This window comes from Chenopodium quinoa, unplaced genomic scaffold, assembly GCF_001683475.1.
Source record: "Chenopodium quinoa cultivar QQ74 unplaced genomic scaffold, ASM168347v1, whole genome shotgun sequence".
NCBI classification, from domain to species: Eukaryota; Viridiplantae; Streptophyta; class Magnoliopsida; order Caryophyllales; family Amaranthaceae; genus Chenopodium; species Chenopodium quinoa.
This window is the reverse complement of record NW_018743021.1, coordinates 451,171-523,259: the sequence shown is the minus strand read 5'-3', so window position 1 is coordinate 523,259 and position 72,089 is coordinate 451,171. Positions and strand designations below refer to the sequence as shown.

General features: G+C 32.5%; 6 protein-coding genes, 1 non-coding gene and 1 pseudogene across 8 annotated transcripts; 5 read left to right on the top strand and 3 right to left on the bottom strand.

Moving 5' to 3' along the window:
* The first annotated feature begins 8,091 nt into the window (after window positions 1-8,091).
* LOC110730120 (probable transcription factor KAN2) lies at window positions 8,092-14,508 on the top strand. Its single transcript, XM_021909895.1, has 6 exons — window positions 8,092-9,295; window positions 9,408-9,484; window positions 10,370-10,415; window positions 10,536-10,710; window positions 11,938-12,010; window positions 13,997-14,508. Exons 1-6 carry the CDS (start codon window positions 8,572-8,574, stop codon window positions 14,126-14,128), a joined length of 1,227 nt encoding a protein of 408 aa, XP_021765587.1. The 5' UTR covers window positions 8,092-8,571; the 3' UTR covers window positions 14,129-14,508.
* A 19,128-nt stretch (window positions 14,509-33,636) lies between these two features.
* On the bottom strand, window positions 33,637-38,196 carry LOC110730119 (annotated as a pseudogene).
* A 1,982-nt stretch (window positions 38,197-40,178) lies between these two features.
* On the top strand, window positions 40,179-41,278 carry LOC110730015. Its single transcript, XM_021909796.1, has 2 exons — window positions 40,179-40,518; window positions 40,799-41,278. The coding sequence occupies exon 2, from the start codon at window positions 40,805-40,807 to the stop codon at window positions 41,276-41,278; it is 474 nt and encodes a 157-aa protein (XP_021765488.1). The 5' UTR covers window positions 40,179-40,518; window positions 40,799-40,804.
* Window positions 41,279-41,393: 115 nt separating this feature from the next.
* Window positions 41,394-45,768, bottom strand: LOC110730118. The gene is made up of 5 exons (XM_021909893.1): window positions 45,415-45,768; window positions 43,163-45,110; window positions 42,937-43,080; window positions 41,922-42,812; window positions 41,394-41,848 (listed from the first exon to the last, which is right to left on the bottom strand). Exons 2-5 carry the CDS (start codon window positions 45,107-45,109, stop codon window positions 41,588-41,590), a joined length of 3,243 nt encoding a protein of 1,080 aa, XP_021765585.1. The 5' UTR covers window position 45,110; window positions 45,415-45,768; the 3' UTR covers window positions 41,394-41,587.
* A 4,473-nt stretch (window positions 45,769-50,241) lies between these two features.
* Window positions 50,242-50,314, top strand: TRNAA-AGC. Its single transcript has one exon. It is a non-coding gene; the product is annotated as a tRNA-Ala (tRNA).
* A 2,336-nt stretch (window positions 50,315-52,650) lies between these two features.
* On the top strand, window positions 52,651-56,636 carry LOC110730116. 2 transcript variants are annotated; one of them, XM_021909891.1, is made up of 5 exons: window positions 52,651-52,980; window positions 53,076-53,185; window positions 54,532-55,136; window positions 55,742-55,850; window positions 56,189-56,636. In XM_021909891.1, the coding sequence occupies exons 1-5, from the start codon at window positions 52,906-52,908 to the stop codon at window positions 56,229-56,231; spliced, it is 942 nt and encodes a 313-aa protein (XP_021765583.1). In that variant the 5' UTR covers window positions 52,651-52,905; the 3' UTR covers window positions 56,232-56,636. The 2 variants fall into 2 exon arrangements, with proteins under 2 accessions (XP_021765583.1, XP_021765584.1); XM_021909892.1 differs by lacking the exon at window positions 52,651-52,980 and adding an exon at window positions 54,280-54,379.
* A 246-nt stretch (window positions 56,637-56,882) lies between these two features.
* LOC110730115 (uncharacterized protein At1g32220, chloroplastic-like) lies at window positions 56,883-61,302 on the bottom strand. Its single transcript, XM_021909890.1, has 7 exons — window positions 61,001-61,302; window positions 60,360-60,459; window positions 60,172-60,260; window positions 59,967-60,022; window positions 58,788-58,934; window positions 57,899-58,024; window positions 56,883-57,460 (listed from the first exon to the last, which is right to left on the bottom strand). The coding sequence occupies exons 1-7, from the start codon at window positions 61,120-61,122 to the stop codon at window positions 57,180-57,182; spliced, it is 921 nt and encodes a 306-aa protein (XP_021765582.1). The 5' UTR covers window positions 61,123-61,302; the 3' UTR covers window positions 56,883-57,179.
* Window positions 61,303-62,777: 1,475 nt separating this feature from the next.
* On the top strand, window positions 62,778-71,439 carry LOC110730114 (glycerol-3-phosphate acyltransferase, chloroplastic-like). The gene is made up of 13 exons (XM_021909889.1): window positions 62,778-63,535; window positions 65,879-65,976; window positions 66,990-67,076; window positions 67,241-67,338; window positions 67,874-67,931; window positions 68,447-68,548; window positions 68,652-68,713; window positions 68,804-68,914; window positions 69,557-69,635; window positions 70,000-70,119; window positions 70,200-70,313; window positions 70,412-70,576; window positions 71,034-71,439. Exons 1-12 carry the CDS (start codon window positions 63,205-63,207, stop codon window positions 70,547-70,549), a joined length of 1,398 nt encoding a protein of 465 aa, XP_021765581.1. The 5' UTR covers window positions 62,778-63,204; the 3' UTR covers window positions 70,550-70,576; window positions 71,034-71,439.
* The last annotated feature ends 650 nt before the right edge of the window (window positions 71,440-72,089 follow it).

The window sequence follows — 72,089 nt, the reverse complement described above, 5'->3', positions numbered from 1 at the left end:
TAATAACCCACGTATCACATGGTTATTCCAAAAAAAAAAGGATTAAATAAAAAAATAGAAATTTCAAAGAGCAATACTATTGCATAGAGGAAGCAAATTTATGAATCCCACCGGTGGGTTTAATATTCTAACCCACCGGCAGGGGGAGTATTTGTGTGAACGGTCCCAAGATTTAACCTGCTCTTGATACCATGACAAATTATTTATGAGAGAATAGCTTGAATTGTATTGATGATCTTGGCTATTATTTATAGCCTACAAAAGATAACCTACACAATATAAACTCTATCATATAAGCTTCCATAAATCTATCTTAGAATATCACTAAGATATATTATTATCCTAAATATAATATTATGAAATCTATATGGAAAATATACCAGAATAATATATTTTCCTATATTCCTAACAATAATGGTTGATTGTCGTTATAACTTTTCCACCTATTTCCGGAATCCAGATTACCTGATTAAAACTGATCAAGTTGTATTTGACCCAAATACCCGAATAGTAAACATGGGTTTTAGAAAAGAAAGGAAAAAAAGAAAATTATAAAAGTGGGTTAGTTGGGTATTTGACTGTCTGTTAATTGAAAGTAGGGAAATGAGGGCCCCTTGTAGATTTTATCCAAAAAGGTGCATCATTGTTTCAGGGATTGAAAACTTATGATGTAAATAAATAATTATAATAATTTAAAATATTTTTAACTTTTACACTATTTACATATTTTGACTAGTTTTTATACTACGTAATTAAGTACTCCATACAAAGTACGGAGTACTATACAATAGGATAAACTGTAATATATCATGCAGGATACTGTTTAAATCATGTTAAAGTAAATTTATTAATTAATATTCATTTTTTTTAATAATTATAATGTTGCTAATTAGATATAATAATCGTTAAATTATATTTACAAATGTTAGGAAAGAAAGATGTCAAATACAAGTAATAAAACAAAGGTTATAATTAAGAAAAAGAAAAGGAAAGGAAAATGATTAAACTTGGGTACCAAATTGAAAAGAAAAGTAAACGAAAAATGGACCAAAGGTTACGACAATCGATGCCTAGCTATCAACATGGTTAAAGGCATTAAAAGCTTCCTTATCATCTTTCAACTATATATTACCCTCCTATAGTATGTGCCTAAAGTTAATTACTTTTGATTTTTAATTTTCATCTTTTATAATAGTCCTTTTTATTCTTATTTCCTTTTTGTTTTTCCAAGATGGTTAAATTGTCAAGGGGAAAAAAATACATAGAATTGCACGAGCATTTAGGCCTTTTTTCTTCTCTTTTCTTTTGTTTTTAACCCACAATAAGCATAAATTTACCTTTATTTTAAGCTTTTTTACTAGTTAAAATTATGCCTTTCTTTAACTACAAATCTTTGTGGCTTTCATGTATCTTTTAAGAGTAGTATCAAACGTGCATGAGGCAGACCATTTTTCTTCTTTATCTGTGATTTTGGAAGTAATACCTTTTACTTTTGGCCTCTTAGCTTACGTTGTAAGGTGTTTAAAACCCTCCCTCTCCTTCAACAAGTATAATAAATTCTCTTGAAATTAAAGATAAGATAAATTTATATACTAGTAGTAAGAAGTGGAGCCTTGGAAAATTTGCCAAGGCTTTGAATTCAGGTTTTATGTTTCATTTAGGTCATCTTTATAAATTATACTCCGTATCTTTTGCTTCTATAATACTTTTCATCGGATTATCTTGCTAGAGAATAGGTTAATTAAATATAGTTAAAGTATTTTAATTTGACTATCAAAATTAAATATGACCTATATGTATATAATCAAAGGAGTACTTGTACTATCAAGCAATATGACAATATAACAATGCACCATATAATACATGTAAAGGCACTATCTCATCAACCATTAAAAATAGAGATATTTAAGTGTATTATATTCATACAAAAAATAATAATTAAAAATGTAATAAAAACAAAGTCGTTATTATAACATATAAACTTGAAGAATTTATGATTCTTCTATAGGATATTTTGGATACCTAAATAAGCTCGAAATTTAAGAATTATGGCTATTTTAATCCATATTAAACATATTGCCGCTAACTTCAAAGCCATGAACCACCCACTCCTTTTGCTAGACAAAAGTATTAATGTATTTGAAATAAACACAATAGGTCCTAATGTGACCCATACATTATTAAGAAGAGAATTTTATTTGGTATTACTTATTTACTTGTAAAGACTCATCAACAACCTAACACTGGTACTTCAATTAATGATCTAATAACAATTATTTTAAAACGCTTTTTTGTTATTTTTATATATAATTATGTCATACATAAAATAAAAATTAAGATAATAAGTCAATTCTAGTACATGTACATCTTTCAAAGACAAAGACTTAGACTCACTTACAACTTCAAAAGATACAACATAGGTTTAAATCCGCCTCTAAAATAAGCAAGACGTCCTAAAAAAGTCGGACTTTTGACATACCCTAACTTTTACTTTGTATATTTGTATGTTTTGGTTGAAGGAGGAATTTATAAACCTTAATGAATTTGTTACCGCCTTTTAATCTTAGTTCAAAATACATGTTCATAAAATTTAAACAAAAAAGCATTACATAGAAATATGTATACATTTCATTGTAGCTTACAAGTAAACATTGCGGACCATTGGATGACGCGACATTCATTTAATCATGTCTCATATATTATTCTACGTACATTTATACCATAAAATTGACAATTCATAGTAAATTCGATAAAATCTTCAAATAAAATTCTTTTATGTGTACATATTCTAACGTACGTGGTGCAATTATCAATAATGCCCTAGAATATTTTCGTATATAATATGATCAACTGAAGGACAATTGTCAAAGTCCAAAAGATTCAAAATTATAGGGAATATAAACAGAAATTTCTTAAACATATGTAGCATTTAATTAACTACCGTTATTCATTGAGGAATAATATTAATAAATTATTTTCTGTTTTGTTTGTTTCTTGAGATCTTCAAGTTTTCAACACTTGCCACTTACTCGTATTAGTGTATCTAGCTAGCTTTGCATACCCAACATTTTTTTTTTTAAAAATTTTATCTAAGATTGACCTAGGTATTTACATTACCTGGAATTTTCCATTTAATTAGCTGACGTTATTATTATATTATATGGTTTATTTATTTCAATGTAAATTTAAAATTACTAGTAGTATGAGTTGAAAATCATTTCTTAGCTGTTCCAATCTTCTTTGTCCCACAAAATAAGGGAAATGAAAATTATAAAGACAATTATTATTTTACATTCCACAGCATGTCGGTCCATGGATAACTCCTTAAAAGAGAAAAATTCTTGGAGTGCTTTAAAATTTTGCAATTTACCTAATACTAAAAGGAGAATTTTTGACTTATTAGTGATTTGTCTGCTTCCTAGTGCTGATTTTTACCATAGTAAATCTTTGAATCTAATTAAACATTAATGAATTTCAATTAAAAACTCATCCCGATATATATATATATATATATATATATATATATATATATATATATATATATATATATATATATATATATATATATATATATATATATATATATATATATATATATATATATATATATATATATAAAAGGGTCTCAACAATCCAAGAAGGAAAAAGATATATGCAGCCCTAAGGAATTAAAAGTGGAAAGAATAGACATAAAATTAACATTTATTACACTGATTTACTCGTGAATTGTTGATAAATTCCCAACCTAATACTAAAAAAAGGAAATATATTAAATGCTTAGAAAAAAGAGTAGATAAGTACTCCGTAATTTTATGTAGAATCATGGTAATTAATTGAAGTCGTTAAAAATTAAACAATATCATATCAATCTATGGTTTTCAGTGTTACTTAATTAGCGAGATGTAGTCGAACACTTAAGAATAGAGAATCAACCTATATTGATCCATGATAATCATGTGTCAATTTAGTTACTAAAATTACACTCCATAATAAATGAATCATGAAATACAATGGTAGGTTATCATTCATTTTGAATATGTGTGTAAGCTTATCTAGAGATGTTTGGTATGCGTACTTATGTGGATTTAATGTATGAAGATATAGACGAGTGAAACTCAGTTTGTATAAAAGTGTATTAATAAAGCTTAGTTAATAAAACGACGACGTAGAGAAACTAGTGTGTGTAGAATAAAAGAGGGGTCCAAATCATTTATGGATGAAAAGATTTGGCCCGACCAAGTTTCCCGTCTAATTCTATAGTAGCCGGTTGTTGTATACCCGCAAGAATATCTCATTTTCAACTATGATATGTGCCTTTCATGTATTTAACATACTTTAGTACTATCACACCTATGACATATTCGTTTGATGGTAAATATTTGAGTTATATTAGGTCTTACAAATTTATTATTTTATCGTTTTTTTTTTTTTTTAAATTTGCCTTTTCAATTGGCATGGTAATACGACTCTTTTTTAAATATGTCAAATGAAAGCCTTTTTTTAAATCGCATGAATGATGGTGTACGGAGTAAATGGCAAAAAAAAAAAAAAAAAAAAAAATTGAATATTTATACTTTTGAAACTTAATTAATGTCGAAACTTGATGAAAAAACGTTGTATTACTTTACAAAATCTCGAAACTTGGTTCAAGCTCAAATTAAACTGGCCGCTATGAACCATGCATGTATTTTATTTATTTATATTAGACCACTGATGATTCATGTGTCTATCTTTGAATTGAAGGCAATGCGGAAAGATTTCTCAATGTTTGGTTTAAATCATGTAAAATTATATGACGAAACAATGAATATGCTTTTAACAATAGTCAAGTTTGTTAACAAGATCCAATACATCAATTGGTGAAATGGTGATATCATTACTTTCATTGTTATTTTGGCATGTAGAATGACACAAATATTGTTGTATAAAAGTGATTCGATTCAATGCCTCTGATACCACACTATGCACCCACCAGAATTTATCAACTAAGGATGCACATTTTCTGTACCAAATTTTCCTTATATTAACCTTTTCAAACCTATCTAAGCCTATCTATAATTACATATTGTAATGTGCAACAATGTATCTGAAAAGAACTTGGATAATTCTTATTGGCACGCAGTGAACTTAAACGACACTTGTTAGAACCAATTTTCTTCAAATTAGTGATTTGAAGATAAGGTGATGAAAACTGATTAAGCGTAACCATTCATTGTTAATCACGACTATATTCCACATCTAGAAAGCCTATAAAATGACACTTTCAACATCAAATATCACATAGATCCCTAATTACAAAACGATTTGCTTTCTTCAATCATCACTAAGCTAATACATACACACATAACATCTCGACCGACTAATCATCCTATGGCCCAATTTTAGAAAAACCACTCTCTAAATACACATATATACCTCAACAATATGAGCTAGCTTAGACACTACCAAATAAAGGAGACACCTTACAACATGGCCCCACTTGTTGTGTAAATAAATGAGGCCATGGCACTGTCTAGTGGTGCAAAATAAAACTCCCCAAATTTTCTACAGCAATATTTATTTTCTTTCATAAAATTAAAAAAAGATAGATACAAATAATAATTAATAAAGTTAGGATATAAGTGTAGTAGTGTAGTACGTACACAAAATACCATATGTAAGACTATTGAATTGATAATAACATGGCACAGGAAAAAGACTACTTTTGCTCTTGCCATATTATCAACTTTATATAATTCTTTGTATGTCATTCATATAATAAAAATAAAATTTGCTTTTGATTTGAACCATCTTTTTTTATTTTATTAAAAAAAAAAATTAGCTTTTTTGTTCTTGTTTATTTTGACTAAAATAGAGTGTGAAGTATGTGTGTGTGATTTGTTAAGATGATCAAATAATTGTTAAGGCTTCAATCAGTTTGTTGACAAATCTGGGAGAAAGCAGCATAGGATAATGTAATTTGCCCCCCTATAATTATGGGTCCCATTTTTGTCAACAACAACAATGTTTTTTGCAGTTAATTATTGCACATAAATTAAATAAATAAATAAGCATAATTTATATATATTGTAAATAGGAGTTGTATGTGAGCCTTTGATTTGGGATATCTAATAGAATGGACTTGTCGTCGTCTATTAAGAATCTTATTTTTTTTCAACCTTATGTTATAATTCACACTTTTAATTGTCTGTTTATCTATAGAATGTGATTTTGTACATATTACATCTCATATTATTAAGAGTACTTATGTATAGTACGACTACCACTAAGCAAATCTAAGAGCTAGAGATTGTGTTAATTATACTTTAAAGTTGTTTTGAATGATTTCATTTAATAATGGATTTTGCTAATCATAATATAAGGGTACCGTACAGTTGTATATATAGCTTGATAATTATTAAAAGTAGATACAATTAACATTTGAATAATTTATGTAGATTTTAAGTAGAAGTAGAAATATAGCTAGGGTTGACAATCGGGTCGAATCGGTGTGCAGTATCAGCTAAAAAATTTGTTTAATTAGTTATACATCCTTGAGTCCTTGAAAGAAGAGTAAACTAAATTCTTCTATCTGTTACTTTAAATTACTATGGAAATCTTGAAAAATAAAACAAAAATCAACAATTTTAAACTTAAAATTTCTCAAACACGTCAAATTAGCATATACGGAGAATATATAATTTCTGGATAAGGAGATCGAGTGACATTCAAACACATTTGCTTTTTCCTTATTATGCTTTATATTTTCAAGAGCTACATCAACTCGCAAATCCGACCTAATAGATATGATGGCGGATGGCCAGCATATAATTTAAGTTGTTAGGAACAAGTTATTGTAATTTTGTTCGTATAAAGTAATGAAATGGACATTTGATTAGTAAAAATTACTCAATTAAGAATTAAGATGTACACAAACTAATGTTTCTTATTAAGAATGATACGACTACTATTAATCTATTATGTCGTATCACATCAAATTAAGTTCAAGTAGTATTGCTCCATATCTACTATTAGGGCATATTTCCATATTTGCTAGCTAGTAATAATTTAGTTGAAGTGTTGCTCTAACGAGGTAATAGGTACTTGTTCTTATTCTAGTTAATAACTACAAATTGATTATACTTCTGATACTAGCAATTGATTTCTTTAAAAGTTAAAACTCAATTGTTTTTTTATTTCCCCCCCAAGAATTAAAATGAAGCCCTATTTTTTTTTATATTTTTTTTTGCTGAAAATAGAAGCATTTTACTACACAAATGTTAGTCCAAACCAAGACATCCAACTATCTAAGCAAATCTAATGGAAACAGCACATTAGGGTTTTAAACAATTCATTATAAATATATCTTCATTGGGTCTTTTTATTTTTTAACACACGTATGTGGGTGGAGGAAAATATGGTTACTCACAAATCGAGAAAAGTTCCATCAATTCGAAAAATATTACGGGCCCTCCCTCTTTTCACACCTAATAACACATAAAACTTTCATTTACTCTGATACCATGGTAAATCTTTAATTCAAGAGCATTATAAAACCAATATAACTTGGCTTTCTCGGTCTAATCTTGACTTATTTTCTCTTGCACTCTCCCATAAGAATTGTTACCTTTTGTAAGTTCTAAAGGTCTGTTCTGATTTACTGAACTGAGTTAAACTGAACTGAACTAAATTGATTGGAGCTAACCTGAAATGAACTAAATAGAGCTGAAATGAATTATTTATGAGATAAGGAAATTAAGATCTGAACTAAACTGTACTAAAGATGAAGAGGGCAAGCCCTAAGGGTTGTCACCCTTTGTGTCAGCCCTCCCATAGTCAATCAAAAATTTTCCTTATTTTTCGAAAACAAACCAAAACTCTCTAGAAAAGGGTTAGTAAGACTAATATTATGTGTGTGTTATTGAGTGAGTTAGCAAAGGGTTAGTAAGACCAAGAATGTCAAGGAACAAAGGCACACGTCTTCTACAATCTACATACATACCCTCCCAACACAACCCACATCCAACATCATACAACAACAAAGAATAATAACTTAACCCAAAAAAAAAAAAAAAAAAAAAAAAAAAAAAAAAAAAAAACTAATAATAATAATAATAAAATTAGACAAAATAATAAAAAAAAAAAAAGCCAAAAAAAAAACTTTTCCTTTATTATCCTTGAACCCCTTTAATTTGCTCTCCTATCTTAGCTTCCTCCATCGAGTCTGGCTAAGTCCTTACCCCCACGTCCAAAAAAGCCACTTTCTCTCTCCTCTCTTTCTCCCTCTTTATCTCTGGTTTATTTTCTCTTCCTTCTTTCTTTCTCAACTGTCATTTTCTCACATATACTTCACACAAAAGAAACTACGAACTTCACTTTCTCTCTCCTCCCATTCTTTCTGCAACTACCCCCCCCCCCCCTGCTTCCTCTTTCTCTCTCTTCAATTCGATCATCTTCTTCATTCATTAACATCATCCAAACCCTTAAACAAACAAACAACCAATCAATTTTTAACTTCCAAACTCAACTTCATACTCCCTCTTTCAATTCGCTTGTGTGTTTAATTATTGTTATTATTATAACCTTAATTATATGGAGTTATTCCCAGCTCAACCAGATTTATCCCTCCAAATCAGTCCCCCAAACGTACCCAAACCCACTTCCGGAGTCTCCGCTACATCGGACATGGATTTAGCCTTCTGGAAGCGCGCTTCCGATAACTCTAGAAACTCCATCTCCGACAAAACAAACTCCACCTTCGACCTCTCTCTATCACACCCGGTAGCGGCCTCCTCAGCCGCCACCGGGTCTAATTTCCTCCATCATTACCATCACCACCACCAACAACAGCAACAGCAGCAGCTGTACCAGCAGCTGCTACAACAACACCATCAAACAAATTCCAATAATAGTACGATTAGTAGTCATAATAGTAATAGTATTAGTAATAACAGTAATAGCAATAATGGATTGGGCTCGGAGTTGGGCTTTTTAAGGCCCATTAGAGGGATCCCAGTTTATCAAAACCCTCCACCGTCTTTTCCGTTTGCTCCACCACAGCCAATGGATTCTACCAGTATCACCGCGGCCGGTCTAGCTAATCCTAACTTAGTTTCACCCGCATCCAATCATCACCTTCATCATATACCTTATCACTCGCCTTCTTCTCACCACCATCATCATCAAGGGCTAATGAGATCAAGGATTTTTTCGCGCTTTCCGGCTAAACGTAGCATGAGAGCACCTCGGATGCGCTGGACTTCAACTCTTCATGCTCGTTTCGTTCACGCCGTTGAACTCTTGGGTGGCCATGAAAGTAATCATCATATCCATGATCTTTTTTTTTTTTTTTTTTTACAAAATCAAAATTAAAAATGTGAGTATTGATTTTTTTTTTTTTTTTTTTTTTTTTTTTTGGAAACAAATAGGGGCAACACCAAAGTCAGTACTTGAGCTCATGGATGTCAAGGATCTTACCTTAGCTCATGTCAAGTCCCATTTACAGGTTATTTTTTTAATTATTTATGTTATTATTAGTCATAATAAACCTAATTTAAATCAATTATTAAATAAGTTGGAAAATAACAAAGATTATATCCAACCAACTCTCTTTATAATACGCACTAAGCAGTCAGTCTATAGATCATTTCCAATTTTAGTTTTGATCACAAATATCACCAATTTTTAAAATTAGGGATTGTATTTCTTCCAATCGAAAAAAACCCACTGTTTAGCCCTTAAACGACTATCTATTCAGATCTATTTTATCTGAATAGATAAGTCGCGACTACATAAAACAAAGTACAATGAAAGATGAAAATTATGTGGAGAAGTGAAATGAAGTCAAGGCAAAGGGAGAGTTTAAAAATAAAACAAGACAAATTAAATCTTCTTCTTAATTTTTAATTTTGATTTAAATTAAATTTAGGAAGGAAGGGATTGAATTCAATTATCTCGGGAAAATGCTAGTGTAGTGTGTAGTTAGTCTCTCTCCTCCTAGAGATGGGCGAAGAAAATTTATGGAATAATAGAGAGCAAGTACAGGAACACCATCATTTCTCAATGATATCATGTTTTCTTTCTTTACTCACTCATTCATTTTTATTTTCAATTTTTTTTTTTTAAATTTAACCATTACTTGGTTTTCCCCCTTTTTTATTTTATTTTTTTTAACCATAGTTAATTTTATCTCCTACACGCTTATCCATACATCTAATCCCTGCACCCTTCTTTTCTTCCTGTACTACTTACCTACGTATTCATTCTTTTCTATGTTTTTTTTTTTTTTTTTGTTTTTTAATTTCTTCGGAAATTATACTATTTACGATGTACAAACTTAAACAGTTCCAAAGTAACTCGTATTTATTTATTTTTTCTTTTTTGTCTTCAGATGTATAGAACGGTAAAGACAACTGATAGAGCAGCTGCTTCTTCAGGTATGAATTTTCGTACATATGTATTATCGTCGTTAAATAAAATGTTATCGAGGTAATATTATGTTTAATACGAAGTAAGTATGATTAAATTTGGAAATAATTTGATTTAATTTGTTGCAGGGCAAGGGGATGCATACGAAAATGGTTCGTCGGGCGATACATCAGACGACATGTTTGGGAATATGCAAAGCAGTAGAAGTTCCGAGCGACCGACTCTTCCGCATGGAAGATCGTCGCCAAATATGCACCAAGAAAAGGACTATAATTCTCATGGACTTTGGAGCAATTCTTCAAGGTTATTTGATTTTACTACTCGTATTCTTTAATCAATTATATCATTAGTTCTTCATGCATGTTTAATACACATAATAATACGCTTTAGAAATGGGTGGTTTTCTTAATTAAGCCCTTTAAAAATGGAGGTTTAATTAGACTTACCAATGAAGGTAAAAATTTAACTAATAAGATGATTGTAAAACACTAGATAGTTGATCAATACTCCGTATTTAATTTGTTAGCTAGTGATAAATGCATTTGTAAAGAAGCTTGCAATAAGATATAGTTTGTGGTAAGTGGAGTTCATATAGCTTATCAGTGATGAGGTTTATTATTCTCAATTAAGTCGGTGTATGGGTGGTTCAGATGTATGCAATCTTTACCTAGAATTTATAAAGGAAAAGCACTTCTTAATGAAAGATGAGTTTATTTTAGATAGTTGCAAATTCTTTTAAAAGGTGAAATAAAAAGATTTTGATTGATGATTTCATTCTTTCATTCATTTATGTATCTTTTAAACTTTTCTCCTCTAACCTTTATTTCCCTAGATTAATTTCTTAGTGTTCATGCAATTTTGCACGAGGTTAAATTCACATGAAAGAAGAGCTCTAAAAAAGAATGTAAAATTAAAGGGGGTTTAAAATTCAATATAAAGTATTTTAATAGCATCATCAAGAACGCACATTTATATAATAGACACTTAATTAGACTTTGAATTCACATTTTTTTTTCAATTAGCAAAGTTGAATATATAGTATTAGAAAACTAAACTTAGGTATATAATCATCACTAAGATTGATTACCATGCATTGCAATTAATATATAATTAAAGAATCTAACATGAAAAATATTCCTCAACCTTCTATACAACAAGAATATTGGAAGATATCTCTTTCTTTGTGATTTTGTGGGCTTTAAAAATAGGGCATTTTTTTCGTTAATTTTTTTTATTTACTCTACATGGAGCCCGCGTTGCAAAAATAAAATGTCCTAATGTATGCAGGAACAAAAAGAAACTGAAAATATTCCATTCATGGACCCATTTATATATATCATTCTGATCATCAATTACTTTGATCATAATAATTATGGACTATACCTTGAATAACTAAGTGTTTTGTACAAAAACTAAATTGTGAAAAAAAATTGTGTTTTTTTGGTTTTATTTGATCTCACAATTACCTCTACTGATGGAATATATTTCCTTTTTTTCTCTTTCTTGGTTTGGATTTTGGAACTTTTATAGCAGGGAAGCTTGGTTGCATAGCAAGCCTAAGGATTCCTCAGGAAACAACATGCAATGCCAATCTTCTCTCGAGGTACATATATACTTACATCACCCGTTTTATAATAATTTATACATACTCTGTATTCTATTAATTGTATTTACTGTCTTCATCTATAAAAATTCTTCACGTTTTAGAACTTTTTTTTCAAACAATCACCATTAAAACATAAAAGAATATGTGAGACGGATAGAATAAAAAAAATATACACCGACTGTGTTTTTTAGGTTATTGTTTTGTTTTTAACTTTAAATTAATGTACACAAAACAGTGAGTTTGAAAGTTAGTATGCACTATGAAACATAACATACTATATTAAACATATTATTCCTGTGGGGAATATTGAGGGAATGTGCATGAAAAGAAAAGGAAGTTAACCATAAAAAGAAAGCAAAAGTTAAAGAGAAAAAAAAGGAGGATTATTTATACTTATATATTTATTTTTTCTAATTTTCTCTCTCTATCTTTCTCTACTACGTACAAGTATATATCTTCCTTTTTTTTCTAATTTTTCTCATAAAAGTCGCTGCTACAAAGTTGAAAAATAAAAGAGAGAATTTTAGAAAAAGGACAAAAGCCTTTCAAAAGCTGTACAAGTGAGTGTCCTGTGTAAATTGCTCTTCATAGGGGACATTTTTGTCATTTTACTTCCCAAGGAAATATGGCTTCTCGTGACCAAGAAAAAGCTCTGTGCAAAAGCCCAAAATTAAAAGAGCATCAATGCTAAAGAAGATGAAAAAAAAAAAGGAAATTTCACATACAATTTTTTATTTATTTGGTCAAAGGGGTTATTTATATAACAACTTTATTCACTTTTTGTTACATATAAATTTTTCTTCTTCTTAAATGCAGGGATTGAGTATGGGTAAGTCAAATATTCATAAGATGTCGAAAAAGTGTCTAACCACATACATTATATGAATGTTAGTACGAGTATGAACATTTTTTTTTTATGTAGATTTATCCATAATATTACTCACCTTAGCTTGCATCTATGGTGGGGTGATGGCAAAACATTAAAGAATAATGCGGGAAAATTGTAAGGCATAATATAAAGTTGTCTACCTTATAACGAGGAAGATTTTGGTAGAAGAATATTATTATTTTTTGCAAATTTTACAACTTTGAAGTAAAGCTTTTTAGCTAAGGTGCACATGAGACACTAAAACTGTAACAGCCTTTTTACTTATTTATATTTGTAAAACCATAAACATTATCATCCCTCTTTTATTTATTTATTTTTTTTATTTTATTTATAACTTTTTTCAAAAATTTTAATTTTATTCTTTTATTCTCTGAGTCCAATGTCCTTGGATTCTCATCCCTAAGCTGCTAAGTCTCCAACCACATTTTATATGGTACTGAACTTGTGAGTGAACTCATCATCATCGACTTCCTAAATCTTCTTTCTGTAAATTCCTTCTTTTTCTTCTTTTTAGGTCAATTTTTCACTTTTTCCTTCTATTTTAGGTTTACAATATGGTCCAAACATTAATTTAATACATCTTAATCTACTTTCATAATTGTAGAATCATTAGGACAGCTTATTCAACAAGATATATATACATGTAATAAGATCTTGAGTCCAAAGAGTGAAAATAATATAGATTATTGTTTTTTGTACTTTGAGAATTTTGGTGCAATGGTTGTGAAAGCTAGGTTGATATATACAATGTCATATGCATTAGGGATGAGTAAAAATATCTTCTTTTGTCTTTAGAAAAATATGTGATAACGAGACTCCTAAATGCATGTACTTCTAAAAAACTTTTAAAGATATGTCATTTTTATACATACTTCGTGTATTACATTTTGTTGGTTTATAATCTTTCAATTACATAAAATTTCACTTTCACTTTACGCAAAATTATACTACCATTTTCTAGATTTAGATGTCACGTCGTTCAACTTGCTCATGAAACGATTTTTAATTTTTTTGCGTGTTTATTACAATTTACTGTACACGTGTCAGTTTCTTATTCGGAGTTCTTATGCTATTTAAACTGTTATCGTGTGCAGAAGGAGCCAGAACCGAAATGTTTAAGCTACGAGAGATTATCAGAAGTAAGCTCATCAAACATATCATCAGGAGATCATCAAACAAGTCCAACAAAGCCAAATCTGGAGTTCACCTTGGGGAGGCCACTTTAACTTAAATTAATTTTTTAGGTTTCTTCAAATATTTTTTTGGGGAGAAGAGAACAAATATAATGATGATAAAATGAGTATGAAGAAATATAATAGGGAATACAAAAACTACTCATTTTGAAATGATTATAGTCTTCTTAACTGAGCTGAGCCAGGTTGATTGAGAATCAGGTACTCTCTGGTTGAAATTTCAGAGCCAGAAAAAGAAAGGTGGAAAAAAGGAGAAAAAAAAAGGTGAAAATAAAAAAGGAGGAGACAAAAAAGACAGAAAGCAACAAAAGGAGAAGAGGATTGGAATTCAAGGAAAAGGGTGTAATAGTCATTTTCAATGTATAATTTGGTACTAGCTCAAAAAAAAAAAAAAAAAAAAAAAAAAAAAAAAAGGAATAGTATGGTAAGGTCCAAAATTAAAATTATATTGTATTCCCTACGTAAATATGATGATATTCTAATTGATTTTGTATGTTTTTGAAGTGAGATTTAATTAGAGAGAGAAAGTGAGATTAATTAGTGTAGTACTTCTACTTAATTATCTTTAAGGTATGAAGTGATCCTTGGTAATTGTAATGGGTCCCTTATACATTTTGAAGGAGGAAAAAAATGAAGAAAGAAATATTTATTTTGACAAAGCAAAGTTCTTGCTTGATATATTTAAATGTTAATTAATGTTCTAATAATTTTCTTAGATTTTTATATATTGTGAGGGCTTTATGTTCATTCCTTAGCTATGTCACATGCTCTACACTTTCCCAGCAAAGGGAAAGTATAAAAAGTGAACATGACAAAGGTACTAAACATAAAGAACATAATTTTTATTTTAGTACATCTAAAGAAAAAGTTTGGAAATTTTATTCTTCTTTTACTCAATCAACTTGGTGATGAATACTTTCTACAATGGTAAAAAAAAAAAAAAAAAAAAAAAAAAAAAAAAAAAAAAAGACTTTTATTTTTGTTTAATAATTATCATTAAAGTTGTGGGAATAGAAATCTACTCCACTATACCCTTGGCCAATTGGAAAATCATAACTTAATTAGGTGGTTCAAATTTAAATTTTAAACATTTTTTTTCTTACTTAAAGGATTTCCATATATTTTTAGAGTGAAATGGTGAATCACTTGAAATATGCTTAACTATACTAAGCGCGACATTTTTTTTTTCCGATCCAAAAGGATTAGTTTTTTTTTTTTTTTTTTTTTTTTTTTTGGTGTTTAAAGAGTCACAAGGACAGGGGTGAAAATCGATCCCATGATCTTTTGAAATTGGGAGGGAAGATCTAAACACTTGAGCTATCTCTTACTCTCAAAAGAATTAGAATGTATAAGGGCTTGTTCACATTTACTTAATTTCAGTTCAGTTCAGTTTCCAATTTTCCTCTCTCATAAAATATTCATTTCAGCTCAGTTCATTTCAGTTTAGCTCCAATCAATTCAGTTCAGTTCGGTTTAGTTCAGCTCAGTTTAGTAAATGTGAACAGACCGTAAGTGTTGAAACAAGATTACGATAAGAAATCAGTTTCAAATTTGAAGGAAAAAAAAATGACAATCAAGGAAATGAGTAGGTTAATATAACCATCTTAAAAATCATCTCTTATACCTATTACAAATTCTTGTACAATTCTTATAAGAAGACATTACATAAGAACACCCTATTCTATTCATTTTGTTTCTATTATATTTAGGATATACATAATTCTTACAAGCTTATATAAAGATTAAAGCTGATACATTTCAACTTTTCTGAACTTATTTTATCCAAACTTATTTAATTTTAATGAACTAATTTTATTATGTCTGAATTTATTAGAACACTTTTCCTCAAAAAAAAAAAAGGCTTATTAGAATCTTTTTTTTTTATTTTTATATGAATTTATTTGAACTTATGATTTTAAAATTTATTTTCTTTGAATTTTCTAAACTTAATTTGTTTGAAATTATGTTGTATGAACTTATTCTATTAGAATTTACTTTATCTGAACTTATTTGAGATGAAACAAACAACTAGACTATGTGATAAGAAAACACGAGGAAAACTAAGCTCCTATAAAGTTAATAAGGCTTATCCAAATTCAATCTATACAACTAAAATAGGTTATAATAACAAGTTCAAATACAGTCAATTAAACTTGATCTATCACATAAAATCAATTAAGTTTAAATAAGTAAATATCGGGTAAATTGAACATCTTAAGTAAGGCTATATATGTGGAGCACGGTGTGAGGCTATCAGCTATCTAATTAAGGGGACTGCAATGGTTTTGACTTTTTCGACCATAATTGGGTTCTGCAGCACTGTCTGTATGTTATGTATTGTATGTTTACTAACTTCAAGAACCTCCACTCCTTCAAATTTCATGAGTGTATAGGTAGCTTTTGACTTAATCAATTTTTCTTAATGACTTCTTACTAGGATAAAGTTTTTTTTTTTTTAATCTTCAAATTTTACATAGTATTGGGTATTCTCGAATTATTATTAAATGTAAGAGTACTTACATCTTACATACATTAACCTCCAAAATATTAAACCACTTTCACCAACTCAGTATATATTTACGGACTATATCAAACTTACAAAAATAAATGTATAAGCTGACTTTTCATCAATTCATTGTACTCCATAGTTATATTGCATTTGTCAACATGTGTATTACACTATTACTCCGTATTATATTTATTAGAACCATTTAAATATATATACAGAGTAGTGTATTATAAAATTCTTTATTTTATATTGTATACTATAGGTAACTAAGTAAAATATTACGGAGTATTAAAATAAAAAATAATCTAGAAAACCAATCAAGTTCATACTCCCTATTACAGTTTAAATAAAATCAGCTAATTAGTTCATAACTTATGATGAGTGAAAATTAGATGAATAAAACTCACTGTCGGCGGCCTCTTAACTCTTCAAACTATATTATGATTAACAAAGTATTTTGTAGTTAGAGCTCATTTTGTTCGTTTTATTTATATTTAGATGCATGTACTATATACAAAATACGAGTTATCATGATTATGTAAAATGGAAAGAAAAAGTGACAACACGTTGATAATTAAAACCGCATATTTTACTGTAGATAAAGTCCGAAAAAGTAGAATTAATTAGTTGACATGACAGATAATACGGAGTAGAAAGAGTTTGAAGCACAAAACAAAGACATAAGAAGTATTTATTAGACATAGCAAGGTTGTTAAAGCTTAAAGAGACAAAGTAATTACTGATAGTCAATCTGCCAAGAAATACATAAATTCCTTTCAAAAAGAATAACATAAATAAGGTAAACTTTATCAACGAACTAAAGGTTCTTTTCTGCAAGAACTACAAAGGTAATTAAAGAGTTACACCCCCACTCTCAACTAACACAAGAAAATAAAATAAATATACAAGTTAAAAAAAACTTAAAGTCATAACTTAGGATACTGAATTTGGTCCACAAAGAAGGGTATGTTTTTATTTGTAATTAAAGTTTTTTTTTTTTTTTTTTTTTTTTTTTTTTTTAAAAAAAGTACAAAAGATAAAAATTGCAGGTGTACAAACATGTATGCCTTTGTATAATACTATCTCAAAGTGTCAATTTAGAACGAGACAGAGAGCTACTTCTTTAGTTTGCTTTCCCCAAAATCAGCTCTAACAGACCATTGTTGCACCACATTAAGAAATTATGTTACTGTTTTTTTCATTAATTCACATCTGATTTTTTTAGCCTGTAAAATTAAAAGCCTTGTACCTCATTTTTTTTTTCTACATCTAGTTGATGAAAAGAATTTTAGGTTGAATTGGAATTTATGATAAAAACACTCGTCATTTGAAGTTATTAAACTTTAATATTCTAAATCTTTTCTTTGTAATCTTCTAATATATATGCAATCTTTAGGTTATTTTAAGGCTATATTATGTTCACCTTATTTCCACTTATTTCATGGTTAATAAGTTCAGATAAGTTCATATAAGGGTTAATAAGTTCAGATAAGTTCATATAAGGGTTAATAAGTTCAGATAAGTTCATATAAGGGTTAATAAGTTCAGATAAGTTCATATAAGGGTTAATAAGTTCAGATAAGTTCATATAAGGGTTAATAAGTTCAGATAAGTTCAATTCAGGAAAAATAAGTTCAGATAAGTTTTGATAAGGGTTAATCAGGGTTACCAAGTTTAATTTATAACTAAAATAAGTTCCAATAAAGGCTAATAAGTTCAGATAAGTAAAAATAAGGTGAATAGAACACACCACATGGGTAGCTGGTCAAGGCATGCAAAAGCCAAAGAACAAGAAGGAATAAAAACATCTTACCTATAGTGTTTAATGTAACACCAATATGTGGTCAACTGGCCATTGAGGATAGCGTATTGTCTCGCCTTAGGGAAGTTTTCAAAGAAGCGAGGCATGAACGCGAGCCAAGGCAAAGCAATACATGCATGATCAAGTCAAGACACTTAAGATGTGATAAGATGATACCCACATACTAAAATTAGACCAATTTTGAATATTTTGAGACCTAATGACAAAATCCTTAATAATGGTGGAAGTGCGTATGCAACCAAATGTCATAAAACATTGTTTGAAACCATATACATCCACTAGTTAGTCACATAAAAGCATGACGGGAAGCATATATAACCAACTACATTGATATATGAGTATGTTGTTAAAAGAGCCTCAAATTGATAACTTAAGTTAGTTATGGAAAACATTTGGTCATATAATTCACACCTTATAAGACATTTGGAAAACATAAATACAAAAGTTAAGCTACAATAATCATATATCTTTTTTTGGGCTACATACAAAAATTAGCTTAACTTAGTTTAATAAAAGTGTTATATATCCGACTTAGGAAAAAAAAACGAAGCGATAAGCTAGTTTTCCTCTGGATTACGTCTTGATATTTTGGATAAGAGAAATATGCAATCAGGAACACTTTATATGCTCTATGATAAAATTATAGCACTTTCAATAGTAAGCTAAAGCCATTTAATTTGCGATTGTAATTTGTACCCTAGGTAAAGTTTAACCTAAATTAATGGCGAATATTAGAATTTGGAATTATTAGAAGGATAGGAAACGAATATTTAACATATATTGTGACAAAAGTTGAGTAGCTAAGGTGAGATATATCTGCCCAAAATTCTCTAGTTTTCTGGTCAAACGTAACTTTCTGAAGAGTACAAAAATAGTGTAAATTGTCTTTGGGCCAAAAGGAGATCAATGACAGAAAAATAAATAAAAAGGGCCAAAGGTATGAAATAATATTATGCAGAATTTTCATGTACTGTTCCAAGGTAGCAACTGTATCTGTATATTGTGGTCCGACTTCATTTATTACGAGTACTCTTCTTCCATTTCATTTCTCTGTTTTCAATGTCACTATCTCTCTTCAATCATACATGTTTCAACCACACATTTATATCTTCCACTAATTATTCCTTTTATAAATTACGTTACGGAAATGCTCAATATTAAATACATCTACATTAGAGATTTTATGATATGCTTGTTTATTGATTGATTCTCTAATCTCTATATCTCTCAAGACATGATAAATAACATTTCTATCAGTTGATAACTCTCAGGATCAACAAAACATTTTTCCACGAAATATTACAGTACAAAATAACATTTAATTGTTATAAGCAAAGGAGTGTTGGATTTGTTTCAATGTACTCCCTACATCCCTTATTGATTTGTAGGGACCACATACAACGATTGTATGTGTAGCCTTTACTCTTATTAATAGTCTCTTATTGGAATGTTTTGTAATCTTTATAGCCCCATCAATAACAGTATCAATATATATTACTGAGTATATTATATGATTATAAAATCGATAAAATATTAGATGTTACTTTAGAATATTTGGTCATTGAAACTTAAAGTAAATTAATCAACATCTTCGTACGGACTAGTAGGTAAGAGGACCTTTTCTAATTTACACTTTGCACACAAAGAACCAAATTAAACCTGTTTTTAAGACAACTACTATATTGTAAATTGCATGCAAAATTCCTGATGAAACGACATCATATAGGCCCCAAAGAACTAAATTCGAAGACTAATTTGTTGATGATGAAAAGACATTAGCTAATCCCGAAAACAATGATGTGTCGCGGTCGTATTGGCCGCACAAGATTATTTATACCTATGGTTGTTATTTGCACAAGCTAAGTAGCTTAATAAGCTTGAAAAAATGTGAGAATTATATAGTATGACAAACTAAAGATGTAACGTATACATGACATTTCACAATTTGGTTTGATACTGTTGACGTCTTGCATCGATCATTCCATACTAGAAAATGAGAGGACCAAGGCATAATTTTGTACGACAATGACACGTTTTTTGTCTCTTAAATTTTGGATTTGTTTTTTGGAGCACCCGTGAAAATTGGCTCTTCCTCCCTTTACTACACGGCACCAACTGACGTTTCTCAGCACCATTTTTGGCTATGCTAACGCAACTCTTGTTACACCCAACAATGACAAGTCTACATTATCTCTATATCTATGGACTATGACAAAGTTTTTCGTTTACCTTTCTATCTACGTCGTCTGCTAACATCCTCTGACTAAAACAACTATTATCTAAAATTACAAGACCGTTATAAAATCATCTCAAATAATGATCTCAGATTCACATATTTTACTCCGTATGTACTGGAGAATGGGGAAAACATACTATGTTTACAAGCCAGCGAGAAATTTGACACTAATAGTTTAAGTGATAATTAATAAGATTCCATAAATTAAATAAGATAAATTTAGATAAAAAGAACACATTTTTACCAGCAGTGAATGTCGTCAGGGACATGTACACATAATAATTCGAAAGTAGAGATTATAAAAAATAAAATGTTTACGACATATGCATGCACAAATAAAGATCCATAATTTTCTTTTTTTATTATCAAATTATCTTGTGTAGTGGAAACATGGTATTCCACGTTACGTGCATCACTTATATAAAATTAAAGAAGCAATAGATGGTGGGAAGAAAGATAAAACAAAGTAGTAGCTACTAATCATGACTGCAATAATTGCAAAGAATTGTAAGAAAGCTACCATGCAGACGATAATCATCGTGACACGTGGCACTAAAGCACAAATCTATAGTATTTCACATTTACTTGTAAAAATTAAATTATAAAAAACAAAAAAAAAAATAAAAAATGAAAAGAAAAAACATGCTACTATAGTAATTCCTTCCTTCCCATTTCATTTCATTGTCCATTAATTCCATTCCATTCTCACCCTGTCTGTTTCATTTCATACTTTCCCACGCCCCACCTGTCCACTTCCTGTTCCTTACAAGCCGCACGCGCTTCTCTTTGTCAAGGTCATAAACCCCGTTACATTATTGGCTTTTCAGAAGTCACAAACGAGAATGATGTTAATTTAATCAGATTGATTTTAACCAAATAAGCTAGATCACTAGAGGTTATTTCTGAATATATTGAGGATTATCTTATCTTACTTTCTCAGTAAATTTTAATTAGTCAACCTGTAAGAAGTGTCGGTTTATTAGGATTGTTCAACACTTGAATAAGAAAGTGGTCTGGTTGTGTATGTATCAACACGCTTCTAGATGGGGCTTGAGCCACCAGCTAGCCAGCTAAGTGGGGAATGGGGGTTCAATTATCAGTTTGCACCCTACCTATATTGATTGCTATAAATTGACTGTGCAATTTAATTAGCAGAATGAATTTCTGCTTCTTTATTTGTTTCTTTATTATTTTGGCCTGACTGACAAAAACTTTAATTGGAGAAAAAATATTATAAGGGGGTAGGGTCACCAATTTAAGTTGATAATGACTTTGTAAAATTAAAGCTAGGGCTTATCTCACTACTACCACCATGTTTTAGAGTGCTTTTCATGAATCATATGATGTTAATAAAGCCCATAATTATGCTAAGTTTTCTTCAAAACTCTTTTTCTTTTGCATCTTTCTAGTTTAAGAAGTACGTGTGACCACACGTTGGTAGCTCAAATTGTACTAAACAGCTTTTATCTATATGGTCCTTAAGCAAAGGTAGAAATCAAGGGTTTGTTTTCTTTACAAACAAAAAAACATTCTCATGTGCAAACTTTGTGCTTGTAGAAGATTTTGGGTGAGCCGTTACATAATAATTTATTGTAAAATACTAAAAAGTCATTTATAAAAAAAGGACACGGGAATAATGTTGACAACACTTTCATTTATATATTTATTATTGATGAATACACTTATATATGCTGGCCACGGTAATTAGAAAACAACTCGATATCATAATTAGTTTGCCTGATATTTGTCGAGATTTTATTACTATTTATTGGCTTTTTAGTTACTCGTGTATTTTATGGTAAATTTTTAAAGATATAAACGTTGAGATAGCTAAGATTACATATACAAATTAATTGAGTAATTCTAAATTTATGTGCGCGTGTTCACATGCACATCACGGTAACATACATTTTACCTATAGGTACTCTTATTTATACAAAACTAAGTATCGGGCTCTTAACACATGGCTCATCGACTAAGTATACAAAACAATATATATAAGCAGACACTAAATACATGGATTAGCATGAAAATATGTCATTAGTCTAATATAAGTATTACATCTCTGTATCATTTATTAGATATTAAAATTTAAAATAACTAACTACTATCTACTCCATATCACTTACAGAAAGGAATGATAAACTTTATTGAGTGTTTAAAAGGCGAAGGAAAACAAGAACAAAAGCATTGTGCATTTTCTTCTAGCCCAGTCCCATAACCCCAATGTTTTGAAATTTATACTACTACTACGTATTTGTCATGAATTATTGAATAATCTAGCAAAAAAAAAAAAAAAAACTCAAATTCACAAACCAAAAATGAAAAACATAAAAGTGAACCCAAAAAAGATAAAGTGGAGTTCTAAAAAGCTGTGACTAAACAAAGGTCAAGCTACTTTAGTGTTTGATTGTACAAATTCACCTTTTATAATAGTCAAGCTAAGCCCTTTGACAAGTGCATATATGTGTCTTTGGATTGATCTTTGGGGTCCTTCCCATTACAACATCACTTGTTGATAATTAACTTTAAAAGAATAGTATGTACTCAAATTTTGTTGATAATTAACATGAAAAAAGGAAATAGGTATTGGTAATAATGTGTTTTTCAATTTTGATCTATTCGCGTTATGAATCTTTTACTGAATGCAACATGTTATTATATGTGTACCAATTTATGAAATTAAAGGATGTATATACGCAATCGATGACTAAAGCAACAGCAAGTACATGTTAGCATTTCTTTAAAAAAAAAAAAGAAAAAAGAAAAAGTACATATTAGCATTTTAATTAAAAAATAAATAAATTTGAAAAGTAAATTAAAAAATTTCAAAATTTAGCTTTAATAAGAAAAGAATTGTTTTAACTTAAAAAAGTTTAGTTTTACCCATTCGTAATAATCAGCTTCTTAACACAATTATTCATTGATAAGAACAAAGCCTAGGGCCTGTTCTCATTGACTGAAATGAACTGAACTAAACTGAACTAAACTGAAATGAAATGAATATTTTATAAGAGAAGGAAATTAGAAGCTGAAGTGAACTGAACTGAAATGAATATTTTATAAGAGAAGGAAATTAGGAGTTGAACTGAGCTGAACTGGGCTGAACTGATCGAACTGAATTGAACTGAATTTCAACGTAAGAGAACAGGCCCTTAGTTGAGTTTGTTATGCCAAGATAATTGTCAACTTTAATAATAGGCAAAGGCTAACGAACGCTCAGGGGGCGTTGGATAAGCTAGCTAAAAGTAGAATGATTAAATTAAAATTAACATTAATTACACCGATCGATGCGTGATTTTGTCATGTTTATCCAACGCCCCGGGGGCGTTCGTTCACAAGATCTTTAATAATGCTTCGTAATATTTAACAGAAATAATAAAAACAATTAAATAATCAAAACAATAACATTAATAATAAAAAAAATTAAATAATTACTTAACAGAAATAAATACTTAACAGAATATTATGTAAATTTACCAAAAATTAGAAACAAAAAGTAGAGAGGCAATGTTAATTAAATGCTAGGATTGCTAAATGAAGGAAAGGGTATTAAAAATGAAAAAGCAAATAAGATGAATTCATGAAAAAGACCTTAGCTTTAGATAAAGACTGTAGCTTCATTCTTAGGTATGTAGCTAGGGACAATTTAAAAGGATGAGAGCTACAAATCAGAGAATCACCACTCTGTTGCACCATTCATTCAATTACCATCCATTTTCACTAAATACTGTATATTTTTTTATTATTATTTATTTTTCAATAAATTTATTTTTTTTTTAAAAAAAAAAAAAAAACTATTGGAAGAAAGAGGTATGACTAAAGGCTATAGTATGATATCAGATGATCAGAATGTCAAATTATTTAATAATCATTACACTATCATTCATTCTTTGGTCCAACTATACTTTACACGTGTTCGAATCTTGTCGTATTGGTTTGGACGACCTACATCATCTTTCAGCCGTCAGATCGTCAATGCGCGGGGAAAATGACCTACATTGATTGTGACTTTTTTTTTTAATTTTTTATTTTTACTACGTAATGTCGTAGAATTGGGGTAAAATAAATAAATTACAGCCTTGTTTTCACACAAAGGTAGATAAAAATAGTCGAGAATTGAGTAGCTCGAGGACGTTGCATGAAAAAGTTGTAAAGCAGCTGGACCAAAACTGGAGTTGACCCCACCTTTTATAAAGTCGGACGTAACTTGACTCTTCTTTACAGTATTTTTTTCCCTATATATTGATATTATATCCGTATGTCACATGTATTCGACACACAATACATATGTATCTGTATGTATATATACTACCTTCGTTACACACGTACAAATTCATTGTAATTTTGGAATATTTTATATACCGTATCTCATAAGTAATACCTACCAATATGTAACGGACGTAGTACACATGTAACTACTTTGTATCATTCGTAGCTTTTATTTTATGTTAGATTTGCTTCATACAGGTTCAAGTTGGATAAAGTACTCCATCCATTTTAAAATACTCGATCTATTTCTCCATATGCGGAGTTTTAGGAGAAATTGGAGAAAAATAATAAAATATGGAGTCCTTTACAATTTATCATCCTACATGAAAGTAGATTTTTATCATGAACAACTCTTCGAAGCCAAACTCGGTAAATTATATCTGAACTTATATAGCTAGATTATATTCATGTTTATAATTAACCGTCCTTCACAATTTACACCATTACATCGTGAGAGAAATTTGCTATCAAAGTTCAACCTCAAAAAGCTACGGTGACACTAATTTAAAGACAAATAGACAATGGGAATAAAAATATAAATGTATACAACTTTTTTTTTTTAAGGAAATATAAATGTATACAACCTAGCTAGAGTGTTAATTAGATTTACTACTCCTTAATTAATATGTACTACATTCAAAAGGACCACAATATAATCCCTAGATTTGAAAATATGTAAAGCCAAGAGTTAGAAAAATAGATAAGAAATTAAATAAAAAAGAGTTGGTTTGACTGAGTTAGACGCATAATAAGGCGAGATTCTCGCGGGATAGCCAAAACGGTAATATTCTTGTTCACTTCTTCCTTAAGGTAAGGAAGATTGTAAGAGAATATTATTATTTCTTCTTCCTTCAAATCCAACCCCCCAACAAAAAGCATATTAATATTATCATAAACTTCAGTACTTTATTTTTTTTAAATATTCTTACAAATATAAACTTTTTTTTTTTATATAACATATGGTTTTAATAATATTATTCACACGTGTCAATGGACGTGACATATCATGGCGATTTGTACGTACTATTACTACAACGCTAGTAGTATGACAGTCAAAAATAAAACTTATAAAAATAAGAGTGGTCAGTTTTCATTAAATATTTTTCTTGATTTATTTATTTTAAAGGGGGGGGGGGGGGGGCAATGTGTCAGTATAAACCCAATACGAATTTAGAGGAGAGAGAAAATAGGAGTAGTAGGGCACAAGAATCGAGCAAATGATTTTGTAATCCATTGCTTTATGATTGACGATTCATCACTTTTTTTATTTTCTCTCTCCTCATACTATATCTTAGCTTCTTCTCGTTAGACTTCTCTATGTATGAAACTATGAATGGAGCGTTTACTAAACTGTTTATGGAGTCCTCTTTACTTCTCTAGTCCTCTAGTATATATGTTTACCTAGCTAGGTACATAGCACATACATACATACACTTGTGTTTCTTGTTCGATTGATTATATTTATGTACGTATCTAGAACATGTTAAAACATGCTCGTTTAATTTGGAAGAAAATGTAATTTTTCACCACAACATACTGTTGAAAGAACAATCTTCATTTCTCTTTTACTTAAAACCCTTTCATAAATTTCTATTTTAAAGAGTACACTAAAGAGTGAATTGGTAACTACTAACAATCATATTATAAAACACATTAATAATTTTAGTTATTGAATTAAATAGCGTTAAGACAGCTGTACGGACTTAATTAGGATTAATTCTTATGTTAGAGATATGAGATTATCTTATGTTCATTGTCACATTTATGGGGGTAGGAGGGGCAAAATCGTCAAGTAAGGTAGGGTTATCTTATTAAATTATTTCAAAAAAGGAAGAGTTAATAATACTCAAGAAGAGTGGTATATAGATGAATATATGCATGTAAGTGTAATTAATTAGGAAGGGCATTAAAAAAATGATGAATGTATGGGGATAAGGAGCCAAATTGATTACGACCATACTGTCCCTTATGAAGGGCAGTCCTGTCATTGTCAGCTCCCTTCCCGGCATTTAAGGTCACCTCCCGAGAATTTCTCTCTTCTTCTTCTTACTCATCTTTTGTTATAACTCTTCTACTTGTATTTTTATGAATATATCACTTCTTTTTTCTTTTTCTTTTTATTTTGTTATGAGTATTATATATATGATCGAATGAACATTTATATTTAGCTTAGCTTGCTTCAATTCTTGTACTAGAGTGCCAACAACTTTATTTGCCCAACTCTTTTGGGTTTATCTTTCCAACTTTATTTCCTTTACCTAATTTACCACAACTAATCCAACTGATTTCTAGCTAGGTTTGGATAATTAAAATAATAATCACTTTTAATTTTATAATTTTATTTTGAAAAACATTTTATCATACCTTAACTTATGTGATATGGCGTTGATTGTCACTCTCTTTCATTCCAAGTAATCAATCACAATGAGGTGTTGCATCCATAATTTAAGCACACACGATGTATAAGGGTTCTTATGCGAGGGGTGTATGTGTTAATAAGTGTATTATTAGTGTCTTAGTGATTCGCTGAGATAAATAACAAATTGAGATTAAAATGACTACCCCATATATAATATTAAACCGTGACATTAAAGAACTCTAGACTAGTTTTGTTTGGTAACATGAGTCAATTACCTGAATGCAAACTAATGTTTGTAGGATATATTGTGAACCCAAAGGATTATATTGCCAAAAAGTATACATTCATCAGTTAATTTACCTTCAACCCAATATAAAGTCCCTATTAATTTCTTTTGCATGTCTAAGATAGTGAAATTAACGAAACATCATTAAGGTCATGGATTAGAATAGTTATGTTTTTTTTTTTTTTTGGTGAAATTAGAATAGTTATGTTAATTATATGGTATAACTGTATAACTCACAGTGAACATAAACTGAACATATAAATAAGGACAATAATATACTTATTCGTACTGTATGTATTTAATCTCATATCTTTTTTTTCAAGAATCTAATGATATGCTTTAAGAAAAGATGATTTAGGGAAAGAACAAAAAAGAGTGTATTTTGTAGTACAAAACAATCATACTTAATTATTGCTTTTTTAATAATCTGATTTTGATTTACTAATGTTAAGACATAATCACATTTTTTTTTAATATTATTAATTAATTGTATCTTATTCTTTAACATACATACGGATAATAATATGCTTTTGTTTTTTCTTTATTGATGAAATTTCAGTATTATTATACATAAAAAGCATTTATTAGAAAGCTTAATCTGTCTATCTTACATTAGCTGTTAAGGAAGATTAGGTTACCTGTTTCGTGTAAAGAAATATGTAAAGCTGTTTCCACTTGCAAATGAATTCATGAACCTCGAAAATAAAAAAGATCCCCAATATAAATAAATAATTTGAATCTTAGATATACTTGTGAATTATGGATTAAATAAACCGAGCTCAAGCTGTATTAACAATTCTTGATCACTTGAAGAGAATATATAGAGGATAGATTGAGGGCTTAATTAGGCATAACCGGTATGTATAGAGCTAAGGTTATTAGTTTGAGATCAAAATGACATAACTGTTTCGGTCACTTGAAATAATGTAAATGACTTACTGACTAATCTACGTAGTACATAGTATTATGTTTGTTTGATCACACTAACATATGCGAATAGTATTCAAGTAGAAGTAATAATATCAGATTACAAGAGAGTGAAAAAAAAAAAGTACATCCAATCAAATATAGGCAATGAATAATGTACATTAACATTTGCACAATTATAAGTATGTTTCATTTTTAGACATTTAAAAATTACTCGAATATTATATTCCTTATCATACCATTTTATCCTCAATAAATTCAACAATTGCGTTAAGTAAAAAAAAAGAAAGAAAAGTATTACAATTAATTAGTCAATTAATATGCAATGAGCACGGGCTTCGCGCGCTAAATCATGACCTCTAAAATCCCCAATAATTTTGCATTAAGAAATCACCACTTCAAATGATTAGATGAGTGTCAATATGTCAAAACTTCATAATGCACTACATTTCTTCACTTTTGACTTTATTATCAACTTTGTAAAGTACTTCAGACGAGCTCCTTGACTATACTAATTTTTAGACTTTAAATCTATTTTTTGAAAATATGTATTTAATTTCTTAATCTATCAAATCATTAATTAATTTTCAAGTTGAATAAGATAAAGTAGAAGAAAAAACAAATCTCAAAGAATATGAATTATGTTAGAGCAAGTGAAATAGACTTGAGTATTGAATAATAGTTGACATCCTTGACCAATTGGAAAAATAAAAATCCTTTTTTTTTTCTTAAATGATATTTACTAAAAGAAGAAAAAAAAGAATAAGTCTTTTTCTAGTTTGTTAGAATAAGTCCTATTCTCAAAGGGTACTCTAACCATTGTGTATGTATACTTGGTGAAAGTTTTTTAGCCAAAAAGGTTGCTTTGATAATGATACTCCTTAGCTAGCAAGCTTAGACCATCCACCAAATCAATTCGCTTCATAAATATATGTAGACCAGACGAATAAATGAATCAATAATTAATTTATTTTTCATACAATATTATAATAATAAAAAAAAACATTGACGACTCAGTAATCAATTTATATTATATGGAGTACAATATAATTGTATAATAGCCTTGATCGGATTTAATAACAAGAAGCCATCAACTTCCTTTAGACAACCTTAATAAAGAAAGAAGATCAAACATCAAAGTGATAAAAGTCTCATTGCAAAATATTTCTGAAACATGCACAAGTGTAATTTTGCCAAAGATGTAACACTACAACTCAAGGTTAATTTCTCAAACCATTGGATTGTTCTTTAATTATAGGAAGGAAAAAAAATAGAGGTATAAATAATTTTATTGTAAAAAAAAAAAAAAAAAAAAAAAGAGAAGAAGAGTCCAACATGAATACAGAAAACTGCTGTAAACTTTTCTGACACAAATTTTTTTCAACCATATGTCTCTTTTTAAGCTCTTATTATTTTAATTTATCATTTAAAATATTAAAATTTGTTGGGTATAGTATAACTTTTATCAAAGAAAAGTTGAAGATGGTCTGAAATTTGAATCATTCATTCATTATTACCTGCTTTTAATAGCTTTGGTGGAAGGCAGTGATGTGACAAATCTGTATAGCATTTTCTCTGTAGTGGTATGTTAGGACTACAATGAAATTTTGCCCTACTCATTTTACCCTCCTCTTCTATGAAAGTTGAAAATCAAGTAACCTTTTTTTTAAAAAATAAAATATAATAACAAGTATTTATTAAAATAAATACTTGTATATGTATACAATTATACATATATATTTGCTCGAATGAGCTACAAGGGTACTCTATACAAATTACAAAAAACAAGAATTTAAATATGTGACCTATCCTAATACACATGTATGTTTTCCGATCTTAGCCATTAGGTCAAGACCTCATTGATGATATAGTATATATCGTGGTAGGACCTAACTTACTCCTACAAAGTGACTTGTTCTTGGCCATCCATCAGAGTATGTGAGCTTGCAAGATGGACCCTATAGTTTATGATTAATTGAAAAAGGGCCCCACATTTATACATATATGTACCATAAGTTATATGCAGTGTTTTCAGAGCTTCCAAGAATAGTGTTATTTACCCCTCTTATTAATACCAACTTATAATGAGCAGTTAGCTAAGAGTTTTTTTATATCATATGCAAGATAATAGTAAAGAGATAAGAGGAAACAAATCAAAATCCAATGTGATTGAGACTTGAGAGTTTACTGAATATGTAAATAGAGCCAAAGTTTTTAGAGATTGAAATTGATGTGTCTATATTCTTATTGAGTGACTTATATATAATTGATTAATTGGCGTATGTGAAAAGTCACTATAAAAGTTTCCCATTTTAGGCTAAAGAAATTTGATATGGCTAGTTGGTTGTAATGTTAATCAACGTTCTTAAACAAAAGTTTCTCGAAATGATAATACTAATTAAGGCTTGATTAATTAGTTGTTGATGATAAGATAAGCCCGACTAAAATTCAAAGAAAAAGAAGGAATATTAATTAGTTGATATATTATGGCTATGAAAGTGAGTGATAATTAGTTCTACCTTTGGAAAGATATAACAGAGTTTTGATGATTGAGGAAACCTCTGTGGAAGTATATATACAAGTTGTTTTCAATCATTAGTTGTTTTCTGACAATGAAATCATGAGTTGATGATGTTGAGTGAGTCTAATTTCATGAGTTTTCTTGTTAAATAAAAGAAGAATTTGACAGCAATTACTTTATTCTTCAATCTATTAATTTAACTTGATTAATAACACAAGTTTATTTTTAGTTTAGCATAGACCCTTTTGGGTTTTTTTTTAATGATAACTAGCAAAAATAACAATAATACTTGAATATTGGAAATAATGAGTAAGATGAAATACTAATTATTAATTTTTTTTAAGAAAATGATTATTAAATAATCCTTATAGTATGATTTGTTGATGGGACTATGTGAGGTAAGAATGAAAGGTTTAACGATTCGTTGTATATGTGCTAACACGTAAGACCTATTGACTAATAAGTACGCACCACCTAAAAAGTTGTCGTATGTATTGAAAATCCTGTATCTACATTAAAATTGATTACAATTAAAATTTTGCTTAAATGAAATGTGCTTGAAAGAGAATTTTCAATGTAAATGATTAATGATAAGACATCTGAATTTAAAGAATATTGCTTTTATTATCACAGATCTTATAGAATGAATGTCATTAACTCTGAGAAAAAAAACACAACTACCTCCTGCATGCAAGACTATACTGCAACTGATTGAATAAATCAATTATTTCTTCCAGGTAGCTTAATTATTTAATTAATTATGAAAATTGAATTGATTGATAATGGCCGTAAATTTGGACATTAATGATTTAATTACTTTTAAGCTTTTAATTGGCCAGCCAATACCTTTAGATTTTTTTGTTTATGTTTTTGACTCTTAAAGTTAAAGATCGTATGAAAGTAGTTGGGCTGGACTTGAGATCTGCAACGTGCTCCTATATGAATTCTTTAATTTTGACTAAACAGCAAAATTAATGTTTAAGAGTACTTTTATAGAATTTCATGATAGAGGATTTATCAATTATCAAATAATTTCATTTCAATTTCAATTTCAATTTACGAGATTGATCGCCATAGGTATGAATTATGTAGTATACTTTTATTATAAATGGGTAATACTATATGCAATCCTTAATATACTTTTTTTTTTTTTTAGTATACTTCATTTTTTAGTATTAAGTTGGGAATTTATCAACAATTCATGAGTAAATCGGTATAATAAATGTTTATTTATTGTCAATATACTTAAGGGTTGCATATATATTTTTCCATTATAAAAACTATGTTTAGTTGTGTAATTAAAGTGGTTTTGGGTATAGAGTACAGACATTTTTATTTCTGGGCTAGATCATGGGTTGGGCTATATGGGCTTTCTCATTCTTGCGTCGTAGTAATGATTCGAGTTGGGCCACATGTTTATTCTCTTTTTTGCAGGACATGATGTGTTGGGCTGCTTGAGCTCAATACGGTATTTTTTTTTCTAGTTATGTATGCCGGCCTTATCAACATATGTTTTGGGCCCATGTTGCATCTTGTGAATTAACGTGGCCCCATAATTTTGCTTCCTTTTACATCTAAGTTTGTCAACCAAGAAATTACTATGCACGTAACTAGATTATACCCATGCTAATGCACAAGTATGTTGGTTACAAGCGACTTACAACTTACATTCATCATAGTTTTCTTCTTTCATTTTACATTTCAAATAAGATCGGTGGAAGTCATTGTGTGATATATTTTGTGTGGTGCAAAGTGCAATAGCCAATAGTTATATTGGATTATGAAAAAGAGGATAAGAGACGTTTTTGAGGGATTGTATGCAAATGCACCGTTAAAGTTTGCAGAAATTTGGTAACAAAATATGATCATATGTTTTGTTTTATATAAGACTAGATTGAATACATGACAATTCACAACAGAATTGTGAAACTTATGTCGTTTTTCCTTTGGTGTAAAAATGAATAATACATGTTTTATATTGTTTTTTTAATTTTTTTGGACAAACCTTTTCTTTTATTTTCAGAATAGAATATTTAGAGTTGATAGGATGAGATTTTGTAGAGCTGATCAAATGTGGCTTGGCCCGATTTTGGGCAGAATTTTCCAGCACAAAATTGGGTCGGGCCGGTGTAGGGTAAATTTTTTATCAGGAAATCATTTTTATGCAAATGTAGTTTTTTATAGCCCGGGCCAAATTTGGCCCGATCATTTTAAGCAGGTTTGGGCATGAACTTTTTGGCCCCGGCCCAGCCCGAGAAACAGGCTAAATTTTTCGGCATTGACCCAACCCAACCCGTCCACAGATCACTTTTAAGATTTTGAAGAATTGCAGTGAAAAGTTGTATAGTATTTAACATTCCTTACACAAATTCTGTCAATAAAATCAAGTTTGGGCTCATTAGCTAGAAACAAGAGATTTTGAAGCATTAATACCTTATTTCTGTAGATGATTTAGTAGAGTTTTAAATAGTACTATTTAGTGTGAAGACTAACCCACAAATTCAAAATAAGTTTTTTTATATTTCCATCCATTTCAACATATCATCCTCAACAAAAATTAAAAGGAAGATAACAGGGAACATCTTAATTAAAATTATCGATAACATAAATTAAATTGAAGCTCAAGAGAATCTTCCAAGAGTCTAGAAACTCAAAATCAAACTAATTCAAATGCCAAACAACCACTTTTTAAAAATGGTACGTAAGAAGGTAGAAGAGATAATAATTAACCTAGGCGCAAAGGAAACATCCCACCCATTACCCATACCTAACAATTAATTGTTTTGTCACTCTTCCTAAAAAGGAAAATTTAAGAAAACTTAAGTTATTTGTTTGTTGTAGCATGTCTTTGACAAAATGCCTTCAATCTCTCAAGTCCATCTTCAAGAGCTGTTGGCTCCAACGCAAAAGTTACGCGCAACCAATTCTTTGATCCCATTGTCACACCTGTTCAACGTCGTAATAAATTAAATAACCGAAGATATTAATTACTTGGTCCAAAAATTAAATGTTAGGTACACGCCAAAATGTGTTACACACAGGTGATATGATGTTACTTCCGTTTAAAATAACTTTAATAGCGTTACAATTAATTTCGGATAAAAGTAGACATGTAAAATTTGAAATTTCTTACCTGGTAGGATGATCATCTTCTCCTCTTTGGCAAGCTTAATGCAAAAATCAATGTCGTCAATAATTCCATCTAATTGAGACAAATCGAGTTTGACCTGCAACATGCATGCCATATAGCAGCCATAAGTCATACTACAGTAGTACTTAAAAGCATATTCTAGATTTTGTATTTGACTAGTATCAAGTTATACTGTTAAAACATTAATTAGTTTAGATTTTATATTTGACCAGTATCAAGTTATACTGTTAAAACATTAATTAGTTTCGATTTTATATTTGACCAGTATCAAGTTAGACTCTTAAAAGTTGAAAACAACGTCATCAAATGATGGCCCTCTTTAGTCGAAATTAGTGTATTTTATACAACATTTCTATTATATATAATCATAAAAAAAAATATTGGTCGAAAGTTAAGGTGACCTAATGTATTTATTAGATGTAATCTCAATAATATATTTGAAGCGTGGGAACACGACGTTTTATGATTAAATTTGTTCCTTACCATCACAAACATGGATCCTTCTGGTTTATATGGGCAAATGAGGCATGGAATCTCCTGAAGTTTGTCATAGCAAATATCTGCATCATTCTTTAGAATGTTGATGACTCTTGAAAAGAATTCCTTGCTTGTTTTTTTCAAGAATTTGAGGAACTGCCCCCTGAAAATTGTGGGAATAGAGACAAAGTTTAAGAATTTCTAAACAATGTGTGAAAATAGGATCTAAATGAGATAAAATATAATGTAACAAGTATTTGTTTCGTTACAAATATCGTTCCAATAATGTAGAAAATGTGTGTCAAATAATGTATAAAATGCTCAAATGTGTAACCTGAATGAAGGAAGCAGGGTCAGCTGATATGCTTGCAATACGCTTAATGCTCTCCATGACCTAATACAACCAAAACCAAAGACAACCCTGAGTTTACACATCGTATACTAGTGCTTAGCTTAATTTGAATAGTACAATTTCATTTCGGACTTTCGGAGTACAATATAAAATTATCTACAAGTAATAATACATCTATGCAACATGGTACTGATATATTGGTATGCGTAACTAATACGGAGTAAGTAATAACTCATGGGACAAAACGTATATAAACTCTAAGGAGTTCACTTGAGGGGTCCAATTCAAGGCGACCTTAATGATGAGATTCAATCCCACAACCACTTTTATATCTACATTCTTACAAAGAAATGAGAGTACAGAGTATGTAACGAAAAGAAGTTAATTGGTACACGTACCCCATATTTTTGCAAGATGCCATGAGTATCATTTGTGACAAGCCAACCAAGGCGCCAACCAGGAACAATCCATCGCTTGGATAATGACCCAACAGTGATGACTGGAACAATGTTTCCAAACACACCCATTGGTACAAATGGGTTGCTTCCAAAGGTAAGGTGACCATAAACTTCATCACTAATCACCAAAATCCCAAGTTTTTTCGCAACCTCTGCCACCTGTCAACGCAATGGATTAAACATTTGTTCACTTATATATTAGAGATTATTTTTGACAAAAAAGTCGATTTAATATAAATGTCTAGCACATTATTTCCGTATTATACCTTTTGTAAATGGTTATACGTGAAAACGTTACCACAAGGGTTACCGGGGTTTACAATAACCATAGCCACGGTATTGGCATCAGCCAAAGCTTCAATAGAATCAAGATCAACTTCCCAACCATTTTTCGGGACAAGATCAAAGTGACGTGTTTCAAGTCCGATATGAGCTGAAAAAACTTCGTAGTACGGGTAGCCCGGTCTAGGTAGCAATACATTAGCACCAGGAGAAGCAAGTGAAGTAAGTGCAATATCAATTGCTTGAGTACAACCTAGTGTAAGGACTACATCATTTGCGGAAAGATCATAGGGAAGATCATGAGAAAGGTACTCTGCCACAGCCCTGTTCAAGAACAACCAACAAATTTTGAGTAACACATCAAGGTAATATCAGAGAAATTAAATGCAACCTTTAAATGTGCAATTTGTACGTGTGGTTGGATTAGTTAAGAGTAGGCAGCAAAATATTAGGAGGGACCAAAATTAAAGTATGAAAATATGGTCCCTAATTTAAGCATAAGAATTACTGACGACATTCTTTCACATATTTAATCGTGTAAACTACTCCATCTACTCCCCCTTACAAAACATGTGACATTAGGTACATTTTCGTCCACAAATACTAGTCGTGTATGCTATCAAGCTGAAAAATATTTCGTAATATGAGTAATCTGATATATAATCTTCGTAATACAGACAGTTTAGAAATCTCTAGTTTAGACTAAAAAAATGTAATGGTCTATATTGTTGGATTCGATTTTCCAAATTCCAACATTAGTATGATATCGATTTGGATGTTAGGATCAGGATAGTGCGAGAGTGCTTCAACTAGACCAATGCCCTAGAGGATCATCTTGCAAAATATTTAACTCAATTCAATAATGAGAGATTGAGAAAATATGACATTTAAAACAAATAGACTTCCTCAACAGAAAAATTACTTAAAAAAAATTTCTATGGCAAGTCATATTTAAGTACGTATTCTTTCATTCACATATGTAAGACGCGACTAATCATTAAAATGATCAATTTGTTACTCAATGTTAGCATATTGCAATAAAATCTATAAAGCAAATTCTTGTAATTGTGTAAATAACAGGTTTAAAAGCCTTGAATCAATTTCTCCTTACGAGCTCTATAATGATCTTTTGATAGTACTCATGAAGGTTACAAATTCTTGTAACATCACATTAATTGCCATCTTAATAAGCATATTGTAACATTTGTTTTTATGTTACAAAGTATTATTTCGTATTTCTCTTATCTTATCAGATAAATATATTGAGCAAAAAATTTATGTGAATCAGTCTCTTATACTCGAGCCAGGAGCGCGATTGAATCTCAATTTCAAGGTTGTATTTATTCCTCTTTGCAATTTCTCTACTCTATTAATTTTTCCGTACATGTTGATATACCCTTAATTCCAAGATAATACTCTAGTCAACCAAGTCCAAATCTTGTTAATTTTAAATTTGGGGGAGCGGGGTTCCGGCCTTAATGTTCAATTCTCGTACAACTAATTAGTAATTAGTTAATTACTCAACGTGTTGACAGGACAATCACTAGACTACGTCAAGTAAAAATTTGGGAAATTTTCAAAGCATGATTATTCTGATTTTCTGCAATTAAACCTATTCAATAGCTGTTTTTTTGACAAAATCTTACCACTTGCAAAAACAAAACAGAAAAAAGAATAGGGAAAAACAAGTAATTATTAATTTACTAACATCTAATGAATTTACTCTTAGTCAATTTTTCATTGAAATCTCATTTCATGCTTAACAAAATATTGTACATTTGTACGTACACTTATGTTATTCTTAAAAATACAAATTTTTTGACAAGAAATCAAAGTGACTAACAATTTAATTAATTATTAACAAAAAAATCAAGAGAAGAGGAAACGTACTTTCTAGCAGGAGGGAGGCCAACGGCGGTGCCATAGGAGTTAAACTGACCGGAGCTAAGAGCGTCAACAACAGCAGCCTCGGCGTTTCGACAAGTCCGAAAACAGGGGAAAATAGAAGGATCACCATGAGCTAGAGCAAGCATTGGCCTTTGATCATGAGGGTTTAAATTCTCCATAATCATAGTCCTAGCTTCTCTAACCGTAACACCTCTACTCGCATTTTTCGTACCATTTGTATTCGTATTTTCGGCTTTTGCTATTACTGTGCACCCACCATTGTTGTGATTGTAACTATCTTCTTTACCCTTGAATCTCCATGTTTTGTTCACACCATTAACGTTTGTTGTTCCACCGTTTTCCATTTTTTTTTTTTTACTCTCTTTTTCTTGTTTTCTCTCTTTTTTATTTTGTTCTTTTCTTTCGGTTTACTCGTTTATAATGTTGTCTCTCAACAAATGTGCCTTTTTATAGGAAATTCAAATCTTCTATTTTATGTCTATTTTATACCACAACATGCTTTTTTTGTTATTTTTTTTGGAAAAATAATTCTTTTTATTGACTTGATATTTTTTTAATGTTTGGTTGTTGGAAAGGAAATGAAATAATAAATATAAGGAAACTTTAGAGTAAATTTTCAATCGTACATTTTGCCTGATTTGTTACTAAATATGAAAATTTGTTTCTACATTAATTAAATTATTTTCCCTGTTGCATTGATTTCAATTTGATTGACTAAAATCCCTTTTATCTCATTCTATCTTTTTTTTCCCCTTTCATTTACATATAGATTCTAATCTTTAATTTATATTTACAACTTATTACAAATTAATACATAGTAATTTTTTCTTTTTATAATTTCACATCGAAACGACTTTAGAATAGAGTGTAAAGTATTTAGTTAGTTTGGTTTATATTTCCACAAAGAAATAGAAAGTGATGTGTTTAATGTACGTACGATAATTTTTTCGTACTTGTGCACGTGTTTGTGTTATAGAAAGGGACATTGTACTTGTGCAAAATATGATCGATAAAATTTATTTATTTCCTCTGAAAAAGGGTCTTAGGGAGGTATAATGTAGAGAAATGACCGATATATATATGACACTGCTAATATAATGGTGTAGAATTTACTATTCTATTCATTTGTACATAATCATAGCTAACTTTAGTCTTTGTTAATTAAGACAAATAATATGACCATTGAATCAAAATAAACTTCACATGCTTATTTTAAAGAGTATAGTAAAAGAAGATATTGTCAAAATAAAGCAATTGGACATTCTATTTGGCTTAGTATACTCCAATAACATCAATAGATTAATTGTAAGTTACTATCAAAATAGTTGTAAGGTTGCCTAGTGCATGCCATTTCAAGAAGTGGTTTCTTAGTGCCAAGTCCATGCCGCACGTACGTAAGACCAGACAAATGATGACCTATATACGTACATAAGACATAGTACATATACAAGCTTGACAATTTTTCTTTAAAAATTAAAAAATTAAAAATTAATCAAATTGAAGGAATTATTTTCTTGCAAACATTCACTATTTTAGTTTGCTCACTAATTATTTTAGTATTTATTGAATTTTTAAAATATTGTTTTTTTTATGTGTTTAAATATCCATAAGAACCGATGATGGAATCGTACATTCTTAGGATATCCTGCAAATTAGAGGAAAGTTTTAATCAAGTGAGTTAACCCTCACTCTCAAAATAGTATATGTTGTCTGTACTTGTCTTAGGTTACAGTTGAATTCGAGTCGAGAAACCACATTTCTGACTAGCTGCCCTAAGCAAGGAATTTTGTTGGGCTTATAAGTCATATAGCAATCAAAACAATGGGTGTGATACGAAATCTAGCCTCTTAATGAACCAAAACAGACAGCCAATTTAAAATTAAGTAACACACCTTCTTAGATGGTACTTCTAACAACATTAATTAATCATATAATTAACGATTATTCCGGATTCAACGCCACCTTTGTTGATGGCAAGACCAAGGCGTATTGAATTGAAGACATTTAGATAGAAGATAGGATTAACAACATTTAATTTGCGTTTTTTCCAAGTTTAGTTTAACTGTTTGAGACTTTGAGGCGGTGGTCTTTTACTTAGATTTGTGATGGTACGTAGTCATAATGTTATATACATAGGACTATGGGACGTTTGGCATAATTAGAACCTGTTCTCTTACGTTAAAATTCAGTTCAGTTCAGTTCAGTTCAGTTCAGCTCATTTCAACTTAGTCCAGTTCAGTTCAGCTCCTAATTTCCTTCTCTTAGGCCCTGTTCTTTTCACCTTACAAAAATAATATTAAGTAAAAATAATTTCAGTTCAGTAAAAATAAGTTCAGTTCAGTAAAATTAATTTCAGTTCAGTAAAAATAAGTTCAGTTCAGTAAAATTCAGTTTTCTTAAAGAAAAATTATAATAGAAAATCAGTAAAAAAAAATAATTTCAGTTCAGTAAAAATAATTTAATTTCAGTAAAAATAGTTTCAGTTCATTAAAATTAGGGTATTTTCATTTTTACCACCTTCAAATAATGACTTTGTCGAATTTACCACCTCCAAAAAAAAAACATTTACTTTACCACCTCATAAAAAAATTAAACATCAGTATTACCACCTCATCTGAGCTCAGGTGACGGAAAACGCATGTGGGGCCCAGCATAACGGCTAGTTTTTTATTTTTTCCCAAATTTCTCTCGATTTCCCTTTTATTTAAACCTAGTTCTTCATTTGTACACCAAATTCTTGCAGATTGGAGATTAATTTTTGCGATTTTCTTCACAAATCAGTATTTTTGGGCAACCTTAACAATCCCAAACCCTCTAATTATCAAACAATCAATTGAACTCCTCGACAACAAGCATCAAATAGGTAAGCCATTGTCGTTAATTCTCTAGCAATTTTCGTGATTTCTGTTGTAATTTTTTGGCAATTCGTTGCGTGATTATGTTGCATTTGGTAAGAGTAATTGAAATTGGGCGTTTTGTGAGGTCAATTAAACCCCAATTTGAATTAAAATACTTAGGGTTCATGTAAGATTAAATTAGATTGGGGGTTTTTGTTATGTGAATTGGCTACTGAAATTAGGGTTATATTATGGTGATTGTGTTCAAATACAATTAATTTCATTCTTGTTCTTACTGAATTTCAGAAGGGAATGTCTTCAGTTAGCATGTCACCCTCAAAGGAGAAAAAATGCCAATGTGGAGTTCCAATGTCTAGGCTGAGTGCTTGGACTAGGGAGAACCCAGGACGCAAGTTTAGGACCTGCAAATTCTATGATCCTGTGACTGAGTCAAGGGGGTGTAAAGCTTTTGAGTGGGTGGATCAACCAGATGGAACACCTTGGCAAACAGAGGTGATTAACAACTTGCTGCTGGACAAGAAACTAATGAAGGGAGAGCTGAATGACATGAAGAGGGAAGTTGATGATGTTAGTGGACAAAGGAGGTGCTTGCTCAATGAGATTGACAGCTTGAAGATGAAATGCAAAGCTCTTAGCTCAGACAGGAAGAAGATGATCAAGGAAGTGCATGGCAGCAATGCAACAACAAAGAAAATGCTCACAGTACATGCTATTGTTGTGTTTTGTTGTTTTGGTTTGGTACTGGCTATGTATTTTAGATCTTAGGTTCATTTAGGAATGCTTAGAAACAAAAAAAATCCCCAACTTATGTTGTGTTTTGTTGAATTATTATGTGTGGATGTTGGGATGACATTTCTTGTACTACTTTTAACAACATCAATGAGAAATGGAACTTTTTGGTAGAAACATATCACAATTCGTATTAGTACTTGCAACACAATGTTTGAAATTGTTTTACATTGGCTGAGACAAAAGTTAAGGCACCTTTGTGCAAAATCATTGTTCAACTATCATTGTTCAACTACCAAATAAACTTGGTTGTCTATTACAAAATACTAATGAGTAGACCTAGGGTCACAGTTGATTGAGATCCTTGTCCTTCTTGCTTGTCATTACATGAAGCTTGGACCTGGTCTGTATTTTGACTTTGGGAGGAGTAGTTGTTGGCACTCTTGTGGGCTGACTCAGGCTCCTGTTGCTCCTGGTAACAGGCTGAGTTGGCAAAGGCTCTGTTCTTGTTGCAGGCTGGCTTGACACAGCAGTTGCAGGTGAAGCATTACTTGACCCAGCCTGTGCTGTTGTTGGAGGCTGATATTGTGGCAACTTCAGTGCAGCCTGCAATCACAGTATGACAAGACTCAGAAACAAAGCCACTAAATACACTCAAGTCACAAAATACACAAAATACCTGTCTTGCTGCTTTCTCTTCACTTTTCTTTCTCTGTTCCTTAAGCCAAGGAGTCTGCATCTGTGGCCTCCCACCCTTTGGATTTGTTGCAGGTGGGTTAGGCTGTTCTGGTGCTGCTTCAGCCTTGCATGTTTTGGCAAAGTGGCCAAACCCACCACAATTCTTGCATTGTTTCATCACCTTTGGCTTCTTGCCCTCAGGTGCTGCAGAAGTGCCCTCCCCTGGTTCAAGCTTTCTCTTATTTGCCTTAGGTCTTCCTGGCTGCACTTTCAGCATAGGTGGCAAAGGCTGTCTGAGCTTGACCTTTTCCCAATTCTTAGGGCCAGGCATTGGCTGTATTGGGTTCTCATATGCAGCCAAGTATGTCACCCTATAGTAATGTGGGTGCACATACAACTCAGGATCATCCCTTTTGTCCATTATGCAAGCAAATGCATGGACACAAGGTATTCCTGTCAACTCCCATCTATAACAAGTGCATTTTCTCTCTTGCAGATCCACAATGCACTGATCATCCTTGTATTTCACCTCATAAATTTCATCCCTTGAAGCTGTAACCTCACATGTCATGGCATACTTCTCCAACCCATCAAAGACTTTGTTGACAAATGGGGTTAGTAAACCTTCCCAAGACTTTGCTGCCTCCCATTTGTCATTACTCCTCTTCATCATATATCTTCTAAGCCATTCCATTTGAGTTAGAATAGGCTTGTCTCTGGCATCTCTAATCACTGCATTAAATGTCTCACACATGTTGTTTAACAACATGTTAGACTTGCAGTTTGTAGAGAAAGCATGCCTTGACCAGTGCTGGGGGTCAATGTTTGACAACCACTGGTATGCTTCTTCATCCAAAAAATTGATACTTTCCATAGCAACTTCAAACTCAAACTGATACAACCACACACATGACAACCATTCAACACAACAACAACCATGTGCAAAACTAAATGTTCCTAGCATACATTATAGTTCACCATAAAACTGACATAAAAGAACCTAAATAGAAGCTTACCAGAGTGCTTGCCCTAGCAGCAGCCCAGAACAATTCCTTGAAAGTTGCACCATGAAATTTCAGTTTGAAATTTGACCAAATATGCCTCACACAAAATCTGAGCTCAGCTTTGGGGGCCACATCTGCAAATGCTTCTATGAGACCCTACACACAAGGCAAAACTAACAAGTTAGTGTACAGAAAATTCAAAAGCAAAGTAATTTAAACACAAACACAACCCACTTACTTTCTGTCTGTCAGACATAAAAGTCAAGCCATCTCCTTGGTCATACACACAAAGTGCCTTGAGCAAGCTCTCCAGAAACCAGCACCAGCTGTCCTTGTTCTCAATCTCTGCAGTTGCCCAAGCAATTGGGAAGATGGAATTATTGCCATCTTTTCCAACTGCAACCAAGATCTGCCCAGGGTATGCCCCTTTTAGATGGCACCCATCCACCCCAATTACTGGTCTGCAACCAGAAATGAATCCATCCCTAAGTGCAGCTAAGCACACAAACATCCTCATAAAAATTGGTCTTTCAATTTGATTAATATCATCCACCACCACATTACACTCACTCCCTGGGTTCCATTTCAGCAGTGCCTTCCCATAGTCCCAAACCTTTGAGTATTGCTCTGATGAAGAGCCATATATTATAAGCTTTGCCCTGCTTCTAGCCAACCAAGCCTTGGAGTATGTAATTTTGATCCCCAAGTCATTCAAGGCCCTGTCCTGAATCTGTTTAATCTTCCATCTGGGGTTGCCCCTGAACTCCTCCAAGTACCTGTCAGCAAGGAACTCTGCTGTCACCTTGTTGTTCATTTTACTCCTAACACACCTATGCTTCAGCCTTAGTGTCTTAATTTGCCAAGCCTCTGATTTCACAAGCCTTGTTGCATAAAACTTGAACCTACACCTAACACCCTTACTACATGTACACTTCACTATCCTACAACTGTTCTTGTTATACACACACTTGCATTTCCTTTTGCAATATGCTGTTAGCCTCTTTGAATCATTGTGAAGAAGGTAATACTCATACCTATTTTCAATTGCATGTTGTCTCAAAGCTTTTCTCATTGTTTGCACATCACTGAACCTTTGACCAACTACAAATTTGATAGCCCTTTCAAAGTCTGTCTCAGGGTTAAACCAAGTAACACTACCCTGATCATCATCTGAATCACCTTCCACACTCTTTAGCTCATCAGAATCACAAGCTGCCTCCTCTTCAACCCTCACTTCAATTTTCTGTAGATTTCTTTCTATGTCAAACCCTGTGTCCTCATCATCACTTTGATCCCCTCCTTCACTAACTCCCCTCAAACTGCCTTTCACCTCACTGTTAATATGGTCTAAATTTTTCTTCAACCACTGTTCATCATCATCAGAGTATAAGTCCTCCTCTCCCTCATCAACTTCTAACTCAAAATCACTCAACTCAGAATCAGAAGACTCTGTATCACCATCCTCATCACTAAACACATCACTGTCATCCCTTAAGCTCCTCACTCTTTCTTTTATTTTTCTCACTAAATTAGCTAAATTTCCAGTCTCATCCCCAACCTTAGCCTTACCCTTATCTGCAGCAGTGAGTTTACCCTTCCCTTTATGTGTATTAGCATTCACTTTCTCTGCCCTAGGAAGCCTCTCCTCAGCCTCTCTGTCATGTATAACAATGCCTTTTAACCTAGGGCTTCTCCTAAATGGCTCTTCTTCAGTGGGCTTACTAAGTTCTGGGCTGGGTTTATATACTTTAGGCCCACCAAACCTCTTTTTCAGTTCCTTCCTTTGTGCAGGGGTTAGCTCATTCCCAGCTATACATTTGAAGGGTGTTTTGTTAGTCCCTTCAATTGGCTCATGACTGGTAACATACATCTCACATGCCCCCTCTTTGTTCACAGACTCTAGGAAACCATTCACCTCACCATCAACAAGCTCCCTTTTACCATTCACCCAAGACTTGCCCTTTTGTTTATACCAGCAACTAAACCCCCTAGGAACCTTCACATTCACATACACAAACCCATGTATAGCTGCTTGCCTCAAAAAGTGTACATCTATCTTATTTTTTTCCACTTTTCTCATCCAATAAACCCACCCACCATCCCAAGTTAACACCCTTCTATTTTTACCAGCTAAAGAAGGTATAAAGGCACCCCCTACTGTAATTTTTAAGTCCACTGTGTCCATTCTGTAACAACACCAACAAAAGCACACACAACAATAACCAATTTCAGTAATTACAGTAAACAACAACAACCAATTCACCAATTACAGCAAGTAAAAGCAATTCACATTGACTATGCACTAAATTAACAGTAAACAAGTAAATCTAATTAACTAATTATTTAACAAATGCACACTCTAATTCAGTCAAATATTCGCATAATTAGGGTTTATAATACTTTAATTCACAGATTCCCAAAAAAGGCATACTTTACCCCAATTGACAACCATAAATCCAACGAAATGTACTAATAAAGGGTTTAAAGTACCTCTTGTAGTCAGGAATCTCGATTTCTGTCAGCAAATTACCAAGCTTTTGGTCCCCTCACCCTGTGGAAGATGACAAGAGAAGCTGATGTGTTGCAATTTTGTGGTTCCAGCTCGATTTCAACCACCCAAATTGATCTAGGGTTTCAGTTTTTACAGAGAGAAAGAGAAAAATCAAAGGAGAGAGAAGCAGTTACAGTGAGAATCAAGAAAAATCAAAGGAGAGAGAGACGAAAATTGATGAGGAAGTGAGAAATTTGGTGAGACATTGATTATGGAAGGTGGAAGGTGAGAAAAGGAGGAGACAGAGGGAAATCGATTTTAAAAGAATTAAATTGGAGGGAAGTGACAGTTAACTGGGCCCCACATGCGTTTTCCGTCACCTGAGCTCAGATGAGGTGGTAATACTGATGTTTAATTTTTTTATGAGGTGGTAAAGTAAATGTTTTTTTTTTGGAGGTGGTAAATTCGACAAAGTCATTATTTGAAGGTGGTAAAAATGAAAATACCCTTAAAATTAAGTTCAGTTCAGTAAAAATAAGTTCAGTTCAGTAAAAATAAGTTCAGTTCAGTAAAAATAGTTTCAGTTCAGCAAAATTAAGGTAAATCAAACAGGGCCTTATAAAATATTCATTTCAGTTCAGTTCAGCTCAGTTCAGTTCAGTTCAGTTCAGTCAATGAGAACAGACCCTTATTATTATTATTATTATTATTATTACTATTACTATTATTACTATTATTATTATTATTATTATTATTATTATTATTATTATTATTATTATTATTATTATTAGTGACTTTCTTCATATGAAAAGTTGGTCACTCTCGGATCAACTTCAAACACTAATATTTCTAATTTTAGGATGTAGGTATGTACTGATGTATGAGTAGCAAAATATAAGTGTTTTGCTTTAAAATTAGTGGATAAGCTATTACTCCGTAATGTGTAAGAGGTGTTGATCAAAACCCCCATTAATTTTTTTTTTTTTAAAAAAAAAAAAAAAAAAAAAAAAAACTACTTTAAATGTTCTTTATGTTCAAAACATAGTTTTCAATGCCACATTATTGCTGGATCAGACATCAAAGGGAAGAGTACGTATGTGTAAGTCATAGTGTTCTGATCATTATCCTATTATATTTTAGAAGGAGTCTTGTGTTGTCTTACTTGTCTAGCTAGGCCTTCTATTTCGCTATCCTTTTCATAGTGAACCACCATTGTTAGATTTGATTTGAAGCTTCTTGATCATGACTAGCAATATAATTTGCCTATTCAAGTCAAGCGCAAGCTAAGGTTGCTCATGAGACTAGCAATATAATTTGCCTATTCAAGTCAAGCGCAAGCTAAGGTTGCTCATGAGACAGTGAGACTACCCATACTTTGTTTTTATTTTACCAAACTATTAAAAGCACCAAAATCAAATTCTCTCATTTTGAAAATGCATAACTAAAAATAGGTAATTGAAAATAAAAGCTCTATTAATATTTGCTATGGCTCTAATACTATAAGTACAATTGCTAGTTTAAATTTTAAAGAAGGTTTTTTTTTTTTTTTCTCAATTTTCTTATTAATGTTAAAAGCATAGGACTTTACAACTTTGACATTGTTTCAAATTGCGTTCTTGATAGAACTTGTTATGTAAATCCGGGTGTATGGTACATTCAGGTCACTTGCTCATTTAATCAACAAATGAGCAAATAATTATTTGTTTCATTTGTTGATTTAATGAGTTAACTGACCCCGAGTGTACGGTACACCTGAGTGTACATAACAGGCTCTCTGTTGTTGAAGTATATCATACTAAATAACACATGTAAATAAATGTCTCATATTGGTTGAAGATGAGAGAGTTACTCACTTAATAGGGCTAAGAAGTTAGTCCTTCTATTGTCATATGGTTTTGGGATGGAACCTTCTTTGATCACCAATATTATTTTCTTTTTCTTTTTTGTCATATGAATCAATGTTTTTTTGCTAGCCGCATATGAGTCAGTTTATGATTAATTAATAATAGAGTTGTCAAAGTTGACCCGACTCGAAATACCGACTCAGGTCACTTGGTTCAAATTCGCCCGGAAATAAAAATTGCCCAAAATGTTTCCTATGGTCTCTAATACACTCCGAGAGTCCAATAGGCTGGATGGAACCATCCAATTTGCCTTTAAACGACCAATTTACCGATTTACAACTTGCACCGATTTCATTAAATCAAGTCTACCACAAACATTTATGGAAACATATAATGATCATATATGGTTTCAAACGGCATTATATGACCCCGAGATGTATCCCCTAAAATCTCAAGGCTGTTTGACACCGTGCCCCGAAACCTCATAAATTTCTCAAAAAGCGTGGACATTAGCCTTCAATTTTGGAATTTTTTTACTTTTTTTCGCCCGAAAATAAAACTTACCTAAATGTTTACCATGGTTTTTAATACCCTTCGTTAGTCCAATTAGGTGGGTGGAACCATCCAATTTGCATTTAAACGACCAATTTACTAATTTACAACTTGCACTTCTTTTATTAACTCAAACCTACCACGAACATTTATGAAAACATATAATGGTCATTTATGGTTTCAAACGTCGTTATATGACCCCAAGATGTATCGAATAAAATCTCATTTCTTTTCGACACCTGACCCCGAAACTTTCAAAATTTCTCAAAAAACATGGATATTAGCCTTCAATTTAGGATTTTTTTAACTTTTTTTCGCCCGGAAATAAAAATTTCCGAAATGCTTACCATGATCCCTAATATCCTCTGGGGGTCCAATTGGGTGGGTGGAACCATCCAATTTTCCTTTAAATGACCAATTTAATAACCGGTTTACAACTTGCACCGATTTCATTAACTCAAGCCTACAACGAACATGTATGATAACAAATAATGACCACATATGGTTCCAAACGACATTATATGACCCCGATATTTATTCCCTAGAATTTCGAAACTTTTAGACACTGGGCCCCGAAAACTCCAAAATTTCTCAAAAAACGTGGATATTAGCCTTCAATTTTAGAATTTTTCGACTTTTTTTCGCCTGAAAATAAAAATTGCCGAAATGTTTACCATGGTCCCTAATACCCTCCGGGAGTCTAATTGGGTGTGTGGAACCATTCAATTTGCTTTTAAACGGCCAATTTACCCGTTTACAACTTGTTGTATCGATTTCATTAATTCAAGCCTACCATGAACATTTATGACAACAAATAATGATCATATATGGTTCCAAACAGCATTATATGACCCTGAGATGTATCCCATAAAATTTTAAGACTTTTCGACACCGGACCCGAAGCCTCCAAAATTTCTCAAAAAACGTGGATATTAGCCTTAATTTTTGATTTTTTTGACTTTTTTTTGGCCTGAAAATAAAAATTGCCGAAATGTTTACCATGGTCCCTAATACCCTCTGGGTGTGTGGAACCATTCAATTTGCTTTTAAACGGCCAATTTATCGGTTTACAACTTGTATCGATTTACCAGTTTACAACGGTCGATTTAATTAACTTGCACCGAACCCGACTTGAAATGAACCTGACTTGTTACTAACCTGACCCGAATTCAACCTGACTTATTACTAACCTGACCCGAATTCAACCCGACTAGAATTTTTAACCCAACCTGTTACAAATCCGACCCGAAATCAACCCGACTTGTTATTGACTTGACCCAAATTCAACCCGCCCCGAATTTTACCATACCTGTTAATTACCCAACCCAAAAATTAAACCCAATCTGTTACTAATCCGACTCGAAATTAACATGACTTGTTATTGACCCGACCTAAATTCAACCCAAATTGTTCTTGACCCGATTTCTAATCACTTTCAATGCAATTTAGATCACCTTATTATTGTTGATCCAAGCATTTTGTCTAGGGAGACCAATTCAAGTCGGTCCAGGCAGCAAAAGAAAGGAGCATCATCCTCAAATTTAAGAGTTAGATATAGTATGTATTTGTTGTATGGTCAAAGGAAATAATTAGCTTGATAAAAATGATAATTATCTATTTATAGTTAGTTGAACCCGAATATGACCTGACTTGGAAATGACTCGACTTGATTGTAACCTGCAAATTATTGTCTTGAACACAACCCGACTTGAATCCGAGAATGACCCGACTTGGAAATGACCAACTTGATTATAACCCGCAAATTATTGACTTGAACCGAACCTGACTTGAACCCGAGAATGACCCGACTTGAAAATGACCCGACCTGATTATAATCCGCAAATTATTGACTTGAACCAAACCCGACTCAAACCTGAGAATGACTCGACCTGATTCTAACCTGCAAATTTATTGACTTGAACCGAACCCGACTCGAACCCGAGAATCACCCTAACCCGTTTTAACCCGAATTAAACCCGACTTATTGTTCACCTGACCCAAACCCGATAAGAAGTATGGCCCGACTCAAACATGACCCAACCCAAACCCGACCCGCATAGCTTATGGAATTAATCTGAATTGACCTGACCCGAGTTGAGTCGACCCACTCTTAACCGATCCAAACTCGACCCGTTTACCCAAATTTACAACTATAATTAATAAGTGATTTTTTGGTTCTTCTTTATTTAGAGAATTTCATATTCCTAAAATTTGGTCACCTCTAAGAAGAACAGCATGAAAGAAACAAGTAGATCGATCGTGATTTGTGTGGATAAAGCGCAACAACTTAACAAACAAGTAACGCATGACTCATGACAAACATGGAATCGAACGCACTAGATAAATTTAAATAGCTGAGTCACGGCGCGGAGTGTCTGGGATTTTAAGTATTAGTATAATAATGTTAAATTACAACAATTTGTCATCTCAGGGGATGTAGCTCAGATGGTAGAGCGCTCGCTTAGCATGCGAGAGGTACGGGGATCGATACCCCGCATCTCCATTTTTAATCCAAATACTCATAGTTTGATATTCTTAATTGTAACTTGTCATTACTTTTTTTTTTAAAATCCAAATGAAGATGCATACATCCAAAAGAAAAATGTCATTACTCCTTGTAAGGGCAATATTATTGATAAGGAAAGAACTAAGGGTCTGTTCTGATTTACTAAATTGAGCTGATTGAAGCTCAATGAATTTAGCTAATTAAAGCTGAACTGTATTGAGCTAAACTGAACTGTTTGTAAGAGAAGGAAATTATAAACTGAACTAAATTGATTGGAGTTGAATTAAACTGAACTGAATTGAATTAAATGATAGGCCGTCGTCGAGCCTACCAAAGATAAAAACCTAACTTGATCTCTCTAATGGGTAGAAAAGGCAAGTAAGGGTCGATCCCACAAGCACTAAGGGGAGCACTAACAAGTATCGATTTGTGATAAGCTAAGTCAAGTCTTTTTGGGTTTTGAGTTATAATGAAAAACTATAAACAATAATAAAAAGGATCTTGGGAAGGTATCTACCAATTAAGTCATTCACAAACTACAATTTAACATACAAAACATAGCAATTTGGGGATAAATTAGGGGAAGTCATCTAAGGCACCCAACTACTCTCTCAAGCTAGAGGGATTACTTGAGTCATGAATACAACCTACTCTCGTGGTTACAAAGCATAAAACAAGTGTTAAAGTATAATCACGATGACAAAAATATTCCCTTGACTGGAAATTCCTATTATCATGGCATTTCAAGTCAATTAAGCATAAAGGAGCTAACTCAAGTTCATCTCTCCATCCTTCGTTGAGAAAGCTTAGATAATAGTTCTAGCAATGGCCATATACAAGAACTAAGCAATTAAACCACTTAAGCTCAACTAATTAACACCCCACATTAGCTAAATCAACACATGCAAACAAGTAATTGTGAATTCATCAATGGTTTCAACCATCCCAAGTAAAAGAACTACTCACACATCATTATAAATTGCAAACTAAAGTAGTAAACTACTAAGAACATGAATCCAAACACTAATTTAACATAAACAAGTAATAAAACTAGAAAAGATACAAAAAAATAAGTAATTAAAGCAATAAAATAAGAGAGAGAGTAAGAAATTCTTATTGATAATGCAAGAAATAATCAAATCTTCAAGTCTCTTTCCTTCAATTCTTATTATTCCAAGCTTTCAACAAGTTTTTCACACTTTCTCTCTCTAGAAAATGAGAGTTTATCTCTCTAAAAATCCTAACCTAAGCTAAAACTAATGTAAGAAGATCTCCTCTTTACAAATGAAGCCAAAGAGGTATTATATAACCCCCCAAGTAAAAGGACGGAGAACACGAGGAAACGACCCGTCTACAGGTCGGCACGGACGTGCCAAAGGTTGCATGGACGTGCAGACATGTTAAAATACCAGCAGTAGCTACTGCCTGACCTTTCACGGACGTGATTCATTTGGCACGGACGTGCAGGGACTTGCACGGACGTGCCACTTATTGGCACGGACGTGCAACCCTTTTCTGGCGAAACAACTTATTTTCGGAAGGTCATAACTTCTTCGTTACTCATCGGAATAAGGCATGTGACAGTCGTTGAAAATCTCTTGAGATGAACTTTAATCTACAATTTGAATCACTTCAAAATGTTGAGTGGAACAAAAGTTATGGTCAGTTGAAGTTGACCTTAGTGCAAAAATAGCCCGTAAAGCATAGCTACATTACATCAAAAAACACAAACAACCCGTAAAGCATGGATGATACAAAATTTATATAAAAATAGGATAAATAATGAACCTTGATGTCGAATAATCACGAAAACAAGGTTCAAAAGTACCCTAAAATCATACCAAATAACAAGTTATCATTAAACTGAAATAAACTCAAGTGAACAAACCCTAAATAAATCTCTAACGAGTGATCGGGGCAGACGATTTGACTTAAATTCGCGGATTAGGCCATTTAGGGGTACGGGGATTGATACCCCGCATCTCCATTTTTAATCCAAATACTCATAGTTTGATATTCTTAATTGTAAGGTTTGTAACTTGTCATTACTTTTTTTTAAAAAAATCCAAATGAAGATGCATACATCCAAAAGAAGAATGTCATTATTCCTTGTAAGGGCAATATTATTGATAAGGAATCAATTAAGGGCCTATTCTGATTTACTAAATTGAGTTGATTGAAGCTCAACTGAATTTAGTTAATTAAAGCTGAATTGTATTAAGTTAAACTGAACTGTTTGTAAGAGAAGAAAATTAGAAATTGAACTAAATTGATTGAAGCTGAATTAAACTGAACTGAATTAAATTAAACTGAAATAAACCCAAGTGAACAAACCCTAAATAAATCTCTAACGAGTGATCGGGGCAGACAGTTTGACTTAAATTCGCGGATTAGGCCATTTAGGGGTGGACGGGTGAAGGGAAAGGTAATGTTTGTACATGTAACTATGTAAGTATGTAACTTTGTAAGCCAAAAATTTAATCCCACCTCTGTGGAAAAATACAAATTTCTAAGTTGTAACTTTCTCTCTGCAAAGTGCAAACTCGCCGCTTTGATAAATCGTAGAGAAGGAAAAACTGAAAAAGCGAATGGGAAAAGAGAGTGAATTGTGGGATGATTCTGCTCTAATTAATGCTTTCGATGAAGCCATTTCCAAGTACAAGGTACGGAGTACATAGTACTATTTTTCTTTCTACTATTTTTGCTCTTAATTTGCAATTCTTGATTTCTAATCCTTCATTTTTTTTTTGTGAAGCAGAAAATGCACAAAAAAGGGTACAAGGAAAATCCGAATACTTCTTCTGCAGATATCAAATGCAGCAGTTCTGATGCTCCCTCTGTAGTTGATGCTACTAAAAAACATAACAGGTTTGGCTACCCTGCTTAATTTAATTTTTTAGGGTTTTTTGTTTGTTTTTTACTTTATTTGTGTAAATTGGGTACCCATGATTTATAATTTGTTGGGTGAGGATTTTTTTTTTTATGAAAGTAGCAACTGGGATGATTTGTTTAGCAGGCTAGGTTAATGTTTTTAAGGAGTGATATTTTGTAGTTACATATATGGAGTTTTCGGAAAAAGTTGTCACCTTTCATAGAATAATCATCCTTTGTTAGTTTCATAGATGCCCTTATGGATGATTTGGGGAGTGTTGGAAGGATCATGTGACTAGGGTTTCATAGAAAGATTTATTTTGTATCTTTGATTATGAGGGTTTGGAATTTGATGACAATCATTTCTTGATGGAGGTAGAGTGAAGTAGTTATATAATGGACTAGAAAGAGCAGTGCTTATTGCCCTACTCTGTACTAGTGATCAGGTATCTTATTCTGTGTTACACTTTGGTTAGTGGTCTTGTCGTCTCCACTATGTGTAGCGAACACATGTATCAAGTATGTTGATTGAATTCTCTGTATTCTTTTCTGAAGAATTCGCATGTTCCCAACGGATCCGATCCCAATTTTTGTGCACTCCCAAGTTATAATTTTGAGTATCTGACATAGGTGTTTCATGTTTGAGGTCAGATGGAAACTCTATGTAGCATAGCTGACAGGCTTGAGTTCTTTAACAAGGTGTCCAAAGGGTAAATATTATCTATCATCAGGGAACTTTTAGCAGTATTTGTTATGTTTTGGAGGTTTCAAGTTGCCAATCTTTTGAAGTTGATGCACAAGCTTATGGAAAAAATGATTGTATATTGATTGTCCGTAATAGTTTACTGAAATGTAATTACTTTCAGTTTTCCATGTGTTCATCTCGTCTATGATTAAGATTTACAAATCACTTCCGTTAATTCTAGTTTCTGAAAGTAAGAATTATGCACATCCTGATGCTCTTTAATACAATATTGGTGAAAGTAGAGCCAACATTAATGTAACGTAATACTTAATCTGAAGTATTAATATCATTCTTTTCAAACGAAAAAAGATGGTCTCTTGAAGCTTTTCATTGTGCATAATTGTAGGAAGTGCTGGAAGACTACCATTTCATGTAACTTGACCGTTATCATGCTTCATTACCTGCAAGCAACATAACTACTCTGATGGGATTATATTGATGCCATGGTGAATTGCTGATATCAAAGCGGTATTAGAATGATTAGGATTCTTTTTTATAATATTGCTTGATAGTAATTTTAAGTGGTTGGTTCATTTGTTTTGTATTTAAACTCTGTTACTCACTCTAAATTTGCTACCACTTCTATTTTCATGTAAAGTAATCCAGAAAAACTTGATGAGGGGAATGTTAATGGCCAACTTGCTACACCAGAAGTGGAAGAGACTGAAAGTCTGGAAACAGCTAAAGGAAATGGAAATGCAGATTCAAAAGATCCTGAAGAACATGCACTTGGGTCCAGTAGTTTGCCCCTGCAGGATCAGTCTCAAAATCATTCTACCTCCCTAGACATGGATGAATACAATCAACTATATAAACAGTATTATGAAGTTGAGGAACAAAGGCAAAATATTCTACAGAAACTGCAGAACTTCAATAATTATTATTCTTATCCTAGTGAAGTGCCTGTTTCTGGCTTGGAGTGGGGCGCCAATTCTGTTACCCAAGAATATCAATCCTCTGCAAGTCAAGTGCCTTGTGGGACAATGGTTGTTTCTTGCTGCCCATATGCTGGTCAATGCAACATGGCTTCTTGCTCTTCAGTTCCCTGCCCTTTGGCTGGTGTTTCCACTAGTACTCTTTGTGTCAATTCTCCGGCAATAGAAGATAAGGGAAAGCATTCGACAGTTGAAGATGCTGATATTGTTAAGATGGCAATGGGAGCTGCTGAAAGAGCAATGTCCACATTGACGAATGGAACTTCTGGTATTTCAATTTAACGAAAATGTTTATTGTGGTTTTGCGATGTTTTCTGTCATTTTCATCTATGCTAGCGTCAGTTATTGTTAGTTTCACCGTCATCGATACTAGCCTGTTATTGTTGTTTCACCTTCATCTAGGGCTCTAGGCTAGTGTCATTGATTCTTATATGAACCAGAGATAATTTCCCTGTATAGGACATTAGTGTGCTAACTTGAAATCGCTTTTTCTTAAAGACATCATGAAGTTTGTTAATTCCTCAGTTTCCTTGATTTTGCAACACTTGAAAATGACACTCTTATAAAGAAAAGAGGAAGGATAGGGTTTCACCTACTTTATATTGCCCATCCATCCTAGTTTACCCACCCACATTATGACATATTGCCAGGCATTTCTGGCATTCTGGCTAGTCAAACTTACTGAATTTTAAGTGTTGCAAATTTAAGGGAGTGGAGGAAGTATTTCTGCGTAAGTCCATTTCTTGGTGTAAATGATGTCTAGCTAGGCTTTGTCTTGTCCCTATAATGCGTGCATGCTTATTGATAAAGAGAATAGAGAAGTTATGGTGCTTACTGCTTAGTTTGCTTACACCTTATATATGTGGAATGCAGACTCAAAAGAGAACAAAATCAACATTGGAGCAGAACAAAGTGCTGCCCCTGGAACTGATCTAAGCACAGTCCTGAATGCGTGGTATTCTGCAGGGTTTTACACTGGAAAGTAAGTATATGATTATCTCCATTGTTACTCAAGTTTTGATTGCGAGTGTGGAAAAAGTAGCTAGAGAGTGTTGGAACTGTGAAAGAGAAAAGGTTGATTTGATAGAGAGAAGGGGGGATCAGTTGTAAGCAAAGTAGGCAATACGAAGATAACTTCGAGACATCGGAATTGAGCGAGTGTATGATTAATATTGATTGTACACCAATGCATTTGTGTTATTTGCAGTGATAGATGTTTAGTATTGTTTACCCCCGAACATCATATGCCTGTTAGCAGCTCTCTGTTATTTGCAGTATGTTATGTACGTCTTACTAATGAAAAACTTCCATTTATCGCAGGTATTTAACAGAACAGTCTCTAGCTAAGAAGCAGCATGATTAGATGTTATTTGCATTCTCGTTGCAGCAAGCTGTGTCGTCCAGTATGATTTAAACTTGAAAACATTTCATCTATAGTGAATCATTCAAGTAGGCAGCCAACAAAGTGGAATTTCCTTTGTTTACTTCCAATTCCTCAATGATGAATGTGCCATTAAGCTAATAAGCTTCTCCAAGCTTCAATATTTTTATTTCTAGCTGTGTTACTTTGTTGCCTTCCGTAATCGGATTTCCTATGAACTCGTGGTCTGTAAGCTTCTTACTTGGTTGAATGAAAATGACTGGCAATTTCCAAGTTTATTAGGGTTTTTGGATGTGTATACAATTTATGAACAGAATTTGAAGGGGCGTCTTCGTGTTTGACATACATATCAGAAAGCATAATACAAACACAAGCACTTGAATATAACTTTTTCCTCTCGTGTTTCAACTGTTTACATTGCTTTATTTTTGTACTTAAAATATTTCATTATTATAAGTTTCTAGAAAATACGCATGAGAATGATTTGGTCGTTTAGACCTTCAACTGTGTACTTCTGAAATGCACGGATTTGCAACGCTTGCAGAGCTCACAGTTCTTCCAAACAGTAGCCTAGATTAAAACCCAACTAGGATTGATTAATTATTATATATAAGCTAGATTAAAACAGGCCTAGGTTAAAACCCAACTAGGATACAAAAGAAATACAGGAATGACATGTAAGAAAAGGAGGCATAATGTTTTACAGTATAAAAACCAAGGTGACATTTCTGGCATAAATTTAGCAGCCAAGAAATGACAAAAATTCATATAATTTCCTTTAGTTTTACAGTATGATCGATATACACATTAGTACATTACTATGAGGCCTAAGAAAGAGTATTGCTCATGGATTTACAAACCTACAGTTTCAGACTATAAACTCAGTATCTGGCAAATCCAGTGATGCAGAGACAGCATCAATTCACTTGGTCACACTTTCACATTCTTTGCAGCTTGTTTAATTTGATCAATTGTAAAAATGCCGAACATGCCATCATCTCTGACAGCGTTAATTACTGCCAGTGCAACATCATCAACGTTGACAGGTGGTGCCAAAAGTAAGTCTGAAGCAGGAAGAAAATTTAAAGGTCTAACAAAGTTCTCCGTAGCATTCAGAATTTTCTCCCATGGCTCCCCAATCAAATCAAGAGGGATCTCAAAGCCATCTACCCTTCTCTTACCATATATGAAACCTGGCCTTAGTATAACCCCTGAGGAAATTCAGATTCAAAAAAGACATAAGCACAGCCTCCTTGATTAAAAGAAACGGACATATCCACATAGCATTACATGGAAAGGCCATACAGCTTAAAGCGTGTACAAGAACAAAACAATTTGAAGGGGTAAGATTGTAATGAGAGCAGTAACTCCCTTAGTTTAGAGAAAAAGATTATATATTAGTATGGTGTGCCTCCATTAGTTCTACCTGGAAAATTTTATGGTCAACAAAACAAGTATGAACCCATTACTTGTTGATAAAGGAACTTCCAGAGAGAAAAAAGTGAATCAGAACTCAGAAGATGATCCCAACCACACAAGTTTATTGTTTTATTTCTAACCTTTTTAAGTTTCAAGATACTTCAACTGGTCAACATAGAAGCAACGAGCATCGACACATGAAAAGAAAATTATCAAGTGGTAGTTATTACCTGAATTGGGGTATCTAGAAAGAATCTCTGATTCAGCTTTCCTCTTTGCAGTAAAGTAACTAGATTCACGCAAGAAGGGTGGCAAATTGTAATCATGAACTGAGATCAAGATGAATTTAGGGACTCCTGCAAATAAAAGTAAGAGAGTAATGAATTAAATGGCCGCATATAACCTAATCTTCCATAAACAACAGGATTAGGGACTCCTGCAAATAAAAGTAAGAGAGTAATGAATTAAATGGCCGCATATACCCTAATCTTCCATAAACAACAGGATCAAAACTAGTTGTCTCTATGGTTGTTTTAATATAAATGGCATATATCTATCTGCATTCCTCCAGTCTGCAACTCTGCATATCCAGCATACATAGGATACGATTGACTTGTTACAGTTGTCCAAATTTTTGTTCTATCTCTAGCCCTATGACCTAGTGACAATGTTCATAATACAATCGTGTCATTTTTGAAAAAAATAGTGTGGCATTCTTAGGGAACGCAATATAATTCAATGGCACATATATATTTTCACCGGGAGATTTGAAGAAAACGTGACAATTAAAGCCATGTATTGTTACTATCTGAATGATTACCAAACTATTCAAAAGATCATGTTCTAAACAAGACACCTTACACCATTAAAAACTGTCACTGAACTGACACACTCCCCGATTACATCCTGAATTTAAATTAGTGCCTTACATGTTAAAGTACAGATAAAATGATACACAGTTATCTGTTTTTCCAGAAAATGGTTTCTCTTACTTTGATAAAATTTGGAACACGAACAATAAATATAAGATTATTGTTAATGATGCATAAAAGTGAAAATTATCAGATCAGGCATTACTTTCCTCATTGAAAACATACATAAAGTCACATAGACATTTACCATAATCTTTTGCAGCAGTTACCGCTGCAATATTAGCCTCGCCATTAATCCTTTTCAGCTGCTCCTCATTTCCAAAACCTCCCAAGGTTGAAGCAACAGCAGTGGCTCCAACAAGGATTTCATCCCAATTAGCATAAAAAACATCCCCTGTGATATGGAAGATATTAGATACATGTTTCCATGAAAGACCACAGATCTTCACAATTACTATATAACCTATGTGTCTCGACAAACCACTGTACGTGCATTGCTTTAAGACTGCAATCTCTTAATTGTAATCTAATTGATTAGGAACTATTATACAAGCATAAGAGGTGATAAACCATCCATGGAGCACATCAGCACAGGATAGCATTACTAGAAAGGTTGCTATCCCACGTGCCAGGTAACTATCAAGATAATATTCCGACCACAGAGAACCCAAAGAGACCACTATTTCCCATGCTTCTGCAAACGCGCAACTATCAACAAATCCACAGGTAAACATTCTAAGGTTCTTGTAAACATTGTCTGACTTATCTGGTCTAAAAAATATAATGTGCAACCCACATTCCACAACAAACTTCACCGAGTTGCACAATAATTTTTTATTTCTTCCTTTTTGGAATAATTAATTATTGGCTTTGAAGTTTGGTCAAGTTTTCTGCAGGAGCTCGCCTACACTAATCTGCAAAAAATAACCATGGCCCAACTAATCCTTTAAATTTAGCAAAAGAGTAAGTTTCATACATATCTTTTAGTCATATGCCTCCTAGTTAGTTGCTAGATTCTGTGTGTATTCTGTTCCTCCTTATGTTGAGTATAGTAAATTCAGGACATATTTATGTTATATATAAAATTACCAGATTTACCACATTCAGCAAGATCTTTCATTATATAGTACAAATAACTCTACAAAGCAATTTTGTTGAGTAACCGAATTTACCGGAAATATTCAATCAGATTTTGACAGGCAGCAACTTTGTTTAAAAAATTATTTTTGTAAATAGAATTTCAGAGAAATGCTACAACATTTATATTGATTTTCTCATTCATTAATCATTAGGCATTAATGGAAGGACAGTATAGATAGTTAGATACCAAGTAGACACAAGATCCAGTAAAATTTCCATTGATCAAGAACTTTAAAAAGTTAACAGTAAGATCAGTGTGGTAAGATAGCATGAAAGTGGCACATGCCTGGGATCCAAGAAACCTGATCTACCCAAGATTCTGAAATACGAGGCCGTCCTGACCTGCAAAAATTTCATTGAAGCTTCAAGTTCTGTACAGGCAACTAGAAACTTCATATATAAGTAATGGAGTACTAAAGGTATCAGCTATACAAGATTGTGCAAGGCAAGCAAGGAGGAAATTGTCAATTGAGATGATGAAAAAGTCGCACCTGCTTAAACTTACAACCTCAATGCCTTCTGAAACTGCAGCCTTGCATATGGCAGATCCAACAAAACCACTGCCTCCCACAACAACTAACTATCGAGAAAAGCAGATCCAGAGAGCAAAAAAGTTATATAAAGTAACTATCAGTTAATTTAGAGAAAGAAGATTGATCTAACCCATTCAAATTCATACCTTTTCAGATTTAACATCAGCTGTAACATCAATTGTAGCAGAATTGGAGTTGTCTATGTTTGTTCCTGAATAACTACACTTGACATGACATCTCTTGAACCTGTGATGAGGTAACATGAAAAAAAAAACATTCTGAATAATTGTTCTACGGCTACTTCTTTAAAGCTCAACCATTAATCTTAGTAATCCCTTTTACACATGACTACAACAATTGTCATATTTCATTTTCATATAATTAACTACGATTCTACAAACCCCTTTAATGTACACAAAATAATCCACCTAAAATCATACAAACACATAATATATCTGAAATCCCCCTTTTCCATATACTCAAAATTCAATCAAAATCCAAAAAAAAAAAAAAACATCACCTACATGTAAATTGACAACAAGAAAAACATACCCAACAAATTCAATTATGAAAATAAATAACAAAAAGATAGTTTCAATCAACAGAAATTCACACCCACATGTAAATTTACAATAAGAAAAACATACCCAACAAATTCAATTATGAAAGTAAATAACAAAAAGACAGTTTCAATCGACAGAAATTCAGTACATTAAAGAGAAATCATGCAAATGTATAAAAACAAAAGGGTAGAATTATAATTATGTGGGGAAGAGAGAGAAAGTACCGATTCTGAAGAGGCAAAAAAGCTTTAGAGGGGGGATGAGAGAGAAAGAGGAGTCTGCCACTGAAAGATGAACAAGGGGTAAGAGAAATGGTGGGTGGAGATACAACCGAGGACATTGACATCCTCGTCTTCTTTGTTGAGTAATCAAGATTTTGTGCTGAATTTCAGAGAAACAACTTTCAATCCTCTAATTTATGAAGAAATTTGGGTTTTTTTGAGAATTGAATTTCCCACAAAATTTAAGTGGCAAGTGTGGGTTACACAGGGTTTTGGTGAAAATGAACCTCTAATTTATTGGCCAAGCTTAAGAAAATTGCAATTTTGCATATTAATAAAAAAAAAATCCCAATTTCCTCCTTAATAAATACAAGTAATTAATAAATATAATAATCTAGATTTTCCAATTGCCTTTTCAATTCATTTTTGACAATTTCTTTTAATTTATATATTGATAAGGCAATGAGATCTTGGCTTAGTGGTTAAGATTGAGGTTATGTATATCACTTTGAAACATTTTTAGTCTTATCTAATTTTGTTGATATCATTTAGTATAGTTTAGATCATGCTCAATGATGGTACACCTCTAAGTCTCTACACCTACAATCTCCAATCAAAATAAAGAGTTTCATCAACACCTACTTTGTACCGACTATTATGTTCTTGTATAATAGCCTTTGAAAACCTTATAGTTATCAATTGCCTCCTAAGATCAATTCTTCAACCAATTTCATTTCCACTTCAATGTTATTGACTCATTGCCCTAGGTTCTTATATTTGGATTGAAAAGAATGATTTAGCCTCCTTATTTAGCTGCTTCCCATAATTTTTTCTAGCACTACTCTTTGATCAACTCATTTCAATTATTTTTAAAAGGTTAGTAGTTTTGAATTATAGTGTACGTAGAAACCTTTTGTTTTCCACCCTCGTGTCTTTTGCTTTTTTTTTTTCCTTTTCCCCACTAAACTTGTATATACTTTGAAAAATAATCTCATTATTTTTATCGAGTATAGATGAGAATCAATCCATAGATCCATTTCACCACCTTTCTAATCCTTTTATCATTGAGACAATTTTCATTATGCTTAAAACATACTCTTACTCGATAGTCTTATAGACCAAAGTCATTAAATTAACTGAAGGATAATGATATGTTATTAGGAAATTTATGACCTATTCGAGTAAGTTGTCTTCACATTACTTTCTTTGTAGCATAGGTGCATACCTTTGTAATATTTTATGATACATGCATCACTCTTTAGCAATTTTATTGAATTGTATGGATTTGTATCACATAACACATTTATCTTATCCTCAAAATTAATCAAATGAGTCATTGTAAGAAACACTTTCAATAATAGCAAACACAACAAACACGTGTTTCATAAAATAAAAAATAATGAGTAATATCAATGAAGTGCAAGTAGCACAAACCCATCTAAACCCGACATGATGCACGCCGGTAGTCCATGGTTCATGCAATGACACCAATGTTAAATTTTAGCACAAGCCTGATTGGTCCATCTATGCATCACACATTCACACTACTTAATTTAACATTACACGTGGTTTGAGCTATGTGTATTTAGAAGACCACAAGAGACTAACACGACGTTCTTAGCTCACTATAAACATAACTCACTTGAACACGAGACCCACTAACCTAACACATGGACTTGCACGACCATATCCATTCCAGTCAACCTTCATTATTTAGCTCATACATCCATTAAGTAACCCATTTTGTTTTAGATACGACATGCTCAATCACAAGAACCACTGACTTAACATAAACTTGCCTGATCTGATCTGACCCGAGCCGGGCCAGGGGCCACCACCCCCACTTGACCCCATACCCCATTATTTGGTTGATTAATCATCAACCCTTGGACCTGATGTTTTCATTAAAGAAAAACGAATCTATCCATCCATCTCCTAGTCCTCCCACACCACCAGCTCAATAAAATGGAAAAACGACAATACCAGAAAGAAACGTCATATCCGGTAACCCCAAAAGCCGTCATCGCCTAATCCTGCAACTTCCTCCCATTCCTTCAGACACCATATATACCTCTTTCTCTCTCCTCCTTTCACCTCTTTCTATTTTTTCTGCAACTCAAATTCACCAATCATCTTCTTCAATCTCCACTTTCTCTCTCCTCTTTCTCGCATTTTCTCTCTCTTCAATTTCCAGAAAACCATTAACAATGTTGGTGCTATCTTCCTCTACTCCTCCCGTTCTTGAGCTGCTCAAAGATAGGGTTTCTTCTTCGTCGGCGGCGTCTTCTTCGGCGTTTTCTTCGGTGGTTCTTCGTCGGAGTTTTTTCACTCGGAGTAACTCTTCGTTACTATGTTGCTGCTCTTCCAAGCTCAAATTAATGGCGGATGCTGCTGTTCCGTCGTCTTCTTCTGTTTCTGCTTCTGATTCTGATTCTTATTCTGCTGCTGAAGAGGATAATTGCAAGATTCCACTCAAGAATGATAATCAGAATCAATCTCTTCGTTCTCGCACTTACCTTGATGTTCGTTCTGCTGAAGGTGTATTATCTTTCTATTTTTTTTATCTTTCCGTTTTACTACATTTTATTGCTTGCAATGAAGAACTTCCACAAGTTATTTGCGTGTTATTTTGATTAGTTTATTGTTATAACTGAATGTCTGAAATGTAGATGACTGTTGAATTGATGTTTCAGCATTTTTGGTGTCCAATTTTGTATTAATTCGCTTATGAAATAATCGGCGACAAGTTTCTGTTCAATTAATATGTAATGTTTTGATATTTTTGTTTTCTATGATTTGATTAATATGTTACAGTGTAGAGTTTTGTTTATCTGATCGGAAAATTTTGAGACAGAACAATTAATTAGTGTCCAATTTAGTGTGTTTCTTTGCTTATGAAAAAATTGGAGACAATTTTCTGCTGGATTGATATGCAGTTTCTTGATTAATTTACAGTTATAAGCGGTTTCTTGAATGATGTAATATGCTAAAATGTAGATTGCTGTTGGATTAGTATATGAGTGTTTAAATTTTCTCTTTATCCGATTAGATTTTTTTAGACGGATTAATCATTTTTAGTGTTTATTTGTTGATGAAGAAATCGGAGACAAGTTCTTTATCCTTTGCAGGATTCATATACAGATTGATAATTGAACATTTCTTTTCCTGCTCTGTTTGTTTACTTGTCTGATGTTTTGGTTGCATCTTCTCGACTGATGTACTGTAGTGATTACAGAATTTGAATCATATAAGAATAACAATGTGGAATTTGAGAAAGAGAGAGAAAGAGATAGAGGTCCTTTGTTGGTTCACTTCTTAGGATGAAATAATTTTGAATGCCTATGCGCGTTAGTTCATTATTTTTGAACCGCATAGCTCAAGATTGTTGCTGACTTGCTGTTTTTCCCAAGAAGCATATGATGGAGAGTAGATTCCTGCGTACTAATACAGTTCACAAGTTTTCCTTTCCTCTTTGAAATATCTAAATTGTTTCTAGTGTTTTTACTTCTGAAAGTAGCATCACTCTAGGCTTTCTGTTGAAATGTGAAAGGATGAGTATCATACTAGAAAATAGAAACATCCCTAACTTTACTTGGATAAGTAGTGACATTCTCTTTGGGAGTGACCACTGACCACTGGCTAGAGTTCGTTTTAGCCAGCTCAATTGGTGATGAGCTCTTGTGCTTTCACATGTACCAACACTTTATAAGTGGAGAGAGAAGGAAAAATTTGCAACTTGTATGACTGTATGCATCTTCTTATATCATGCTTTTATTGCCTACCTTTTATGAGCTGGTCTGGTACAATAGATTTATGGTTAATTGCAGTGAGCAATAGTTTTTCCTTTCCTTTCTTTTTTAATCTAATGGTGCTTCAATAAATAACCCAACAAATGGTCATTTTGATTTAAAGTTGAATCACAATTTAGAAAAGAAAGCCTAGGTTTGGGATGGATCATTTAAGACTTTACATTATGTTATTGCTGGGATTCATGATGGTATATTCAATAGCTTTCAAGATGGTCTTAAGTAAAAGGGGATGCTTCTCTCTCTTAAGTACTGAGCTCAACCTTCAAAGCTCCAAGCTCCACATCTTTTCAGAATTGCTGTTCTTAACGATAGGTTATTAAGCTCTAGTTTTCTCTTTATTTCTCCAGAAAACTCTCTTCGTTTTTTTCACTCCTCATAAAATTTCTGTCTAAGATGGAATTTGGATGTAATGATGACTTGACCGTATTGTTGAATGTCTCTTTTACTGTTAAGTGCTTCTTTAGATTTTGACTACACATCTAAGGACTGTCTGGGAACCCAAGGCACTACCTGTGCAGTTTGAGAAAGGATTCCTACTTCCCTATGTAGGATGTTCTTAAGAGAGGTATTTTCAGGTTAAGATGACTCTGCTTTTGTTGCCTGTTTTGTTAAATGTATCTCTAAACTTAGCCTTTCATTTTCTTTCGTAGATGACAACCATATGCAGTCAAGCATGCTTGAGCTCTATAATGTCTAGTTGTTGACCTTTTTGTTGTAGGGTTGTGGACTAGAAGAGCAAGTGACAAGTTTATAATTGTTGTTCAGAGTTTCTCAACAGTTCCTTCCCCTTCCTTTTAACCTTCGAATTGCTGAGTTGATTCCCATATTTTGCAAAGTGATTTTTGGTTCTATTGTTATATTATCATACAATGAAGAAATTTTATTAAGTACTTTGCCATTGTGAAGTGTCTGCTACTGCGGTATGTTTTGACACATATGTATTGATAAAGTTTGTCAAAACCTTAAAATCGGCATTCTTAAGAGTTAAGACCAAGGAGTCTAGACCATTTTTTTTAAAATTTTTTCTCGGGTATTATGATATCTTCCCTTAATGATATGTATATCCCTGCAGAGCTGATTTCTGGAATAAAAAGAGAATCAGAAACTGGAAGATTGCCTAAAGGTGTTACTGCTGCAGTGGAGGAACTTTTTCACTACTACCGCAACGCAGTAAGTTATATTATTGATCAATTCATTTCCTGGAATGCTATCTGTAGCCATTTTTGGAAATTGGGTTATATTTCTTCAAACAAATGGAAAATTATGCTGTTATGAATTTTTTTTCTCTGATTGGATGTGAGCATATGTTGCATTACCCTATGTCCATCTCTCATCAGACAGTAAAGTACATTCTGAAGTTGTCTGAAGCTTGTCTCCTTGAAGCCCTGGGATTTCGTATCATTATTTACAATGTTTATCTAGTCCTTAAATTAGAAATTCTCTCCTGCTCCTCGAATATTTCTGGCAGACTCTAGTTTCCTTATCAATTCTATTTCACAATCAACCCAATTTGATTCCTGTTTCCCAACTTTGAAGTAGAAGTGCAAAATTGTTTTACATATTTTCTAGTCAAGACTTTGAATTCTCCTTTTGGATTTAAATATGCCTTTTGCTATTTTACCAATTGGAGCTAAGTATGCGATTATGTGAGGGCATGGCTATTTTTGATATAACCTTCTTTATATTCTCATCAGGGGGGAGGGTGCTTAATTGCTTGTTGCTTTTAAGTTTTGTAGTGGACAAGACTCAAGAAACATTTGACATATTCGTATTTCCTTAATTCTAAAAATCTGAATATTGCACAATAAATGTCAAAATGGGGAAAATTTGGCACATTTAACAGCCTGTACTTATCTTTCTTGCAATAGCTTACACTAGTTGCTGAATATGTCAGCAGCCTCTCTGTTATCGCATAGACATGGATGCGTACATCTTACTCCCTTTGCCTTGCCTGGACGAAAGATTCTTTAGAGATTTTTTTACTTTTTCCATAATAAATAAAATCTTATTGGGGAGACAGGAAAACCTGTTGGATGAACTAAATTTCCTTTTTTCTATACTTTCTGTTTGTAATTCTGATGATAGAGAGATTAGAGACTTATGTCCTGTAGCCTGTAGATAGGTTTGAGTATCTATTTAGTAGTGTTGAGTTTTGACATCTGTCAACTGGTTTAACTTTTCAGGTCCTTACAAGTGGAATTTCTAATGCTGATGAACTAGTGTTGTCAAACATGAAAACTATGCTGTATTTTGTGTTAATGGATATGGAGGTATTTTTTTGCTCTAATTTACTCGTGATTGGTAGACATCAGTTGTTTATAATCTCCCAAAAAGTTTATCTATAAAACACTATAAAAATAACAATTTTATATATGACGGGATTTATGCACCACTCAGCTGCTTATATGGTTAGTGGTTTTAATATATCTTACAGGACCCTTTTGTATTTCCTCCGTATCACAAAGCTATTCGAGAGCCTATTGACTATTATTCCTTTGGTCAAGATTACATTCGTCCATTGATTGATTTTGGGTGAGTTAACCTCCTGTCTTTCTTTTAGTGGCATCATTATTTTATAACAGTACTTGACTTATGACATGAAAATAGTTCATATAATCTCTTCAACGTAATTTAACATGATTTTATTTAAAGAGAATGTTGCGCTTGTCTGATTCTCTAATGGATATTGCGCTTGTTTGATTCAAAAAATTTATAATTTATGATGTTGTGGTTATTACATAATGTGGCTGCTGTTTGATTCAATGGAACTTATTGATTAACATAATAAAATTAGTTATCAAATATGATTGAAAGCCTAAAAGTACAAGTTACATTGTGCTTAAAGTGGAGGTACATTCTGGTCTTCTGGATATTGTTTAGGAAGAAAACACGGATTACTTTTGTAGGATATACTTCTGTAATGTTTGGCATACTTTTATGTGCTGATTTAGTTTGTTTGATTCTTCGGGGGCTGGATTTGATTTTAAAAAATCAGCACAAGCATGTCTAGCTTTGGGGTTTTAGGCTCAACCAATTCTCGATCCTTATTGTCATTGTTTAATTTCAGAAATTCATACGTCGGCAATATCACCCTTTTTCATGAAATGGAGGAGAAGCTTCAGCAGGTATTTATTCTCACATCTCTTTGTTTCTCAGTCTTTTTTAAGCTGCTCTACCTGAGTGATTATTGATTAAGGTAGTAGATAGGAAGAAAGTGTTAAAAACTCAAAATCATATGGCCATTAATTGTTGGTGATTCTTTTTGGATGAATCTGAAAGGTACTATTTGGGGCCTAATGATGTGATTTAAGAGGAGGAAGTAATGTGCAATTTTATATTAGCCAATATCCTATGTGTAGAGATTTGACCTAGGATACCAGATTCAATTATAGGATAAGCTTGGCAATAATGATGTTCTCAAGATATTATAAACAAGATTGTGTATGTGCCTTGATAGTGGGATAATGTACCTGTAGGTTTTACTGTCATGTCTTTTAAATATATATCTATCTTCTTAGCAAGGAGGCCCTATATAGTGCTGTGCTTGCTACATCTTATACCAGCAACTTGTGCATTTGATAAATTCCTAGTAAAGGTTCCCATAATGTTGCAGCTTCAATATCCTAGCATTAATGTGCAGGGGCATAACATTATCTTAATGTCCAACCATCAAACTGAAGCAGATCCCGCCGTGATTGCATTGCTTCTGGAGAAGACAAATTCACTCATCGCAGAAAATCTGGTGACATCAATATGCCTTTTGTCAAATATGTAATTTGCACCCTTTGTTGTGCATTATTTTTTCAAAGCTTACATGGAAAGGGTGTAACTTTTATATGCTGCAGATCTACATAGCAGGCGATCGAGTTGTAACTGATCCTCTTTGCAAACCATTTAGCATGGGAAGGTGATCTGATATCCTCTATCTCTTGTTTAAGGAACCCTGTCTACTTTTTGATGTTTGGTTGTCATCTATTTCTTTTTTGTTACGGTTCAGGAATCTTCTTTGTGTTTACTCTAAGAAGCACATGCATGATGTTCCTGAGCTTGTTGATGCAAAGAAAAGAGCAAATACAAGGAGTTTGAAAGAGTTGGCCTTACTTTTAAGGTAATTAGTACAATTCTGGATTCAGCTTCATTGTTCATGAAACTAGTACTGCTATTTGTAATTTTGTTGATCTCTGGATGTAGCTTCAAATTGCGCATTAGTTCTTAATAGTGAAGGACTGAAGGGATTGCAAATTCTTATCCCATGTGGCCATGTTCTTTGTATTTCTTTCTTGCCCATGTTGAATTATGGTTTCTGAAATGTTTGGAAGACCTGAAACAGTGAAAATTTGGGAGAAACTTGATTCATAAATGATCAACTATTTGAATATGGTTTGTTCATGGGGCTGTTAGCAGTTTATATTAAATAGAAAGGTCTTTGGGCTTGGTGCTTAGCTATATGATTATGCTTATAAATGCTTAAAGGTAACTCTGTAAACCAGGAAATCCGGATGAGCATTTAAACTTATATTAGAACCACCCAACAGGCTTTTTATGTGAAAGTGTGTTTGCTCACTTTGCTGGCCTCTATGTGTGGTTTATTTATTTAATTTTTTTTTTTTTTTTGTGTGTGTGTGTGTGTGTGTGTGTGTGTGTGGTGGCTTGAAGTCTGAAATGTAGTTTTTTCCCGGTGTTCTATTCTGAATATTTTCTCCTATCTTTTTCTCGTGCTGGGTCTTCTAAATGATATATCTACATCCAGAGAAGGTTCAAAAATAATCTGGATCGCACCCAGTGGTGGAAGAGATCGTCCAGATGCTGTCACTGGTGAATGGTACCCAGTAAGTTTTAATGTGACGTTAGATAGTAAAAATTTAGACCGTTGCATTTTCTTCTGACATCTGTACTTGCACTTTTCATAATTACATTTTGTGCTGATTGCTGTATACTTATTACTCATGGAATGGGAGATATTATGCTCCTAATGGATGTTTTGTTTTGTTTGACATCTTTTTATTTGTTTTTCATGTAGGAGGCATTATTTGTGCGTAACTTAGTTGCTATTCTTGCTATGATCTCCTTTCTGTGTGTATATAGAGTATAGACTAGTTCGACTGTGCAAGTGAATCATGAATCTTATTTCTTGCATTTCTTTTCTGCTATTTTACTATGCCATTTATATGATACTGATTGGAAGAGCATCAGGCAACTTTTGATGTCACATCAGTGGATAATATGAGAAGGCTTGTGGAACATTCTGGCGCACCAGAGCATATCTATCCAATGGCATTACTATGCTATGACATTATGCCTCCTCCAGCACAGGTATCTTTATGTTGTTTGAACAAGCCTGCTTGACTTTGAATTTCTTTTATTTGAAAGCTTGCCTTTCCTTCTCTCTGTAGGTTGAAAAAGAAATTGGGGAGAAAAGAGTAATATCCTTCCATGGAGTTGGGTTGTCTGTTGAACCGGAGATCAAATACTCTGATATTTCTTTTGGTTGTGAAAACGAGATAGAGGTTGGTTATAGTTCAGAAACTCTTGCACTAAGTGGCTCACATAAGATCATAACATGGCAAGGTCCAAAATTGTGATTCTTGTGGTGATTTTATTGCAGGCTAAGGCGGCTTATGCACAAGCATTATATGCTTCTGTGAAAGAACAATATAAAGTCCTCAATGCTGCTATATATGAAAAACAAGGCTCAGGTGCATCAACAATGGCGACTTCTCTGTCACAACCTTGGACCAGTTGACATCAGTGGCCTTTGCTTTCTTTTTAGGTAATCCTGCATTCTTTTCAGTCAGGAGAATCATAAAATGCCTCTTATAAGCTTGACCCCCCCAATAATAAAACTAATTTGGTGTCTTCTTTGGCAAAACTATGTGCGACTTCTTATGTGTAGTTTGGAGGTGCCAAGGTTCTCTCTCTTTTTTGTTCAAATTAGTGGTCGTTTTCCTCATTCACTCCTCAAGAGGACTTTTTTTTATTAATTTTTTTTTTATAAATTATTTTCTTTGAGATACTTTGTAGCATCTCCCTTGGTCCCTTTGGCCTTTGCCCCTTAAAAGAATGACAAATTTGTTATGCACCAGGATGATACTACCTCGCTAACCATGTGTACCACTACTGCCTATACGATAATTAACATGTGCCTCTCATCTGAATTATATTAAGGTGCTACAATGTATTGCAATTTGTTTCACTCTCTTAATAACACTAACTAATTGTGATTGCAGCTATTAAGAGAACTCGTAGCTTCCCCTGTTGCTGTCCATCATTCTTACGCACCTTCAAGCGACGATTTTTAGTGTTCTATTGCTTGTGGAGGCAGCATGCTCAATTATTTTTCCTCGAGGGGATAGTAGGTGGGGAGGAGATTGTAGCTGTCAGCCTATCACTACTATTCCAATTTTTGCTAGGTTCCATTTTCTGAGAAATTTGGTCTTTACAGGAAAAGGTTTCAAACATTCATGACCTCTTAGGTGCTCTATTCAGTCATTGTACAGCATTGTTCTTCCGTAAAATGTATATTTCCAAATATTGTATTGTTTCTTAGGCGAAAAACGTTACGGAGTACCTTGTTATATTACTCTAATTACTGAAATTTTGGTATCAATTTTTGACACATCTATAGTTCTATCAGCCTTCAACTGTGTTTTTGTCTTTTGTTATTTGTACAGTAACCCTTTGATATTTTCCCCCCTCCCTATTAGTTAATAAAGTGTTTTAACTTTCATTAACACCTGAAAACACCTACTGTGAATCATGCCTTTCATACAACTACACAAGTGCGTAGTAGTAAGAAGTATTACTCATTATTATAAGAATATGAAAGTATGAAATAAAAGCTAATTTAAATAATGAGAACATGCTTATATAGAGTACAACTAATAAAAGAAAACGATGCTAATCTAGATGTAACTAATAAAAGAAAAGCAGTAGCAATATAATTAGTTGCATTAAACAACCCTAAATAACCCTTAAATTTCACTCCCTTGTATTTAGGCATTTAGCTAATTAAGCTATAATAACTGCATTGTTAACAATTTTGAGGAAAACAAAGCCAATCTTTCTTTCTTGTCCAAACCTAAAGGACCATAACTGACCAACATCACCTAGTTTAAGACCAATTTTGTTAACCACATCCATCCAACCACCTTGCAGCACTAGATTCTTCTTCTCTTTCGTATTCTTTGGCCACATTGATAGATATAGCTCTCTCTCTTCTTTGTTTCGCAATAGTAAAGTCACATTAATATCGCCGCCTTCTTTCAATGTTTTTACTTCTTCAC

Bases quoted from the DNA above. Each gene is read 5' to 3' on its own strand.
- LOC110730120 (XM_021909895.1), top strand. From the start codon at position 8,572: ATGGAGTTATTCCCAGCTCAACCAGATTTATCCCTCCAAATCAGTCCC. The intron at 9,485-10,369 runs GTTATTTTTTTA...TTTTGTCTTCAG, and splicing joins ATGTCAAGTCCCATTTACAG to ATGTATAGAACGGTAAAGAC. The intron at 10,711-11,937 runs GTTATTTGATTT...GAACTTTTATAG, and splicing joins CTTTGGAGCAATTCTTCAAG to CAGGGAAGCTTGGTTGCATA.
- LOC110730015 (XM_021909796.1), top strand. From the start codon at position 40,805: ATGTCTTCAGTTAGCATGTCACCCTCAAAGGAGAAAAAATGCCAATGT.
- LOC110730118 (XM_021909893.1), bottom strand. From the start codon at position 45,109: ATGGACACAGTGGACTTAAAAATTACAGTAGGGGGTGCCTTTATACCT. The intron at 43,081-43,162 runs GTAAGTGGGTTG...CCTTGTGTGTAG, and splicing joins TTATGTCTGACAGACAGAAA to GGTCTCATAGAAGCATTTGC. The intron at 41,849-41,921 runs GTATTTTGTGTA...CTGTGATTGCAG, and splicing joins AAGAGAAAGCAGCAAGACAG to GCTGCACTGAAGTTGCCACA.
- LOC110730116 (XM_021909891.1), top strand. From the start codon at position 52,906: ATGGGAAAAGAGAGTGAATTGTGGGATGATTCTGCTCTAATTAATGCT. The intron at 52,981-53,075 runs GTACGGAGTACA...TTTGTGAAGCAG, and splicing joins AAGCCATTTCCAAGTACAAG to AAAATGCACAAAAAAGGGTA. The intron at 55,137-55,741 runs GTATTTCAATTT...TGTGGAATGCAG, and splicing joins ATTGACGAATGGAACTTCTG to ACTCAAAAGAGAACAAAATC.
- LOC110730115 (XM_021909890.1), bottom strand. From the start codon at position 61,122: ATGTCAATGTCCTCGGTTGTATCTCCACCCACCATTTCTCTTACCCCT. The intron at 60,460-61,000 runs GTACTTTCTCTC...ACCTCATCACAG, and splicing joins TTTTTGCCTCTTCAGAATCG to GTTCAAGAGATGTCATGTCA. The intron at 57,461-57,898 runs GTAATAACTACC...GAATTTCCTCAG, and splicing joins TTCTAGATACCCCAATTCAG to GGGTTATACTAAGGCCAGGT.
- LOC110730114 (XM_021909889.1), top strand. From the start codon at position 63,205: ATGTTGGTGCTATCTTCCTCTACTCCTCCCGTTCTTGAGCTGCTCAAA. The intron at 67,932-68,446 runs GTATTTATTCTC...ATTAATGTGCAG, and splicing joins TGGAGGAGAAGCTTCAGCAG to GGGCATAACATTATCTTAAT. The intron at 68,915-69,556 runs GTAATTAGTACA...ATCTACATCCAG, and splicing joins GAGTTGGCCTTACTTTTAAG to AGAAGGTTCAAAAATAATCT.